The sequence below is a fragment of the Erinaceus europaeus genome, chromosome 1 (genome assembly GCF_950295315.1).
Source record: "Erinaceus europaeus chromosome 1, mEriEur2.1, whole genome shotgun sequence".
NCBI lineage: Eukaryota > Metazoa > Chordata > Mammalia > Eulipotyphla > Erinaceidae > Erinaceus > Erinaceus europaeus.
In genome coordinates, this window is record NC_080162.1 from 152,931,261 (window position 1) to 153,003,349 (window position 72,089).

Below are 72,089 nucleotides of genomic sequence, written 5' to 3' on the forward strand. Positions count from 1 at the left end.
TCCATGCCCCCACCTACCCCAGAGTCTTTTACTTGGGTGCAATACAACAACTCCAGCTATTTTTAACAACAACAAAAATCAAACAGAACTCACCTCTGTGTCACCTAAGCTATTCTCAAAATTATTCATCTTTTTCTTGGGGCAGGCACACTATTCAAACATTACATATATATATATATATATATGTATGTATGTATTTTTGTAGCTTATTAAACTAATTTTTGATCTCATTCAATAGAACTCTCCAGACACAGTCTAAAGCTTTTAGTTTTAATGGCACACGTTGTAATAGTGCTAGAAATTGGAGGATTTTTTTTTTCGTTCCAAGACAAAAGAATCAGTCAGAGATGGTGTTATTAGATGTCATGAGTTATTGTGGCTTCTCCACTCAAGGGATTTTGTTTCTGGATTTTGAGTGCTTGCAAAATAATTGTGAAATTTATTGCCAGGCAAGTAACATTTTGGAAAGTGCTGCTTCAAATGAAAGGCTTATTCAGAGTCTGAACTCTTTGAAGTCACGGAACCCTAAGTTTTATTAAGCTCAGTGAATTTACTGATCTTAGTAAATGTACACAGTGTTATATAGGAGACAAAAGAGTCCATCATTTTGCTTTCTCTAGATATATTATCCTGTGAATTTTATCATTTTGCTCATAATTTTGCTTATGAAGTATGTATAAAAATACAATAATATTCTATTAAAGCTGGTGAATATAATGCAACCTTGATTTACAGTCACTGCTGTCTTTAAGATATATACCAACATTATTCTCTCAGTATTTCTTCCAGTACCAGACCTATCCCTTCATTTTGGTGTCTTTACTGTGTAACACATATAAACATGTTTATACAATATGTTTAACTTACAAGTGATCATTATTCTTAATTCATCCAGTCAAAATACATTTTGTAGATGCAGATACTGCATTGGGGATGTGGATAGTTATGTCAGAATGCTTGCAAGATTTAAGTGAGTTTGATTTGGTAAGGTTGAGTTAGCTGAGTGAGTAGGAAGGAGGGAAGTTTCTGTCTGTAGTGCCCTGACTACATTTCATGGGTTCTGCATAGTATCTCCTGGGCCATTGAAGGGCCAGGCAGAAAGTAGCTTTACAGAGACTGAGGACTGTTCTTGGGAAAACAGTTATCATCTCATTAACATTTGGCTTTACTCAATTGGCAGTGCCTTTTTTTCTTTTTTTATTAGTGATTTAATAATAGTTGACAAGATTGTGTTATAAGAGGGATACAATTCCATACAATCTCTGGTGGTAACCAGAGAGAGTTTCATATCCCCTCTCCTCCACTGGAAGTTTCTCTATTCTTTATCCCTCTTGGAGTATGGTCCAAAAATCTTTATGGGGAGCAGAAGGTGGAAGGTCTGGATTGTGTAATAATTGCTTCTCTACTGGAGATAGGTGTTGAGAGGTTGATCAATACCCCCCAACCTGTTTCTATATTTCTCTAGTGGGACAAGGCTCTGGATAGGTGAGGTTGTTAAAGTCATCTGCTCATAGAAGTCAGCTTAGCATCATGTAACATCTGTAATTTGGTGGCTGAAAAAGCATTAAGATATAAAGCAGAACAAATTGTTTAATAATCAGGAATCTAAAGGTTTCAGTTGAGATTTGGGTTCTCCATTTTTGGAAAAGGCTAGTAGGTCTAAGTTAGCTATATTCTAAAGGGTCCATGATTTTACTAATTTTTGTCTTAACCCAACATGCAGGTGGACTAGGAGTATTGTCTGTGAAAATGGTGTCAAAGTTGAGAATAGGACTAGAAATCTGGATCAGGGCAGAGAGAAGCTCCCAAATATGGGAAAAGTTTATAAATACCATTAGCTGTAAACCCTACCAATCTGAGGTACGGTCCATGTCTATTCAAAGTTAGCACAGGAGCCTGTGTAACCTGAGCATCCCCGTTAGTCTGAGTTCACATTCCATGGTCATAGCTAGGAACATTCTAAGTTGCACTCATTTCAGGACCAGTCTTCCTCGAGTGGCAGAGTATGTTGTCCCGGCCTCCCTCCAGAGAGGGGGACAGTTTCTACCATTGTTATTCTACAATGAGGGCAATGTCCTGTTGAGGCCTACAGGAGGGTTTATGATATTAGTTCTGATGGAGATGACCAGGGATGGTGGAGAGAGGGATCTGTTACAGGTCTAGGTCCATCATAACTATATGGGAATCCAAGGATTCCCTGACTAGATAGGCAGTGCCTTTATAAACCTATCCTCAATACCTTTGCTTGCTAAGCTGTTCGTCAGTGGTTATGGTTATTCCTACAGATTAAAAACCCATGATCTTCTTACTTTCTCTTTAAATTCATGTTTTTATACATAAACTGAAGTCATAAAGCAATTACACAAACTGTGAACGATTCTTAAACAATATACTTATGCTTTTAAATTGGTTTTTCTGATTCAGTTCTCAAAAATTGAACATCTAAACTGTTTTAAGCTACATTCTGAAGTAGTGTTCCTAAGTAAAGTGAGGGCAGTAAAAATGGAAGTGGAGAAGCCTGTCCCTCACTCTAGTCTCATTTTAAGTGGGTAACATCAAAGATGGAGGAGTAAGCTCAGGGAATGTCTAGGAAAAAAAAGTCCCAGGAATGGGATAAATCTGTTTATTTTTTTTCTTTGAAGTTAAATAAGAAGTATGTGAATGTGGGGTAAAAAGGCATAATTCCCAGAGTAGTATACTTGCTAACAATTAATGTAAGATATTTATTGGGACTCTGTTAAGAACAGGTATTGCTGACAATTAGGGAAAGGCATTGATTGGGACTTTGTTAAGAAGGGGTAATCCTATTGGTGTGACAGGAAACAAAAACAACACAAAGGGAAAGTGGGAAAGTGGAATAAACCTCCAGAAATCTACTATGTTTCAGTAAAAGATATTGATGGAATGAGGAACCACATGGAAATCTTTGACTTTCTACAAACGTGACACTGAGTCTAATCAGCAGTTCAATCTACAGTCTGATAGGATTGAGCAGGTGAGCAGGTCATCTCCCCTCACAATAGTCATTGAGGATAACTTTTAATATTACTCAGTCTAGTCATGATCTACAGGGTACTGAGGATGCTATATCTTAACCACAACAGACACATATAAAGGGTTGATACTTCAAAAGGAACCTGGGCTTCATTTTAATGATGCTGTTTAATGGTATTATGAAATGTACCCTTCCAAGACAACTCTAAAAAAGCTCTTCCCTAGGAAATCAAGGCTTGATAAGACATTATCCTTCCAAGTTCAATTCAGGTGTTCAAGAAACCACATGTTCAAATACTAGAGCATAGTCTTTCAAAATGAGCTTAAAGTGTGGTCAAAGAAATAGCTCAGCTTGTAAAGCACAGGGCTTAGATAAAGTGATGCTCCAGGTTCTATCCACAAATGTGCATATTACAGAGTGGTGCTCAGTCTCTTTCTCTACTTTTCCCTCTCTTATATGATTTAAATGAACCTTTACTATTTATTTATTCATTTATTTATTATTGGTTCATTTATTGCCACCAGAGTTATTCTGATGCTCAGCTCTGACACTATGAATCTACTGCTCCTGGCAGCCACTTTTTTCTGTCTATTTTTAAGTTGATAGGACAGAGAGAGACTGAGAAGTGAGGGGGAGGTATAGATGGAGAGAGAAAGAGGGACCTGCAGACCTGCTTTGCCACTCCTGAAGCTTCCTTCCTGCTGGTGGGGAATAGGGGTCCCTGCACATGATGATGTGTGTGCTCAACCAGGTACACCACTTTCAAGACCTTGACAAATCTCTGAAATAGAACATCTTGAAAAACAAATTTAAAGAAATTCACAACAAACTTCCTTTTTCATGAATGTGGGTTAGGTATGCACAGGCAATATATGAGTTCAACTGTCTAATTCCCTCCTTACCATGTTCAATGAACAAAGACCCTTCTTGAATCAGGAGGAATTTAGTAGATATATTTAGTAGAATTTATAAGATGTGAGAGGGGCTGAAGGAAGCCAGAAATGAGAAAGAGTATCCCAGCAAGAGAAGCTGGAGAAAAAAAAATTCACCTGTTGGCCAGAAGAGAAAAAGGAATCTTTATAGGTCTGAGAGGGAAGCTATATGACTTGACTCTAGGCAAGAGCTTTACTCTTTAGTAGGAGGTGCAGGATGACCACAGAGACCTGACAGATGCAAACAAAACAAACACACAAACAAACAACCCTCCACCAAAAAAAAAACCAGTATTTCACTCACTACCTGACACAACTAAAACATCTGGTCAGAGCAAGGTGGAGAGTGAATGAGAAAGGCAAAGAGAAGATCCACACAATTCATGGGTGACAGGGAAGCCAGTGTCCTAGGGTAACAGGGCTAAGTCAGTGATTTTAGAGGTCACATAAACTGAAAGCTTGAGGCATTGTCTAATATGGAGAGGGCATCTCCATTACTAGAGTTCACAGATCCCACAGGCACAGATGGACCAGATGTTGGACATGATGTTGGACCAGAGAGAAGAAATACAGGTGTCTTTCACAGTAGCTATTGGACATCATCCTCTCTCCCCGATTAAGCTCCTTTAAAAGAGAACTTAATGAAGCTGGGTGTTGGGAATTGTGTGGAGTTGTACCCCTCCTACCTTATGCTTTTGTTCACTAATCCTTTCTTAAATAAAAAATTAAAAAAAAAAAGAGAACTTAAATCAGAAGTGGATCTTCAAACTTATTTTTGTTCATTTCTGTCCTCATGTTCAAATATAAACCATGTAATTTTAGTTAATGCTGGGGGTTCAGGTATTTTTTCCCTTTGTTTCTTTTTCCACTGTGTATCACCTCTCTTTCCTGAAAATCTCTTTTCTATTCACCCTCATCTTGGCATCTGATCTTTTCCATGGATGGCACTGACTAGCATTTATCTCTGCAACACTGGGTCCCCCCAAAACTAGGTGGCCTGAAATCACATGTTTACAGTGGTACCTCAAACACAGTATTGCAAAGCTTGAGCTCATTATGTTCTCCCTTGAGCTTGCTGTGATTTCTCTTATCTTTCCTATTTCAGTTTATGGCACTGTCGTTCTTTCACTTGGTCACCCAAGCATATGCACAAAGTAATTCTAGACTCATTTTCCTTTTTAAACTGCATAATCATCCAAACCACGTCTTGCCAATTTAATTTCCTAAATGGTTCTCATAAGCTATCGTCTCCTTTCTAGATTCTCAGCAATTGCCTTGCTTTAGGGTTGTGCTATTCCTAATAGCTTTACCACTGTTCTCTCCAAACACATTCTCTCCAAACCCACCATCCACCACCTTTACACCCCTGTTGTTCTTCTGATCCTCCACTTCTGTCAGCCTCCATCTACTATTCAGCTCTCACCCTATCACCATTAATGCCCACTGCAAGCACACCACTAAGGGTTAGATTATTATAGCCTTGCTCCTGTGTTTCTGGTCTTTTTAGTCCTGTTAAATACTTTTTTTTTCTTCTTGCAGAACTGCTGTATTGTAAAAATGAAGTTCACAGTTCTCAGGACAGCTTTTTCAGAGAGAACGAGGATAGAGACAGAGAGAGACAAAGAGACACCACAGTACTGGAGCTCCCCCTGGTGCTATGGCTGTCCCTTGTGGTATTCAGTTTCAAACCTGGGCCACACACACTGTAAGGGACATACGCTTCCCAGTTAACTATCTTTCCAGTACTTCTGTTAAATTCTTGCTCAGCTTTCAAAACTTGCCTTGCCTCACCTTTACTGCCATAAATATTACTTACCATATGTCTTTTTTTAAAAAAAATTATCTTTATTTATTGCATAGAGACAGCCAGAAATCAAGAGGGAAGATGGTGATAGAGGGGAAGAGAGACAGAGAGATATCTGCAGCCCTGCTTCACCACTTGCAAAGCTTTCCCCCTTGCAGGTGGGGAACAGGGGATCAAACCAGGTCCCTGTGCATTGTAACATGTGTGTTCAATCAGCTGTAACACTAGCCAGCTCCCTGACCATGTAAGTAAGTCTTTTATGTCATCTACTGTTTGTGTTACCATACTTTCACTCCAGCCTGGTGCCCATTACAACAGCAGAACTAATTTTTTAAGTCTGTGGATTCAAGGCTCACAGCAGCTTCAATGTGAGACATTGTAGGTTTAAGCCTCAACACGGAATGGAACGTGGAATTGTCCCCATTTTCCCATCATTTAAATATGACTCAAAGATGTAACCCACTGAGTTGCCTTTTAGTGATAAACACAATGCTCAGTCAATATAACTTCCTCAGGGCTGCTCTTGCTCCAACAGATTCTACAAACTAAAAGATAAATGAAGTTTGAAAGATCCAAAATCTGAGCATGCCATTCTCCCAGCCTGATACACTTAAGCAGTTTTCTATGTCTCTTATGCTGAAATCTCCTAGGGTCTAATATAAGTTTTTGATTACCATTTTCTCTCATGCAACACTTCCCTTGGCCACCAGGTTAAGGTATCTTGACATTTCCCCGCATTCTTCATGTGCCTCTTTTTTACCTGTTTATATCCTCTATACACACCGCTTGCTTCCTCCTCTCCCTGGTACTTCCCTCCCGCTATACCTAGGGAACTACCTTGAAAACTTGAAACATAATCCCGAAGTCACTTCATCAGGAGGAATGTCAGTGAAGGCTTCCCATTGAGGAGGGTTCCTTGACTCCTGGTTCCACCAACCAGGGTCACTGAAAATGTGTGTAGGTTTTAAATCTTTAGTAGCACACAGGGTGCTTTCAAGCCCAATAATAATAATAATAATAATAACAACAACAATAATAATAGTGTGAAGGGAGGAGACCACAATTCTTCATGATGACAATATATCCTCTGCCACTTGGGGGACATTCAGCAGTAGCTGAAGAATAGGCTGATCTGAAGCTAGATGCAGTCTCACTCTAAAGAGGCTTTGAAAGCTGTTCCTGGGTCTCCAGTAAGCATAAGCAGTCTCTTTTGCTGTGAACTCAGTTTTGGTTCGGGTCTGTTTTTAGAGGCTCACAAAAGTGAATTGATCACAGTTTGCCAGTGGGGTACCAGGTGACAACAAATCCAAAGCCCCCAGAAACCGAGGTGCTTTGCAACAATACCCAACGATAAGCCCTTAAACAGATGTTCGGCTTTCAAGTACATTACAGCATTCACAGTTATAAGCAAGGTACTTGCATTAAACAGAATGGCTGGTATAGCTAAAGCATTAGCTAGGAGGTTTAAGGACATGTGCTTTGTATCAGAGTATCATAAGGGACTGTATTGTAGTAATTCTATTTTCTTTTTATTCTATATGCTTTCCTCCAATATGATGATAAAATTGTCTACTTTTTATAACCTGGCTCCACATAAGTAGCTTTACTCTGTGTTCATAGATAACAGACCTGGTTCCCTTAGCAACCAGAGTTCCCTGAAGGTTTCTTAGTGCTCTGCCCATTTCAATGCACTTTTATTTTTGACCCATAATTTGGTTAAAAAAATAGGATCATTCATATGAAAAAAACCTACTTTTATTATCATCAGTGATTACTTTGCCTTCAAAGGACTGTGTCGTCCCATACAGGTGTCTTATCAATTAGTATAATTAGATCATCTTATATTCCAAAAGTTCCAAGTTGAGTTCTGATTGTGCTTTTATTATAGAAATATATTATAGAAAGATTCTTCATTCAAAACCCCTTCACACACATACTGTAGATAGGGGTAGAAGGTAGATCAAGACTTTGGGTTACTGGAATTGAACCAATAAGGGAACATGTTTAAAGTACTCTCTCTCTCTCTCTCTCTCTCCTTTCCTCCCTCCCTCCCTCTCCCTCTCCTTCTCCCTCTTCCTCTCCTTCTTGCTCTCCCTCTCCCTCTCTCTTTTTCTGTCTTTCCTCACCACCACAAACACACCTGTTTTGTTTTTTTTGGGAAAGAATGATTCTCCATTTGTCCTCTTATATGAAATAGAAATAGCTGTGTTCTGTCAGACTAAGGCACAAGACAGAAACATGTCAATTTGAACTGAGCTCTAATGTCACCAATAATGTTAGTTATCTGTGTGCTAGATTAAAAAAACAAAACAGTGCTTTAAATATATGTGAAAGGAAATGTATACTGTAAACACACTTTAAAATGTGTTGCAAGACAGTGTGTGAAGTCATAGATAAATGTGATAAATTAGCAGAGTTATAAACATAGATGAATAATCTTGCTTCTCCAGCTATTTTCATGTTGCACAGTATTGTCACTTTCTGACGTGTGTACAGTTTAATTTTTGTGAACTTCAAACAAAACATCCTGCTGAGCTGTTGTGGTGGTTAGCATGGGATTCTACTGGCTGGAAGTGAGCCCCAGACATCTGGAGAAAATAATCTGCCATTTTACTGTAAAGGGACCCAAATGGAACACTTAGTGTTCTGTATTTTGTGACAACAGACGTCACCTTCTAAGGAAAATTTGCAATCAGATTCAAAATATAGGATTTGACAATTATCATTTTTTAAGTTCTTAAGGTGCTCAGGGTTTAAAGGATATCATTGTTCAAAGAAGAACTTACTCTGTTCTTCCTATCAGCCTGCTTCAAAAAGCTGGGCATTTTAAGTTGACAGTGGGATTCTGATGGTTAAATCCTTATGTCACCAAATTATAGGACTCTGGGAGGAGGGGCTTTCAGGTCCTGGTGAATGATGGTGAGCCTTGGCTGGGGGTGAGAGTGTTTTGCAGAAAACTGGGAAATTTTACATATATACCGTAACTGAATTTACTATAAACTAGTTAACAAAATCCTTAGTTTGGTTCAAAGTATCTTGAAAGAGGCAGGTCTCCTTTTTTACCTTCAACCACTGGTTGTGGTGATTGTATTTGTTATGGTGAAGGCCTCCTACAGGTATGGAAGCAGTGTGGAACTTGGAATTATCTCAAGAAGTCACTCAGTGTTAAGCTAAGAATTCATGGGGAGACTTGAATATTCTGGCACCCTGCCATCAATACACAAGGGGAAAAGGGAATTTTCTAGCTGGGCCTCATTATCTTCTTAGTGGTTCATCCTTGACTCCTCTCCCCAACCTTTCATTACTTTCCTACCTTTAAGCCATTGCCACTTTGACCCAGGGCTTCCAACCCAGCAGAATCTGACAAGAAGCCTTGGCTGATCAAAAACAGATTTGCTCATCGGGGTTCAGATTCTCAAATCTGTCACAGATGTGAAGACAATGTTGAGAATAATGCAAGAGCAAAAGAGACACCATCCCCTACCTGGACTAATTTGGCTGCTGGAAGTCTTTTGCCCTACCACAAGTAAAACCATGCCATATGTGTAATACCCATGATGCACAGTCTGCCTGCTTTCCCAGTTAGATGAAAGAGTTGGAAAGGATCATGCTGCGTCGAGCTATTTATGCCGGGCTGAGCTTCACGAGCGGGAGACAGACGACCAGAGACTCATGGCTGAGCTGTACACAGTATCTCTTTATTCATGCAGAAAGCAGCACAATCTAAGCCATCTAAACTAAACTAAACTAAACTCTAATCACAATCCTGTCCTTATATATATATACTTGCCAAGTAGGGTGTAAACAGATGTGACGTAGAGAGGGTGGAGCGAAAAGTGACTGGTGCAAATCAGGGTGTACTATGAGAGGGGTGGAGCAAAAAGACATCATGAACCAGTGGGGATTAAACCAATGCCCTGCAGGCAGGGCAGTGCTTTGTTAACAGTGGTTATGTAAATAGAATACAGTGTTAAGCAGGGGGGATTAAACCAATGAAACAGAAGGGGTTTTTAGAAGCAGAATTAGAAGAATACCAACAATTTCTAAATTCTTTTTTAAATGATATTTAATATTTTAATAATAATATTTAATAATTTAATAATAATCAACAAAATTATAGTATAAGAGGGGTACAAATTCATACAATTCCCACCACCAAAGTTCCATGTTCCATCCCCTCCAATAGAAGATTCCCTATTCTTTATCCCTCTGGGAATATGAACCAAAGGGCTTTATGAGGAGCAGAAGATGTGAGTCTGGCTTCTGTAATTGCTTCTCTGCTAGACATGGGTGTTGACAGGTTGATCAATACCCCCAGTCTGTTTCTATTTTTCCCTAGTGGAGTAGGGCTCTGGAGATGAGAGGTTCCTCACATTGATAAGGTCATCTGCCTGGGTAAGTCAGGTTGGCGTCATGACAGCATCTGTAACTTGGTAGCTAAGCATTAAGGCACAAAACACCCTGCCTCACTACAGAAAGACAAAAACAGGCTCGGAGTATGGACTGTACTGCTAATGCCTGTGTCCAGTGGAGAAGCAATTACCAAAACTAGACCTTCCATCTTCTGCACCCCATAACGATCATAGATTCATACTCCCAGAGGGAAAAAAGAATAGGAAATCAGATGCCAGGCTCAGGCAAAAACTAATAAAGTCATGAGCCCTCAGGAATATACCTGAAATAGACCTCCTAGCTATTTCCCAAACAGAGACCCCAAATCTTTATATTCCAGCCTTTAGGTTCATGATTAATCAACAATTTGTATGGCTTTATATGTTAACTCTTTTTCAGCCACCAGGTTCTAGATGCTACCATGATGCCAACTGGACTTCCCTCGAAAGATGACCCCACCAATGTTTCCTGAAGCTCCACTTCCTCAGAGCCCTGTCTCACTAGGGAAAGAGAGAAACAGGCTGGGAGTATGGATCAACCTATCAATGTCCAAGTTCAGCAAGGAAGCAATTATAGAAACCAGACCTTCCACCTTCTGCACCACATAACGACCCTGGGTCCATACTCCCATGAGGCTAAAGAATAGGAAAGCTATCAGGGTAGGGGATGGGATACGGAGCTCTGGTGGTGGGAACTGTACTCCTCTTATCCTATGGTCTTGTCAATGTTTCCATTTTATAAATAAACAAATAAATAAATAAGGAATCTTCCAGTGGTGGGGATAGGATGCAGAAATCTAGTGGTGAGAATTGTACCCCTCTTAGCCAATGGACTTGATACTAATTAAATCAGTAAATTTTTTAAAAAAATATAAGCAGAAAAATTGTTTAACAATCAGGAATCAAAAGGTAAGAATATAGCAGGTGAGATTTGAGGTCTTCATGTTGGAAAAAGCTGGGAAGTCTATTTTAGATATATTTCAAGGGGTCCTTAATTTTATTAATTTTTTTCCTGAGTCCTACAGCCAACATCCGGTGGGATAAGAGTATTGTCTGGTAAGATGATGTCAGAGTTGGGAATAGGACAAGAAACCTGGATCAGGCCAGAGAGCTCCCAAATATGAGAAAAGTGTATAAATACTGTTAAATGTAAACCCCATTGATCTGACTTAGGGCTCATATCTATTCATATTTAGCACTGAATCCTATATAGTCTCTGGATCCCTGTAAGTCTGAACTTGAATTCCATGATCATAGATAGGAACATTTAGGCTGCTCTCATTTCAGGACCACTTTTCCTCGAGTGGCAGAGTATGTTGATCCAGCCTCTGGAGAGTGGGGCAGTTTCTCCCATTGTTGTTCTGCATTGAGGGCAAAGTCATGTAGAGGGCCACAAGAAAATTTATGATGTTGTTCCTGAGGGAGATGACCAGGGATGATGGAGAGAGGGATCTGTTACAGGTCTAGGCCCATCACATATCTGTGTGGGAATCCCAGGATTCCCTGAATAGGGCCCCAGATAATGGTGTGGCCTGGTGGTGATCAATGGAGCCATCCTTAGAGTGTGCTGGTCTCTTGCCTTATCCAGCTTTTGTAGTCCTTACTTTATCTGACAAGGTTAGCCTTAGAGTGATTGAGGGAAATGAAATAGGAAGTAGGTGAGGTGAGTATCTAGGTATAAGTAGAAAATATTTGATTAAGTACTTTATGGTGTCTTTTTTTTTTTTAAGGTCTTTCTACTCGCTTTCTCAGTCACTGCTAATTATTGTGCTCTTTTACTTTAATGAATATATATTTTCCCTAACTTATGAATACATGTGCACATGTGCTCTATCTCATGTGCCCTGGTCTATATCTAGGTTCTGTAACTTTATTAGGAGATGTGTTACTGAAATGGAACTAAGAAGCCCTGTGAGCTAGGAAATTTCTCACTGGAGTATTGGAGCTGAAGGATTATCATCAGGCTAACTGGACACAGTCCAAAGTGAAACATGTAGAGGTGGCAATGGCTGCACTGATTTGGTTTGGAACAGCAGATACAGTTTCAAATGATATGGATCGAGAGAAGCTGGAAGGGAAAAAAAAAAAAAAAAGCAAAGCCCCAGAACTTCTAGGACTGGGAGAAATACCGCACTGAGTTATTCTATTTCTAGACATTCAGTCACGAATATTTTATGACCTGGTCATATTCAGACTGTCTCATTTTGCCACTTTGTTTGCGTTCGGCCATTTAATTAAGCAAAATCACTATGTTCCCTGAAAAGAGACATGTCCTGACTACTCGCCTGAAAGTTCTAGACATTTTATGAATAATTCAGATGCACACTCCCACCCTAAAGGCACACGCGTTAGTTCTTAATCCTGTATTTCAACGGGCACATCTGGGAAAACAGCAGAACCATCCTAGAGAGGTTGTGCAAGGCTCTGAGAACTTCAAGTGCATGGGGTTTGAGTCAGACATCAAGGGGGCGCCAGGTAGTGCCTCCCCCAGCCCAGCCCTACAATGTCTGGGTGGGCGGGCCGGGGCGGGGATCAGGAGGGAGGGCGGGCTGAGTTCTCCCCGCCCTCAGGTCCCCAGCACCGGCAACGTCCTTGCCCGCCACATCCCGCCAGTCTGAGCTGCCGCCAGCGGTAGGAGCAGCTTGCTGGGAGCCGCGCTGAGCTGAAGAGCGCAGCCCGGGTCTGAGAGCCAGAGGCTGGGGCTGCCCCCTCACCCGCCCCCTGAGGGCTCAACTGGCCCCCTGACCGCATCTGTCCAAAGGCCCCTTATTAAGACCTGTCAGCTGGAGTCCAGGAGCCAGAGGTGAGCTTTGGGCTTTGCAGACTTGGTGACCTGGAGAGAGGATATTGTGCTGCTAGGGGGTCGTTTGTCCCTGGGGACTCGCGGGCGCAGCCTGGGGACTCGCGGGCGCAGCCTGAGGACAGTTCTACCTGGGGAGCTTGCTAGGAGAAGGAGGGAGGTTCTGGGGAATCTGAGGAAAAGAGCTGCCCCCATCTGGCACTGGGCGGCACGCTTGCCCACCTAAATGGCCAGGAGAGATGTCTTCCAGGGTCTCCAGACTTGGAAAACCACGTCCAGACGGGCACCAGCCAGGATCCCCGCAGTAGCACTGATCCAAGCAAAGTTTGCCTCGGCTGGTCCAGCCCTAGTTTTCTCGCTCCCGCAGCCCCGCAGGTGCCGCCTGGTTAGCCCTCCAGCTGCAGCCTGCGCACCATGGGGTCTCCGGTCCAGATCTTCCGCGGGGAGCCTGCCCCCACCTGCGCCCCAAACACTTGCCGGCTCCCTAACGACAGCGACTGGTACCCGGTCTGGGCAGAATCAGACTACAACACAAGTACCGGCTCCAAAGACACAACGCTGGAGACAGCACACATCTCCCCAGCCATCCCGGTCATCATCACGGCCGTCTACTCAGTGGTGTTCGTCGTGGGCTTGGTGGGCAACTCCCTGGTCATGTTCGTGATCATTCGGTGAGCTTGGGGGTTCGGTCACTCAGCGACGGGATGGGGAGGGAGGCTCCCCAGCGCCTTCAGGCCCAGCTGAAGTCTCCAAGCCTAAAGCATGGAGGATCTTAAGATCCCAGGGCCTTCTGGAAAAAGTGAAGAATTTCTTGGGAGAATTTTGGTGTCAGTAATGGTGGGAGAAGGAAGCTACAGGGTTCTTACTGAATTCCAAAGGCCAGGGGAGGCGCTTACAAGATTTAGAGTACCTTTCTCACACCATTCCCCCATAGATACTAGAGGTCAGGAAAATACTGGCAGGGGAGCCAGGTCATTCTCTACCCTGGTAAGAAAGCTCATCCCTTGGTCTGATATTTTGCCTCTTTGTCTGAGGCATTTTTGGAGGCCTTTATATTGCCCTTTATATATGTTATGTTTAAAAATAAAATTCTGGCCTATCTGGATACACTGAAGGTAACTCAGAATTTCCTGTGACTCATCCGACTGGTGTGAAGGTTTATGAAGCAAAAGCCACTGTTGAGGGTTATCAGTTTCTTTTCAGTTACTGAGATGCCATGGAATATCAGTGACTTGTAAATAAGTCCTTTAGTATTTTATCTACTAACATGTGCTCTGTGAAGGTTTTTGAAACTTGTTTTGTCTTTCGATTTTCCTCCATGAGAGACTGAAGAAATTATTTAATTTTCTTCCTGTGGAATTATGTTGACAGCACTTCTAATAATGAATAGTCAATGTCCTCATATATGATAATCTTAATACACATGATAAGTGTAGTGATTCTAACTTTGATCTTGTTTACTGAAGAAAAAACTAATCCCTCACTCATTATTAAATCAATAAAAAAGAAAAAACTAATCCCAACGTTGGTTTTGGATGCTCTTAGAAACATGATTTTCTGGGAGACTAGGTGCTTTGGAAATGCACCTTGGAAGGCAAATAAGAAGCTTACATTCCTCTGAGAAGTTCATGTGAATTAATGAAGTCACTCTAGAGACACTAGAAGGATAATAACAATATCCTTTTCTAAAATCCTAAATTTATTTTGGAAACAGGTTTATTATAAACTTTAGGGACGATAGATACATACAGTAGCATAAATCTTTCTCTTGAGAAAATCATCATAATAAAAATGCCCACTTAAGGATTAGGAAGACAGCATAGTGGCTATGCAAAAAGATTTTCATGCCTGAGGGGCTCCAAGTGAGAGGTTCAAGTCCCAGTACCACCATAAATCAGAGCTGAGCAATGCTATTAAAGAATGAATGAATGTCACTCATCCTTTTTTCCCCTTGGAAGTGGCAAGTCCCCATCAATACTCCAGAACTGAAGCCATCATTTACACTTACAAATGCACATTATAAAGCCCATTTCACCTATAATTAGTGTTTGTGACTTGGTACCCTTGGTTTCTATAATTGTTTATTATATTTTACAGGAATTTTATTGATGATGAGTAAAACCTACCAACGATGAGGGGGAATATTTTAAAAGCCAATTATTTTCTGAACTCACTAGTAATTTGAGGACTATTCCCTATTCTAAAGGAGATTACAATGACTAAAAGAAAATAAGACAACTGTACTCTATAAGTAAGATATTTACATCTTTGTTATAAAGACTTTTTTTTGCTGAAAACACATTTTACACAAGAGCATATATTAATAAAAACATCTCTGTTACTATTCATATATCTGAGTGCTTAGGTGAAACAAAAATGTCTTCTAGTTATTTGAATGAACACCTTAAGTTTTGAGTTTTTGAAGAGTTTCTTTATTGTTCTTCACCTCTTCATATAAAATTCTATAGACTGAGATAAAGAAGAATGAAGAATCCTAAAATATGTACAAAGACAACTTGTATACTATTTGTCTTTGCAAAAAAGTAATTATTGTATATGAACTTGGACCTTGTGGTAAATAGAAACTAAATGTAAAATATCATTTCATATATAGGATGTAATTAGTTAGATTGTGATAATTTCAATTAAACATATAAAAACATTAGATAATTCACATAAACAAAATCACTCATTCTCTTACCCCATTCTCATTCACTAAAAGGTAAAATATGATCATTACTGAAAAAAGAAATTACACTAGTATCTTGGTATGCTATCTTACTATAAAAATATTTTTCAAATCCACTGTGGATAAAGGAATATTTAGGATTTATTTGGACTGATAATTATAGAATTGAAACCTAAAACTTTAAAAGAAAATTTTTTTATATAAAAAGAATTATATTTCACTCAAGAGAAGGAAAGGGCTGAAGATTGGAGAGAGAATTGAAGGAGGTGCATTGGAGTTTAGATTATAACAAGAGTGGATGAATTTACACTCTCATATAATTGATTTGAGGCTTGAGAAACATTGCTGCAATAAATACTGTGATGTCCCTCTTCAGGCTTACGAACTGGACCTGGCCAGACAGTCCTGTTTTTTGACATTTGAAACATTCACTCTCCTACTCTAACTATAACTTCCCACATATTTGGTTACATCCTCCCTCAGAAAGAATAATTAAAATTTAATAAACGGTACATTCTTGGTGATGCTACCTAATAGTTTTAAAATGGTGAGCTCTTTTACTTAACTTTTACAATCACAGGATTTCCATGGTTCCCATATCCATCGAACAAATGATAAAGGTAAGGAAGAGAAATAGAAGATATAAACTAAGGTTATACTTCGCTTACTTATGGATAAAAAAGATGACAACATAATGACCTCAGATCCTGTACTTGGGTTCACTTTGTTAGTCATTGTCCACTATACTACTTCTGAAAACACTGAGTACTCTTTTACCTAGAAAGGAGATTACAACAATAATAATAAAACAAAATAAGACAACTATACTCTATAATTGAGATATTTACATCTTTGTTATAAAGACTTTTTTGCTGAAAACACATTTTATACACACATTTTATACATATTTTACATACATTTTATACTACTAATAACGTATCTGTTACTACTCATATATCTGAGTGCTTAGGTGAAACAAAAGTGTCTTCTAGGCTTTGAATAAACACCTAGTATCCTTTTATTTTCTCCCAAGCTATCTCTTCATTTTGTACTTTACCTAGACTTCATGAATCCTCTCATTAGCCACTCTTGACAATGCTACCTCATTTCCTCATCTTTTTGCAACTGTCTTTCACTAAATCAAGTCAGTCAGCTATCTTTCTATCTTGTAGCCACTAAGTGAAAACAACTGAATAAGGTGATGGGCGGAGTGGAGAGAGAAAGAGAGAGAGAGAGAGAGAGAGAGAGAGAGAGGAAGGTAGACACCTGAAGTCTTGCTTCATCACTCATGAAGTGTCTCCCCTGCAGATGGGGACCAGGGGCTTTAATCCCAGTCCTCACACTTGGTAAAGTGTGTGCTCAACTAGGTACACCACCACCCAGCTCCCCCTTATTTTATCTCTCATTAATGATTTAATAGTGGTTTACAAGATTATATCATTATAGAGTACAGTTCCACACCACACCCACCATCAAAGTTCGATGCCTTCACCCTCCGTGTGATAACCATCATGGCTATCATGGTCTTAGAGACTACATCTTTTGTTTTCTCCCAAGTTTGTGTGTTTCAGCTCTTTAAACCCCACATATAAATAAAACCATTAGATAGTTGTATTTCACCTCTTTAATTACCTCACTATAAATAAGCACCTCTGGTTCCATCCATCTTCTCCCAGAGAACATATCATCTTGTAGAATTATCATTTCATGGAGCACATATATTATAATTTCCTTTTTCCCCACACATTGTTTAAAAACTTGTGATTAATAGTGACTTATAAGATTATAATATTATAGGCTATAGTTTCACACTACACCTACCATCAAAGTTTTGTAGCCCCACACTCTCAATGATAACCACTGAAGTACTCAGAAAATAGCAGTCTTTTTTTTTTTCAAGTTCATGTGCTTCTTTTCTCTAGATTCCACATTTAAATCAAAAGAGTTTCTTTCTAAGTGAGGTAAATCCCTGCTTCTATACTTTGAATCTTATCACCTCCTGCTTAGTGTCTTTATTCTGTCAGTTCTCATTTCTCCTTATCAGAAACATTCTCCCTTTCTACTCATCGTCTTTTAAGCAGCTGGGCATGGACTTATTCAAGTACTTGTCATCTTACAAAAAACTTATAACCACAAACTTTTCATTTTTCTGAGTTCCTTTAGCTAATAATGTCCTTTCAGTAGGTTAGCTTTTTGGATGAATTGTCTCTTTTGTTTCCATGCCTTTTTTTTTTTTTTTTTTTAATAAAAAAGGGAGCATTGACTAAACCATAGGATAAGAGGGGTACAACTCCACACAATTCCCACCACCAGAACTCTGTATCCATCCCCTCCCCTGATAGCTTTCCTATTCTTTATCCCTCTGGGAGTATGGACCCCAAGGTCATTGTGTGATGCAGAAGGTGGGAGGTCTGGCTTCTGTAATCACTTCCCCACTGAACATGGACATTGATAGGTTGATCCATACTCCCAGCCTGCCTCTCTCTTTCCCTAGTAGGGTAGGGCTCTGGGGAAGTGGAGCTCCAGGACACATCGGTGATGTTGTCTGTCTGGACAACCAAGTCTGGTCAGCATCCCATGCCTTCTACCTGCTCCTCAGACAGCTGCTCATTGATTTACTCCATGGCACTTCTTTGTCAAACCCACAGCACTTGTGTCTCTGATATTCATTTCAGGATATCACTTAACTGGATGGATAGTTGGAACACAACCAACCTTAATACCCCTCTCTTTCTCAGATAGTACCCATTCCTTTGACTGCTGCCCATGTCCTCATGTCTTTTCCAGTCTTCATCTGGGATTCTTCTTCTTACACCTCTTAAATGGTCGTATTTTCTAGAATCTTCTCAGCTGACTTGGGTTCTCAGTCTGTAGATGCTCCATATTTGACAAGACTCAACTCAGGACCTAAGACTGCTAAAGCATGAAATCTTTTTCTTAGAAAAGTACTTGTGATTTGTTTATTCATAGATGAGAAGAACGTTCTTCTTCCAGCTGTGGACACACATTCCCTGCTCCACTCTGCTGAGATTTTCTTAGAGTATATAGCATATACTGGGACTGTATGGTTGAATTTGTGCCATTTCCAACAAAAATGTGTAGCTGCCACCAAACTTGAGGAAGTATGGGAAGGAATGAAGTGCCCTGACTAGATTGTCTTCTAGTCTCTGCCTCTTTTCCCACCTAGTGTCTTATCTCTCCTCCTCAAGGTATTCAGTATCAGAATTTCAGTCTCATCTTAGACTGTGAATTAAAAAAAAGTTTCAATTTATTCTGAATCCTCTTTTGAAATAAACATTAATCTTTTTTTTTTTCTAAAACAAGCATAGCAAAAATAACTTAAGAAGTTATTTCCAAGACCTTCCTGGCATTTCTCAAAGTATTTTTACTGTTTGACAAGCTCTCTAAAGAGAGAATTGGTTTCATTGAAACTGTTTATATGGCTCAGTTAGAATCATTTTCTTCTCTGTGGGATGTATGATTTCAGATGAAGTCCAACTCTTCATGGAAATGAGGCATAGAGATAAGAAACCAAACAGATACACCCCTCCAAAGAGAGATGGGGGGACATAACTGATTTGGTGATAAAGTTGTGAACTCCTATATTTTAATAAACTCCAGACAAAACCATAGTCTTTGAATGAAGTAATTTTGTAAATGTATTAACTTTTCAAGTTTTCCTGATGACTGACATAGAGGTGGCATCAGATGCATCTGAAGAGAATGCTCATTTATGTCATAGACAAGGAAGACATGTAAAAATGATAGATTTGAGAAAGGAGACAATGTTGTCAAAGGGTGTGTGTGTGTGTGTGTGTGTGTGTGTGTAATACCTTTAACCATTGACCAAGCAAGTTTGAACTTAAATGAAACACAGAAAAAACATAAAACATGGTGATTTGAGAAATTCTAAAAGAATTGGGTACATAAGAGTTGTTATAGGACTAAATGGGATAAACCATGTGGAATGAGTAGAAGAATGTATGGCTCAGGGAATACTGAAATACATGGTTATTGCAGGCATTGCCATTATGAACCACCTCAAAAACAGAGTTGGGATGCTGTATTGGAGAATGGGCCCACTGTCCCGGAAAGTCCAGGCCATTTTTTCCCATGAGGTCTGGGCAGATTGACCCCCAACTCACCCTTCAGGTGGAGACAAGGGCAGAGTTCCTCTGGTCTCTGGAATTTATGATGGCTGGACCCCCGGACATGGGCGCATTTCTACACACACCACCTCCTGCCCCCTTCTTTAATTAAAAGCCATGGATTACTGTGTGAGGTTAACCTTAAAACCACCAACAAACATCCTGATTGCTCAGCTGCCTTCACCCTTCCCCATGCCCTAAAGTACCTGCAGTTTACCTCTGGAAAAATGTATACTGTAAAACTTGTGATCAAATAGTTTGCTGGTCAAAATGTGACTAGGCATTGCATTGCTCTGTGTTTGGGTTAATGGTTACCTCAACCATCCCCTTGAGTTAGGGGTATATCTGCCTGCCTTTCTTTTCAATAAATGAGTTGCCCACCTTTCTGAGCCCCCCCACCCCCCTCCCCGGAGTTGAATGAGTCTGAGATTATCTCCATACACAGAGTTACCCTGGGACTCCCTGGAGAGCCGCACTGACCCTCCTCCCTTGTGGCCAGGGGCGCAGGGAACCCAGAGTGGACTGCAGTGCTGCTGTGACAATGCAGTGCTGGCAGATCCTGGGCCTCCATATCAGCAGAGTACAGGCACCTCTCCAGGTACCTGGTGGACAGGGAAGCCTTCATATTAAAAATAACATGAGTTGTTTATTTTTATTATTATATATTAGTGATTTACAAGATTATAAGATAATAAGGTGTATAATTCCACACTACTCTCACCAACAAAGTTTTGTGCCCCCAGGTTCTTCCAGTGGTAACCACCACAGTTTTCTGAAGATCATAGGTATGAGCTGACTGTATATATATATTTTTTTCTTATTTCAAGTTCATGTGTTTCAGTTCTCTGCATTTCATATACAAATGAAATCATTCTGTAATTGCCCTTCATTTCCTTACTTGCTTCACTAAACATATTCACTGCCAGTTACATCCATATCCTGAGGACATAATATAGTCTTTTTAAACTGCAGGACTAACTTGAGTTATTTTTTTCTTCGAGTTATTTAATTAAGGATCTAACAGAATAATTTTCCAAGCTCCAATTGGGTAAAAGCTCATTTAACCTCACAAGGACTCTTACTAGGTTGCCTCGATTCCTGTAAAGAAGTTGCTTCCTTCTCATGGAAGACAGAAGAGGAGGGTAGTCAGGGCACTCCTGTGATTTGACCTCCACTAACTTAGTTTCCTCTATAAAAATAGAAGATAATTCAAAATCTGTGTGCTTCTAAGTGTCCAGATAGTTGTACACTAGGACAAGACAGACCAGTGGGTGATATTTGCATTTTATTACTTGGTAAAGTTGGGCCTAATAAACTCTCAGCTTGTGCACTAGGATGTTTATTTAGAGAATTTGGGGCTTGACTACAGAGAAGATGTGAAGTTCCCTAGGGTGATAGTTACTGCAGTGGAATCATTAGTCAGCCTTTTTCCTCTCTTTTTTTTCTCAAAGGACAGCCTGCTGGGGGTGTGTATGTTGCCTAATTGACTGCACTCCCAGTGTTAACTATAGTGGAGACACACAACTCATGTAAGTGCTCTGCTCCATCTTTTTTTTCTCCCTTTACCTTTCCCCTCTTCCCTTCCTCTCTTCATTAATACAGAGTTTATACATATAAACTTCCAAATCATTCCATTGGATGAGAGATTAGTGGTTAAGGAACTTTTCATATTTATAAACAATGAAATATTACTTAGCTATAAGAAATGACAATGCCACCTCCTTTGCCACATATTGGATGGAACTAGGAGGAATCATTTCAAGTGAAATAAACCAGAGAAGAAGAATATCTTTATTTTCTTTATAGTGTTTGGTTTATTCATGGGAGAATAAATCTGGGGAACTAAAGGATCCGACATCTATGTGAATATGAGTCTTTCAGAAAACTATAGATCAAGTTAGTTTGAAAGCCAGAATGCCAGAAATCCAATGGCTGATTTTACCTTTCTTAAAAAAGAAAAAAATATTAGCAAGTCACTGCCATTAAATAAATAGGTATTTTTAAAAATTTCTTTATTGGGGGATTAATGGTTTGCAGTCAACAGTAAAATACAATAGTTTGTACATGTATTACATTTTCACATAACAATCCGACCCCCTCTAGATCCTCCTCTGCCATCGTGTTCCAGAACCAGAACCCTCCCTCTCACCCCAGAGTCCTTTACCTTGGTGCAATACACCAACTCCAGTCCGTGTTCTGCTTAGTGTTTTCCCTTCTGATCTTGTTTTTCAACTTCTGTCTATGAGTGAGATCATCCCATATTCATAGTTTTGTTTCTGATTTATCTCACTTAACATGATATAAGAAGTATATTTTTCGTAAATAACCTAAAAGGACATATATAAAATTAATTTCATTGTGATACACTGAAGATGTATGAGGCATTTAATCAGTCAAACTCATGTTTTCAAATGAGTCTTTTGAGCCGTGTCATATTCGTGGAGATCACTATATTTGTTTGCTTTGAATTTAAAATATAGAATGCTACCTATCTGGAAAACATACCCAGGAAAAATGAATGGATCGTGCTTGCTGGCAATTCAGAGGTCCAACCCTGTCCCTCATAAGCCTTGTTTACTTTGTTTAAAGAAGTTGGGAAGTATTTCCTTTACCCCAGGTGTGGAAGAATTCTCCTCTGATAGGGCTTGATGTGGGGGCCATTAGTGCAGCTCTAATTTTGTAAAATGAAGTTCAATATCCTGTGGGTCAAGGATCTTCTGGGAATCACAATCTTTTTTTTTTTTTTAACCAGACCTAACAGTGTGAATAAGACTTTGTCCACTAGGAGGCAGGAGGTAGCTCATACTTTACCATGTATGAGAATTGAGGTTCCAGGCCCCAGTCACTACAAGAGAACACCCCCATGTAAATGGGAAGCTTTATGAGCAGTAAGGCATTGCTGTGGTGTCTGTCCTCTCTTTATCTCTCATTTTCTCTGTCTCTGATGCTCACCTAGAAAAAATAAGGACAATATAATTCATAGGGAATAAGAAAATTATGTAGATGTGAAGCCCAGAGAAGTCCTGATGGGGGAGAAAAAGACATCAGACATGTTGTCTATCCAGATATTTCTCAAAGCTTAAGGGTCTCAAGTCTTAAATGTATAGCCTGATTTCTTCACATGCACTGATAGGTCTTTTCAAAGAAAAGCTATATTAGTGATTTAATAATGGTTTACAAGATCATATGATTACAGGGGTATAGTCCCACGCTGCAGTCACCACCAAAGTTCTGCGACACTCCTCATATACACACAATTACCACCATAGTTTTCACAAAGGCTTCAAAACAGCCCCTTATTTTTTTTTGCAAGTTCATATGTTTCAATTCTCTATATTCCACATATGAGTGAAATAATCCATTAGTTGGCTTTTACTCAGTATAATTACCCCTAGTTCCATCCATTTTTTCCCTGATGACATTAATATCTTTTTAAACTGCGGAGTAGTACTCCACTGAATATACATCCCATAGTGTCTTCATTCCCTTATCTGTCAGTGGGCATTTAGGTTGCCTCTACTTCTTGGTAATTATGAATAAAGCAACTATGAGCAAAGGGGTACATCTGTCTCTTCAGATTAGTTTTCATGTCCTTTGGATAGATGCTGAGGCCATGAACAGGTCTCTATTTCTCCAGTTTACTATAATTTGGGCTCAATCAGTTTAAAAGATCCTAGGAGTAGAGTGTGTATAATGAATTTATTTTTCAGTTCTCCTCAGTGTTCAGTATACTCCTGTATGTGGTGTGGGCATTCAAAAATGTGTTGAAATCCTGAAGGCATAGAGAGAAAGAGGATGGACAGTGACACTAGCTGGAGAGAGCAGAGAGGATATGTCTGTCAACACAAGGTTCAGTTGTAGGTTAAGTGCTTACCTGAACCCAGTAAAGACAAAGAGCAGTGCAAGAAAAATATGTGAAAAACCAACTGAAAGCAGTGAAAACTAAAATGTATTTGTATTTGAAGTTATAAGGGACTTGAGGACTGGGGAATAATTTTTCTATCATATAGCTAAAAAGGTAGGCATAGAATATAGCATAATTATGCAAAAGACTTTTATACCTGAGGCTCTCAAAGTCCCAGGTTTAATCCCCAGTACCACCATAAACCAGAACTGAGGAGTGCTTTGTTTTGTTTTTTTTAATTGCCACCAGATCTGTTGCTGAGGTTCAGTATCTCAGTGACAACCCACAGCTCCTAACAACCATTTTTTTTCTTTCTTCTTCTTCTTTCTTTTGTTTCATAGGACAATGAGAAATTGAGAGGGGAGAGAGGTATAGAGAGGGAGAAAGAAAAAGATAACTGTAGCACTGCTTCACCATTTGTGAAGCTTTCCCTTGCAGATGGTCACCAGGAGCTTGAACTCAGATCCTTGAACATAGTAATAATGTGATTACTTAACCAGATGCACTACCACCTGGCCCAAGCATTATTTTGTTAAGTAATAATAATAACAATCAACTTATTATTAAATAAATAGTTTTAGTCAGACCATCCTGAAGTAACTTAATGCCCTCTAATTTGAGAATCATCATTTAAATAAAAGCAAACAAAACCCCATACACTGGAGTAGTGTATGTCAGTGGCAAAGGCTACTGATCATCTAAGTATGACTTCTCTTATTTGTGTATTATCTGAGCATAGCAGACACATGGAAAGCCCTGAGACCATCATGCCTAGTGGGTAAATTGTCTCTTACTCAGAAGCCATGCCTATAGCCCAGTAGATAATTGTCCTTTTTGCCATTACACAGGTGTGTATAGATGCCATAGGAGAAACTATACTCCAGTACTCTGTGATAATTATGTGAACTAGGTTTTGAGTTGAGATGTGGTGGGGAACATTTTTAAAGTGTTTATTCATTAACAAGATAGAGATAGAGGAGAGATAACAAGAGCGTAACTCTGGCACGTACGATGACAAGGATCAAAAGGTTGAACTCATGCTTGAGAGTCCAATACCTTATCCCCCTGAACCTCAGGGAGAATTTTTAATTCCTGGAGACATTGCTTCATATTCAACTGGAGCCAGACACCTGAGTTCTCCAGTTGACTCCTCTTTTTGGCCTCCTGTGTCCTGCCAAGGTACTGTGCCACTGTTTCTAGGTTAATGTTGTAAAGTTTAGGGAGGATGGCCCACAGACTTTGCTCTTTTAGTGCCATATGTTCCTGTGGTGCAGACACTAAAAAGTGCAGCCCCATGCTGCTAGCCCACCTCCAGCTTCTCCACACAAGCCAAAACACCCAGTCCAGATGGTGCCTTTTCATTTGAAATATGTGCAAATTTTTGTGTGTGGCTAGGATGGAAAACAATATTCTTATCCTTTCATAGTAAGAAACTCACTTGCTTTTGACACCAGTAGGAAGTACTGTGATTGAAGGAACTCAATGTATTTCATTTATGGTTAAGTAGAAACAATACCTGAGCATTCATTCAGATAGTTTTTGAGGGTGATGATCTTAGAATCATGTGTTCAGAGCATCTAGAAAAGTCCAGTACAGAAAGGACTATCAATAAACATTTGTTAAATCCATAGTGCATTTATTCCTCCCCCTTTAAAATCATATCAAAATAGAGTGGGGATGATGTCATAGATTTATGATATTGGCTGGTCCAGGGCCTTACAGAAGAGTACAGGCACTTCTGGGGGAGTGTCCCTGCTTCTTGGGTATGGACACAAAGCAGCTTTTACAGGAACAATCTGGGAAAAGCTAGTTTCTCTAGGAGCAATGACATTTGACATAGTGCACATTTTGGAGCTCATTTCTCTTTTGATAACACTTCAGTTCTTTGCATCTTTATGCAAAGTTCATATAAGTTTATGTAAGTTCAAGGCATGAGAAATTTTATCTTTTTATTTGTCATAAATATTTTTGAAAAACTGAGAGAACATTGTCAGTCAGCATTTTATGATAACATAGGGGTGCATGTCACACTGTACTCTTGTATCTTGTACCATGTTATTCTAGGCTTTAATTTTACACTTACCTTTTATAATAAGGCTGAACTGTATAAGTATAACCATGAAGTTATCTCCACTGTGTTTAGATATGTTTCTTGTGCTAAATGGAAGCTTGTAGTTAAAAGGGTGTAAGAGAGTTGAGGAAAATGAACTAAAGTAGATCTATTTTCTAGGCCAGGTATATTCCAGGGACTTTCTGAGATAAAGATTACAAACTTCACATTACATTTAGGGAGCTTCTGCTCAGAACTTTTTGTGACCTATCCAAATTCTCAGTTGGAGGGAATATGAAGACTAGTACTTTTTAAAAATTGTCTTGATTTGTTAACTGGATAAAGACAGCAAGAAATTGAGAGGGGAAGGAGGTGATAGGGAGAGAGACAGAGAGACAATTGCAACACTGTTTTACCACTAGCAGAGCTTTCCCTCCTGCAGGTTGGGACTGGGGTCTACAAAACATGTCCTTGCACACTGTAACATGTGCACTCAGCCAGTTGCACCACCACCCACCCCCAAAACTAGTATTCAGATCCACCTAACTGTATATGGCAGAGAATAACTGACTAAATTCCTATATATGATACTATAATTCCTATATATGATACTATAAGGTCATAAACTGTGGCAGTAGATGTCAAAGTTTGTTGGAGATACCCTGACTTCTTGACTCCTGTTGACTTGATGTTGGCTATCCCTGATTTCACATTGCCTATTACTTGTTGACTATGTTTGCTTTTTTTTTTTTTTCTGCTGTACTATTTCCACAATAACTCAAAGCCATATATAGAATAAAAGGAATGCTTGCGTACCTGTAGTTCCCCTCTGGCTACATTTCCAGTTCTCTGATGGGCATCTAGTGGATGACACAAGCTTATGAGCAGTTGGGTCAACAGTCCCCCACCCCAAGGCCAAAAGCCCTAAAGCTGTGTACTATGACAACATTGCTGCCCCTCACAGACTATGGAATGCATGATAAAGACAAAATGTATACTTATTACATAAACAGTAGTAGGATTGTAAAATGCACTTATTAAACATAAGCTTTGCTTCTTCTTTAAATATTTCTTTATTTTAGATAGAGACAGAGAGAAATTGAGAGGAAAAAGAAGATAGAGATGGAGAGAGTCACCTGCTGCACTATCTCACTGCTCACAAAGCTCCCTGACTCCCCACAGGTGGGGAGTCGGAGCCTGAACCCAAATCATTATTCATTATAAAGTGTGTGCTTTACCAGATGCAGCACTGCCCAATTCCTCATAAACATTATTTCTAGGAAGACAATATCTGAGTAGATAATCGATAGAAACATTAGTTCTGGTTTGGCCAGTGTGTGTGGTTAGCTATCAGTGTCATTTTAGAGCCCCAGTACCAGTAAGAGAGTTCACTAGAAAGGCATCTGTCTTGCCATATGTGTCATATGCACTGCCTGTGTTCAAGCCCTTGGCACACTGCTTGGAACAACTCTGGGAGGGGGATCTTCTGTGGTGACTCTCCCTCTTTCTGTATCTCTCTTTGTCTGTTGGTATCTCTCTGAAAAAGTAGTCCCAGCATAGTAGCCCCAGAGATGCTAAGTAAATGACGAAAGCTTATGCTCTGATCTTGGGTCATACATACTAAATCATTCTCTAGACCTTTTGGGTGGTTTAATAATATTTGCATGAAAACTATAAATGAAAAATATGTTTTAAATAAACTGGTTACTTTCCTGATTGAAGCACTATTTAGTTAATAGAGCATCAAAATAGAAAGCAGCAGTTCTTGACTGTGATACCAGTCATTACAATGATGTCATCTAACCCCCCCAATAAAATACATTTCCTAATAAGAAAGAAATTTATTTTTATGGGGAGTACAGAGGAGAGTAGGACACTGAATATGTGATCCTGTGTGTCAGATCTTTTTGATCAGGTCACCATTACCTTTATTGGATGCATCACTAGTCTTGTTTTATCATCCTAATTTAACAAGAACTGAACATTGAAATAGTCCTTAAGACTCAGGATTATCTTGACTTCACATAAACTAACCACACTGCCTTTGAGCAGAGCCAAGATTATTCTGTAATCACATATTACAAGAAGTTTCTCACAAGAATTGATGAATTTGAGGACATAGACACAGGGGTCAATAAAAACCATAGATACTAATCTTATAGGCAGAGCATAAATAGCCTTAAATTAGATAGTCTCTCACAAATGACCTCATTAAGTAAAGTCAAGGTCATGATGTTGAAGAAGCCTGGTGCCTTGAAGGCCCATGAGACATGACTTAATTAGATGTGATAAGGGATATAAATCTGAGGTATATGGAGAATTAACATGTGGATTTTCAACGCTTTTAAACATATGGCCTCTGAAAATCTGCTGGTATAATTTGGAATGTATGTCCTGTGTTCCTAAGAAGAAGTACTAAGTAAAACAACCCTCTTAATTTAATTTGATTTGAAAACTTCATGCCGTAATGGAAAGAGTAATCTTGTCTCAAAGGCAGTCTTTCTGACCTGCTTTGAAAATTTCTGTCCCCTTAGTTGGAAGGTGAAATATTACATGATTTCATAATCTCTTGAAATAAGAGTAGAGAATATAAAATTATTTCTCAACTACTGTATCAGATTACATTTGGTACTCTGCCATTTGTAAACGAAAAACTCATCCTAATTTATCTCATAGTTCATTGGAAGTGAAAAACAAGTGGCATACTACCAAATAGAAATTGACACGCTAAACTGTAATTTTTCAAGACGTTATAAGTATTGATTTTTCCAAGTAACCCTAAGAAGATGTTGAATTTTTATTTTTGACAGAGATACAGAAAAAAATTAATTTAAAAAAATACATAAGACCAAACAACTCTGGGAATGATAAAAATGAATTGTCACTAATAACATGAATATCTATATTATATGCAAATTTGTTGAAAAGATCCTATATATAATCTCCAGTTTATGAGACATTTACCTATCTATGCTATTTTAAAAACTTTTGTACTTTCTGAAAATAAATTTTTCTGGGGCTGTCAGGTGGCACACCTGGTTGAGAATACCTATTACAGTGCGCAAGGACCAGGGTTCAATTCCCCAGTCTCAACCTGTATAGAGTAAAGCTTCACAAGTGTTGAAACTGCTGTGTAGGTATCTCTCAAAAGAGAGAAACTCAAAGAGAGAGAGAGAGAAACTCTTCCTTGCTTGCTCTCCCTTCTCAATTTTTCTGCCCTATTAATAAAATAAAATAAAGACATATTATAGCAAATAAGTAGAATAAAATCTAAAGTAAGAGAAATTTTTTTCATTTTACACTAATTCTAATAATTAGAACTTCCCTTAAACATATTAGGCACTCAATAAATATATAAAGAACAAGTAACTAAAAAGTAAACTTGAGCGATTGAGTAGTGGTGCATTTGGTTGAACACACATATTACCATACACATACTGGATTCAAGCCCTTGTCCTATCCTACAGGTGTCTATCTTTATTTCACCTTACCTGCCTCTCCTCCAGTTTCTCTCTGTGTTATCAAATAAGTAAAATAAAATAACAAATTAAAACGTTTATGTTTTAAAAAGTAAATTCGATAATCCAGAGGCTGTCACAAATATGTCTACCTCATATATTTGACAGGAAGATCAAGAGAAATTATTTTTTTCCTTGTCTTTTAGATACACAAAGATGAAGACAGCAACCAACATTTACATATTTAACCTGGCTTTGGCAGATGCTTTAGTGACCACCACAATGCCCTTCCAGAGCACAGTCTATCTGATGAATTCTTGGCCATTTGGAGATGTGTTGTGCAAGATCGTCATTTCCATTGACTACTACAACATGTTTACCAGCATATTCACCTTGACTATGATGAGTGTAGATCGGTACATTGCTGTCTGCCACCCAGTAAAGGCTTTGGATTTCCGTACACCACTGAAGGCAAAGATCATCAACATCTGTATCTGGCTCCTATCTTCATCTGTTGGCATATCTGCAATAGTCCTTGGAGGAACCAAAGTCAGGGAAGGTAAATGTAGTCATTACCATTCTGTTTTTCAAAAAAAAATACAATCTCTGTGTACAAAGACTCAGGCTCATAGCCTTGGTCCTTACCTATAGAGAGGAAGCTTGAAGAGTGGCAGAACAATGCGTCAGGTGTCTCTCTTTCTCTCCCTCCCTTTTCCTCTCTCTATTTCTATCTCTACTAAAAAGGAAAAGTGGCTGCCAACAGCAGTGGAGTCACCATGCAAACACCAGCACCAACAATGTCTTGTGGCAATAAATAAAAAAATCAAATATTTTGATTATAAAAACGCTTCATTTGAGAGTGAGCTGGACACAAATGCACAGAAAAAACAAAAGACAAAAATCAACAGAAAATATAATACCTAAATACTACCTGGAAGATGTGAAAATAACAAATTTGTGAACCTTTCCACATCTAGTCACAGAATGGAATAATGAAATGACCTAAGTATAAGAACCATGAGCCTATATCCTATTCCATGAATGCTTGCCAGAATCTGGAGGGCAGGGGATCAAATAAGGAATCAAAGGTACATGAATTGTAAGGTTTAATTCCATTGTATCCTTGAAGTTCCAAGATAGACATCCTTCTCTTCCTTCTCCCTAAAAGATCATTAGAGACATGTTCTTTACTTTTTTTTTTCATTTAGGGATTTTCTCTACATAGCTATCATACCAGCATTGTTTGATTATAGGCTATTCAATGTTAGGATCACAGATAGTTGGCAATACAGTTGAGAAAATTATTAGATTTGGATATTAGCTCTCACTCCATGCAAACCGTACATTATTCCCCACCTATAACCCATATTTCTTCTTCTTCTTCTACCTTCTCCTCTTCCGCCTCCTTCTTTTGTATTAAGATTTTTTTATCTTTATTTATTTATTGGCTAGAAGACAGCCAGAAATTGAGAGGTAAAAGGGTGATAGGGAGAAAGACAGAGAGACACCAACATCCCTGCTTCACCACTTGCAAAGCTTTCCCCCTGCCAGTCGGGACCAGGGGCTCAAACCCAGGTCCTTGTGCATTGTGACTTGAGCGTTTAACCAGGATCATCACCACTTGGCCTCTACCTATATTTCTAGGATAGTGTTCTCATTCTAGGATGTGCTTTGGAATAACCTAAGTACTTAGAAAACACTTCTGCCTAAGTGTTGATGAACTAGCTCACTTGGGTAGTGTGCTGCATTGCCATGTGCATAACCAAGTTTGAGCTCAGCCCCCACTGCATTGGAAGAAGCTCTGGTGTTGTGATCTCTTTCACAATATCTATGTCTCTTTGAAAGTGGAATGGGGGGGGGGATACTGCTTGGTCCCACCTCTGATTTACTTGATCCAAAAGCAGTCTGGTTTCAGATATTTAAAAAAAATTTCTTTAGGTAACTCTGACCTGTAGCTAGAGTGAGAACTCCTTTCTGGGGGTTTTGCTCTGCTAGTAAAATGTAAAATTTTAAGAATATCTTTGGGCATAGTATAAATTCATTGTGAGGAGAGAAAACAGAATGAGCACTTTGGACTTGATAGTCCTACTATATTATAAGTGTTATTTATTGCTTTAGCAGTTGTCTCAGTGTTCCAGTTTCTTAGGGAGTTTTGATACCTGTTAGTAGGATAATTGAATATGTGAACTGTGGATTTTCCAGGTCATGGTGAATGGGTTATTGTCAAAAGTATAGCTTATTTTGTATGGTGAACTTTTGAAATTGAGGCATACTTTTTTTTCCTCTGAAGCTATAAAATTATTTTACAGAATTATCCTTACAGGTGTTAAGCAATGGTACTTGGAAAATTTTAAGAAATGCCCATGCTTAACAGAGAAGAATTTTTAAACATTACTAACACACACACACACACACACACACACACACACACACACACACACACACACACACACACACACATACACACACACACACACACACACACACATACACACACACACACACACACAGGATTTTGTTGCTGCATGCATGCAATTAGGAATAAAAATTCAATAAATTGTTCTGTGCTTTTGGTGTCAATAAATAATAACCATTTCTTTAAAGGGGAGCTGTTATTTATCCTAAGAGTTAAAGAGGAGAGTTAAATGACACAAGGAATGAGTGGCTTTCTTCCCAAGTCAAAATAAGAACTAATTTTTATATTTCACCCTATGCTTTTAGACTTAACTACTGCAGTCCTCTAATCATTGTCAGAAAAAAATGGCATCCTAGAAGCAATGGATTTCAATTAGCCCCTTGAAAGAGGAAATGAAGATAAATGTGATTTCCCCAGGAAGGAGTTGCTGTAGATGATTGTGTGCAGATGCACTGGAAGAAAGGATCCACCAGTGTGGGCAGAATAATTTGCATGGCAAACAGAGGCGGGGAAGGGAGAAAATTAAAGTGGCCTTGTAGGAGGGCACCCTTCTTTCTTTCTATGTTTTGTTTTCTAAAACAGATTTTGTTGATGTAACGAAAAATTGTCTCCGGGCTCTTTAGTTTACACTTTATGGACTGTTGCATCACATTATATGCCAAGATACCAGGATGACCAAAAGAAATAAATTTTTAAATTACCACCAGGAATAACATTGGGGCTGTGTGCCTGCATGATGAGTCCACCAATCTTGACTGCAATCCCCCTTTATTTTATTTTATTTTATTTTATTTTATTTTATTTTATTTTATTTTATTTTATTTTATTTTATTTTTTGAAGAGACAGAGAGGAACTGAGAGGTATGAAGGGGAAAAGAGGGAGAGAGAGAGAGACCTGCAGCACTGTTTCACCTCTTGTGAAGTTTCCTCCCTGCAGGTGGGGACTGGGGGCTTGAACATGGGTTATTACGCATGGTATATGTGCGTTCTGCTGGGCCCAAGAGGACTATTTTGTCTGGGCCCAAGAGGACTATTTTGTATCATCAGTCAGATCTGAGTAACATTGGTCATTCACATTCTCATGCTTTTGAGAAGGTCCTCTGGAAGAGATCAGATGCCAAATACATTCACCTGGACGAGGCATTTTGGCTAATACTTTTGAGTTTATTGTACTTCATTTTAGTTAAGAGCATGTCACATGGTACTTCAACTTTTATTTTTTAAAGAAAATTCCAACTCTTTCCCCTAATTGCTATATTAATTTATGCTCTCACCAACAGTGTCCCAGATCTTGTTTATCTGCACATATTTTTCAGCATTTCTCTTTTGTTTCTTTGATAATAACCACTATAAAAGATGTATTTCTCTAAGATATTCATCTTTATTAATTGACCAAAATGGTAAACTGCTTTGTGTTTTAGGTTATGCCTAATTGAACTTCTAAGAAAACATATTATTTTGCTAAAGAATATTTGATTAAAATTTCTTTGAACTGTTTTATAAAACATCAACAGAGCTGCTTCACTATTTAAAAATATTCTCATATTAATTTTGAAGCATATTTTACCAGTGTCAGAAAAAAAATTTATTATAAAAATGTCATTCCTATATTGCTCATGATTACTTATCTCTAATGATGGATCAAGACAAAGTTTTACCTTCTCTGCTAAATGGCTGAAGCATGAGAAAAAGTATAGCTTGAGATACAAGGGAAGGGGTTATTATGCTGAGTGCTCAGGATGAGTTTCTCCTATTTATAGTCTCTGCTCTTCCTAAGACTAATGTCACTCCAAAATCCCTGGTTTTTTAAAAGTAATCATCTAAACATTTGTTTTTACCTTACTTCCCTAGACAATATCTGTTAAAAATGATAAATTTGTCTGTCCTGTGTATTTTCTAATAATAATGTTTATGCTCTCCCACCTTCTCCTCCAATTTATTTTCTTCTCTTCCTCCTTCCTCTTAAAATTCCCATTAATGTTTCAGCAATGCTCTTGATCACAACAATCTCATTTGGTACCAAATACATCAAAATATCTGGTTCCTACCTAGATAATGTTTAAATTTTTGTTGGCCCCCATCATGAATTCTTATAAAGATGTCTGTTTTTTTAAGTCAAATCAGGTGTGTGTGTGTGTGTGTGTGTGTGTGTGTGTGTGTGTATGTTTTGTTAAACTGAATGACTGTGTTGGAAATATTCAGTCATTAATCACAAATGGATATGAACTATACTAACTTTTATTGCCAAAGCTTCAGGTGTAGAATAATTATCAACTATAGAAATGCAAAAAAGCCTTTATATAAGAAATTAACAATTTTGGTTTTCTAAAAACCATCAATGTCTAATCAGTTTCTAAAACTAAATAATTCTTATTCCTACCTATCTTATTCCTACTCTATATTATTGTGTATTTTACCAGTACTCGCTTCATTTTTTTCTATGCACAAAGGAAGGATTATTAACACCAGAGGCATTTTTTTTAGTATTTATTATTGAATAGAGACAGAAATTTCTTTTTCTTTTTTTTAATTTTTGTCACCAGTGTTATCATTGAAACAAGGTGAATCCACCTGATGAATCCACCTCTTTCAGGGTTCTACCCTTCCCCTTTATTTGATATGACAGAGAGAAATTGAGAGAGGAGGGGAAGATAGAAAGGTAGAGAATGAGACACATGTGCAGCACTAATTCACCATGAGCTTCCTCCCTGCAGGTGGGGTAAGGGGCTTGAACCTAGGTCCTTGTACATGGTAATGTGTGTACTCTACTGGGTCTGTCACCAAGCCAGCCAACTCGGTTATATGCTCTAGGTACTTCCCCACTTATTATAATTTGACCATAGGGATTAAAATTCATGTCTAAAGCACCAGTAACCATGGCAGTACCAATAAAGTTTTTTTTTTTTGTGGTTTTATTGTGCTCACCTTCCCAGACATGGATGTTATCGAGTGTTCTCTGCAGTTCCCGGATGATGACTACTCCTGGTGGGACCTTTTCATGAAGATCTGTGTCTTTGTCTTTGCTTTCGTGATACCAGTCCTCATCATCATTGTCTGCTACACTTTGATGATCCTGCGCTTAAAAAGCGTCCGGCTTCTCTCCGGCTCCCGAGAGAAAGATCGCAACCTCCGTAGGATCACCAGGCTGGTCCTGGTGGTGGTGGCCGTCTTTATCATCTGTTGGACTCCCATTCACATTTTCATCCTTGTGGAAGCTCTGGGGAGCACCTCCCACAGCACAGCTGCCCTCTCTAGCTATTACTTCTGTATTGCTTTGGGTTACACCAACAGCAGCCTGAACCCCATTCTCTATGCTTTTCTGGATGAAAACTTCAAGCGGTGTTTCAGGGACTTCTGTTTTCCCGTTAAGATGAGGATGGAGCGACAGAGCACCAGCAGAGTCAGAAACACGGTCCAGGATCCCACTTATTTAAGGGATGTTGATGGGATTAACAAGCCAGTATGACTAGTCGTGGAGATGTCTTCTTATAGTTCTCTAGGGAGAGAAGAATACAATGACCTAGGTCTAACTCAGATTACTACTGCAGTCTGAGATGAAAAGAGCATTTTCATCAAACTTTTTAAAATCTCCAGGTCTGAAAGTCAGAAATGCAAACTGCATTAGGGACCTAGATAGTGGAAGCAGAGACTGAAGGGATGAAACATAAAAGACAACAGCAAAAAAATGCAATCTAGTTCTAGGGCAGGGATGCAAGGCTGATTCTCTGTTCTTGTACTGAACAAAGAAGCAAGCTGCTTTCTTTTGATCACTCTAATTAAGCTCAAGACTCAACATCGCCTATGGTCTTCTGCAATGCAACTTCAGAAGCTCTGATTAGGAAAGAGGAAAAAAAAGCACATTGGTTTCAGAGTTTAGCGGCATCCAATCCAGATGCCTCACCCTCACAGCAACAACTTTAGTGAGAACAAGGATCATTTCCAGGACCTGTGCCCTGAGCACTTTATGAGGACATGCATTTCATGCATTTTTGTATGCTGAAGATTCTACCTTCAGTATGACTTGGACCCATACGTGCAGTATCTAATGTCCATGCATAATAGAAAATTATCTTGACACTCATGAGGCTATTTAAACAAAGAAAGTTATTTTAAACATAGTTTACTTTCTTGAAAAATGTAGTGTGTTCTTTAGCATGCTATTCAAATTATGTTATATTTATTCCTGAAAACAGGAAACAGAGTGCTTTAGATACCACCAAAAGTATTTCTTTTTTAAAAAAAAATATTTATAAAAAGGAAACATTGACTAAACCATAGGATAAGAGGGGTACAACTGCACATAATTCCCACCAACAAAACTCTGTATCCCATCCTCTCCCCTGATAGCTTTCCTATTCTTTTACCCTCTGGGAGCATGAATCCAAGACCACCAAAAGCATTTCTAATTTCATCTGTAAATAATGAGACATGTTCTAGGTCTGGAGAAGTAGTATAATTGTTATGCAAAAAGCTTTCGTGCCTGAGTCTACGAGGTCCTAGGTTCAATCCCCAGAATCATGATAAGCCAGAGCTGAAAAGTGCTCTTGTAAAAAGAATGAATGAATGAATGAATGAATGTATACATAATAGTATATGTGCAAATAAAGAATGGGTTTGTCTTCCAGTCAGGCAGTGTGGGGAGGGCATACCAATGATATCCCCAAGTTTTTTTCAGAGTTGCTCTGAGACATTCTTGATGCAATTTTTTTCAGATTCCCTGATCACTTACTTGTTTACCAGTGGTCAGAAATCATGTGTTAATGAAATACAAAATGTTTCACTGGTTCCGGGTTATAACCTTGGCACAATTTAGTTTATATGCAACATCTCCTTAGGAATATATAACTGTTACCAGATTCTCTCTGTTTTTCATTTGTTCTGTTTTGCTTTTCAGAGAAGGAAGAGAGGGGACCAGGCAGTGGCACACTCGGTTAAGTGCACACATCACAGTGCACAAGGGAGCAGTTTCAAGCCCCTGGTCCCCACCTATAGAGGGAAACTTCCAAAAGTGGTGAAGCAGGTGTTTCTGTATCTTCTGTATCCTTTTCTATCCTCCTCTCAATTTCTCTGTCTCTATCCAATAATAAATACATTTTCAAAAAGAGAGAGAAGGAAGAAAGAAAGAAAGAAAGAAAGAAAGAAAGAAAGAGAAAGACAGAAAGAGAGCTGAAAAGAGAAAGAGAGAGAGTATTTGAGAGAAGAGACCACAGCACCAAAGCTTCCATCAATTCAGTGGGGGTCAGGCTTGAATAGGAAAACAGCACACTGTCCAAGTTCAACTATTTGATGGCCCTAGAGTTTCTCTGTGTTTAGAGGGAAGACATTTTGCCCATGTCAATCTCAAGATAGGATTTTGTGACTTTCAGCAGGAAATAATATTATTCCTAATCATAGACTATGTGAAGACATTATGTCACTCATAAAGTGGGCATACCTACCTACCCTGTGTTCCGTAAAGAGCATGCCTGCTTAGAATAATGCCACAAGAGCACATCTGAAGTTATTTTGCTAATACTTCCATATGACATCTAAATTCTTCCTCTTCTCTTTTGAAATTTGTGGTTTCAGAGGTAGTGGCTTTTTTTTTTTTTTTTTTTTTTTTTGCTAATTTGGGCAGAAGAAAGGGATAATTTAGAAATAATGCCTCTTCAACTCTATTTTTAGGGCAACATTCTCTGGAATAGAAGAGTGAAATGCATAGACCTATATCACTGCACCTATAAATTGTGTCCACTATGCATAATTACTAATGTAATTACTCTTTTTAATGTTACTTATTTAATTATCATTGGATAGAGAGGGAAGGGGAAGATGAAGAGTGAGAGACAGAGACAACTGCAGCTCTGCTCCACCACTCATGAAGCTTTTACCCTACAGGTAGGACCAGGGGCTTGAACCTGGGTCCTAGTTAACTGTAAAGTGTGCACTTAACCAGGTGCACCAATGCCTGGATTCCGGTAATTACTCTTTTTGGAAACAAACCTCACATAGAAGTTTTCATGTGTGACTTTTTTTCCCCCTATTTTCATATCAGTAGATACTAATGATATAAGGTAGTATGGTGAGATTTTTTTTCTTCTCTTGAAAATGAAATATTCTTTTGATCATTTTTTTTCTTGACCATTTTATTTGGGAGCTGGGGGTTTACAGTACAGTTGTTGACACATGGGAACAATTTATCTTCTCTATGTGATAGGTGTCTTTAAATCCTACCACCCTCAACTTAAGTCATTTCTACTATCATACACCAAGACCACAAAGCCTTCCTTCCTCCTGCCCCTAGTCCTTGAGTCCTTTGCTTTGGTGCAACACACCACCCAAATCTAGTCCAAGTTTTACTTTGTGTTTTCCTTTTTTCTGTCCTTGCTAATTTCTGCCTATGAATTAGATAGTCTTCTTTTGTTAATTTCCCTAGGTGTACTTGCAGTCTTACAGCTATTGACAAGAATGCTTTAAATATTTGCTGATGGTTGCTCAATAGTTGAAAAAATATTGACACAGGAGGGACATCTCTGTAGAGAGTAGTTTCAAGTTCAAACTCTGCTGGTGGACCTCTATATGTAATAGTAAAAATCCATGAGATTTTCATGGAAAAGTTTTATATAGTACAAAAAAAGCAGAAACATAATGATGCAATGAAATCATAATAATGTGTGTTCTTTCTATCCTCGTAGCTTCCATTGTCATTATTAGAGTCTGAACACTAGGCTGGCTGTCCGCATGTCCTCATAACTAAGTTTGCAGTCCAAGAAGAGAGAAAATAGCTCTAAGTACCATGAAAAGTGTTCCAAACCTTCCCACTATTGCTAACATTGATTTCCCTAAAATGAGAAAGGACAAAGGACTGTCATTTTAGGGCACTACTTTAAAGAATGATAAGGTGCATCGTGAATGTTAAGAAAAGTGCCAGGAGCAGTGGCACATCTGATTGAGCACACATGTTAAAATACGCAAGGACTTGGGTTCAAGCCCCTGGCACCCACCTGCAGATGGAAAGCTTTATGAGTGGGGAAGCAGTGCTGAATGGATCTCTCTCCCCCCTTCTCTCTCTCTCTCCTATCCCTCTCAACTTCTCTCCTTCCGTATCCAAATAAATAAATAAAATATTTACAAAAACCAAAAGTAAAAATACCACTTACACAGAAGTGCTTCTTTGTCATGTGTAAATGCATGTGTAAAAATATGTGTGTGTGTGTATGTCCACGTGTGTTCTTGTTCTCCCATCACAGAAAAGAGGGCACTGTTCATTCTGTCCTTTTGAACCCAAAACTGCATACATCCAACCTCATCAGCAGTTCTCTCTTTAAAAAAATATATTTTTAAAAACCTATTATTGGGGGAGTCGGGCTGTAGCGCAGCGGGTTAAGCGCAGGTGGCGCAAAGCACAAGGACCGGCGTAAGGATCCCGGTTCGAACCCCGGCTCCCCACCTGCAGGGGAGTCGCTTCACAGGCGGTGAAGCAGGTCTGCAGGTGTCTGTCTTTCTCTCCCCCTCTCTGTCTTCCCCTCCTCTCTCCATTTCTCTCTGTCCTATCCAACAACGACAACAACAATAACTACAACAGTAAAACAACAAGGGCAACAAAAGGGAATAAATAAATAAAATAAATATTTTTTAAAAATCTATTATTGGATACAGACAGAGAGAAATTGAGGGGAGACAGAGAAGGAAAGAGACAGAGAGACACCTGCAGCCCTACTTCACCACTTGTAAAGCTTTCCCCTTGCAAGTGGGGACCAGGCGTTTGAACCAGGTCCTTGCACATTGTAATGTGTACGCTTAGGCAGGTGCATCACCACCTGGCTCCAACATCAGTTTACTATATGAACTCTATCCTCTCAACCTGGTAACAGCTTTTGGAATATGAGATCTAGAGAGAGGTCAGGAATAAAGAAACAAAACAGGGATGGGTATGTGTATGGTGGGGGGGAGGGCTTACAACACCAATGATGGTGAAAAATCATAATTATAACTAGGAGAGGAGTCAAATATTAGTGTCTAAAGTTAATCCTAGGATTCCAGATGCATCTCTTAGGCAAATATTTTGGCAAAATTTCTGGATTAATACTAAAAACAGAAGTATGGTTTGGAAGCAGGTTTGGAAACCTCAAGGAAACTTGAGGAATTTGAATAAAATGGTTGTACTTTATTATTTATTAATGAGAAAGGAAAGCTCTTGACTTTGTATTTCCTGTAAGTAACATGGATGTTTTATTAAGTATTGAGACGTAATAGGAACAATAATTGCAATCAAAGGAGTCCATTATTATTTTTTAAGATTTTTTTTCATGAGTACCTGTGCACTACCATTGAGCTATCTCACCATCCCAGTCTGGTTTTAAATGAGAATTTTTGAAGAGAAAAAAAGTGGAAATTCTTTATGTCAATTCAATGAAATTGATTTTCTAAGCATGGGTTGTTTGGAAATTCAGCATACATAGGAAAACCCCATACCATACGGTCATAAAATTTCATACCCTGACACAGTTTTCTTCTCTGGAACAAGTATATGTGAGTACATTCCTTACTATAATGTCACTTGTATCTTGTGCTTGTGAGGGTGATGATTATGCACTGTATATGTGATTATAAGTCTTATAACAAAATAAATATTGTGCCTGCTAAAAATCACAGTGGTCATTTACTATGATAAATCATTTATTTTCTGTGGCTTCAATGATACTATTTCTCTTCATTATAAATAAAATCATAAATAAGTGCTTTAACTTTTCAGCCACAACATTTTTGTATAATATTAGTGAAAATGATGCAAACATGCAGGAATATGAACTATAATTTTCAAGTCTCAAAGCTATTGGTTGCTTAGGAAAGTTCACCTGTTCTTACAGTAATGCTACCAAAATCCAAGAACCAATGTTAAGTACTTATCTCCTTATCAAAACAACTTTTTAAATATAAAAATATGCAGAACTCAAAGCAAATAAATCTTTCAAAAAGAAAAAACATAAAGAAATTATTGTTAACTTAAAGATACAAGAATCCCTGATCCCAATACATTTTAGCCACATCACTGGTATAAATTGCCTGTTTTTATGTATTTTAATGTTTTTATCACGAGGGCTATCACTGGGGCTCAGAGCCTATATGACTCCACTACTCCTAATGGCCATTTTTAAATTATCTTTTTATTAAGCCTCATGATACTGTACACACAATCAAAGAGCAATTTGAAGAATGCAAGAGTTTGTTTTAGTAAGTAATAACAAGACAGGCTAGGGAAATAAGAAGAAAATTCATTTTGCTTGTTGGGGAAAATACAACAGCAATTCCTTCAAAATAGTAAATGTTGGTGGCAAGAACAGTGTTAATATATACTCTTCTTATAGTCTTATAAATCACTATTTAACTAATATGAGAGGGGAAAAGTAGATTGAATATCTCATGCTTTTTAATGAAAACTTCAGTTCTGAGTATATATCCCTTCAATCTAAGCACTTAAGGTTTCAAATTAGTAAGCTGATTGAATTTTAACACTGGGCTTAATTTAATGCATTTCTAATAAAAATTTTTTGAACTATTAAGTCACATATAACTTTAGACCAGGGAGACCAAAGGGAACTGGTCTTGTCAGTATATAAGATACAGTTATTTGCAAATAACATCAAATGACATAAATCCTGGTGAGGTCTTGTATGGTACAGCAAATCCTAGCCATGTTATTTTCATGGTTAACCAAATCCCCAAATAACTTGGTTACAATAATAACTACCTATTGCCTTCTTAAACTCTAAGATAGCAAGGAATTTTTCTCATTCTCTATAAAATCCATTTTTCTCCAAGTTCTGGAACCTCTGGGGCTTTGCTCATTTTCCTTCATGCTTCTCTTAATTTACACCATTTAATACTGCATTTGCTGATCTCAACCAAACCTGTGCAACCAGTGCAACCATGTCATGTTTCACCTTGGACTGTGTCCAGAGATGCTAGGCATGGCATGCTAACCCTTCAGCTCCAATACTCTGGTGAGAAATTTCCTAGCTCATAGGGCTCCTTAGTTCCATTTTGGATGGCACACCTCCTAACAGAATTAAAGAAGCTAGATAAAGATCAGAGCCCATGAGATAGAGTACATATGGATATATATACATAAGTTAGAGAAAATAAACAATTTTAAAGTAAAAGTGACTTCAGTGACTCAATAAATCCAACAAGCAAGTAGAAAGACCTAAAAAAGACACCATAAAGTACATAATCAAATAGTTTCTATTTACACCTAGATACCCTCCTCACCTACTTCCTACTTCACTTCCCTCAACTATTCTGTCTAACCTTGTCAGAACTACAAAAGCTGGATAAGGGCAAGAGACAAGCATATTTTAATGATGGCCCTTTTTGTCACTACCAGGCCCCCCCATCATTTGGGGCCCTAGTCAGGGAATCCTGGGATTCTCATCAGATATGATAGGCCTAGACCTTTAACAGCTCCCTCTCTCCATCATTACTGGTCATCTCCATCAGGAACATCATCATAAAATCTCTTGTGGGCCTCTCCAGGACCTTGCCCTCACAACAATATTAGAACAACAATATTAGGGACTGCCCCATTCTCTGAAGGGAGGCTGGGCAACACACTCTGCCACTCGAGGAAGACGGGTCCTGAAATGAGTACAGCCTAGAATGTTCCTACCTGTGATGATAGGGTTTACAATTAACAGTATTTATATATCTTACCCATATTTGGGAACTACCTTTTGCCCTGACCCAGCTTTCTAGTCCTATTCTGAGCTCTTACACCATCTTGCCAGACAATACTTTCAGCCCACCTGCATGCTAGCTGTCGGGCTCAGGCAAAAATTAGTAAAGTGATGGGCCTCTTGGAATATACCTAAAATAGACTTCCTAGCTTCTTCCAACATGAAGACCCCAAATCTCATCTGCTCTATTCTTACCTTTATGTTCCTGATTATTAAACAGATTGTTTTGCTTTGTATTTTGATGCTTGTCAGTCACCAAATTGCAGATGCTACCATGATGCCAACTTGACTTATCTGGGCAGATGACATCACCATTGAGTCCTGGAACCCCACCTCTTCAGAGCCCTGCCCCACTAGGGAAAGATAAAAGCAGGCTGGTGATCTGGATCAACCTGCCCATACCCAGGTCCAGTGGAGTATCAATAATAGAAGCCAGACCTCCTATCTTCTGCTCCCATAGAGATCTTTGGTCTATACTCCTAAAGGGGTAAATAATAGGGAACCTTCCAATGGAGGGGATGGGATACGGAATTCTGGTGGTGGGAATTGTGTGGAATTGTACCTTTCTTATCCCACAATCTGTGGATTATTATTAAATAGCTAATAAATTTTTTAAAAGAAAAGTATTAAACTTTGTTTTACTCTTCATATTTGATGTATAACTCATAGAAAGTTGAGGATTAAAAGTGTTGTAAATTTTGTTGGGTTATTTGCTTTAAAAACATCATAGTTTGACATGTAAGTATACATAAGAAAATTACATTAATATAAGTGAAAGGCTACAAAAAAATCATTAGCATAGTAATTTCACTTACCTAAGAGCTGAATTATGCCAGTAAAGATTCAGGTATTTTCTTGGCATGGAAAAGAGATTGTGGTATCAACATAGCAGTGAGGAAATATATAAATTAATGAGTTTTAATTCTGTATAAAGAAATATTCTGCCATTCTTCTTGTAGTCTCACACAAATCTGTGACATATTCTAGTTAGAGCATACTTCCTTTTGAATGAAAATTAAGAATATTTATAGTCTGAGATAATTTATAAAATATTGCAAAAAAAGTTTTAATAAGAAGTTTAAGGTTTTTTTTTTGTAAATTAGGGAATATTTTTCCATAGCCTCTTCTCATTTTGAAGTTCTGCTTAGATGAATACACTGACAAGATGATCCTCTCAAGGTCCTGTGTGAGTTATGTTTTCCTTACCCTAAGAGTTTTTCAAAAATATTTTCAGATTAAAAAAATAGATTTTAGTGTTCCTTTTGGTCATATTGTAAAATTATTCCTCTGTCCACAAACATGTATTTCTAAGAGCCAGGTTTTGGGGAACAGGAGGCATTTTCACTAGATCAATAGTCAGCATTTATTTGGTTTATTAAAATTTTTGTTATTTTGTCAGATGGGTATTACTTTAGACATAATTATGAACCTAGCTAGAAACATTGCTTGGGCCAGCAAAAGAGATCACTCAGATAGTGTTCAGGACCCAGATATCTTTTTATTGAGGAGGGGAGAATCAATCATTCATAGTACAGTTGTTGGCATGTAGATAACAACCTCTCATCTCGCCATAACAGGGTGTCTACAAGATAATCTCTCCTCTAATTTAGGTCCTTTTTCACCATCATACACCAGGGTCCCAGAGCTTCTCTATCCCTTCCCCTTCCACTTTTCCCTAATCTTTTGCTTTGGTGAAATACCCCAAACCCATTTCACATATCACTTTCTGTTTTCTCTTACTGCCCTTGCTTGTTAGGCTCCACCTATGGGTGAGATCATCTGGTATTTGTCCTTTTCTTTTTGATTTATCTCACTCAACATGATGCCTTCAAGTTCTGTCCAAGATATGACAAAGGAGATGTCTTCGTGAGATTTCGGTTTTATTATTGAAATGTTCAGACCAATATATTTAGGTGTTATTAGATTTTTCATGTTTTGTGATTTAGGTTTCCTGGACAACTATACTTCACCAGGCTTTATTAGTGTTTATGTTACCATAATCATGTGAAAGATTTCAACATAGGTAATTGGGGGCCAGGCAGTGGCACTACATGTTTAGTCTATATATCACTATGTGCAAGAACCTGGGTTTAAGCCCCCACTACTATTACGCAGAAGGGAAACTTCATAAGTGATGAAGCAGGTATGTAGGTGTTTCTCTTTCTGTCTTTTTCTTTATTTCTTTATTATTTAATTTCTTTATTTGGGAATTAATGCTTTACATTCAACAGTAAATATAACAGTTTTTACACACATTAACATTTCCCAGTTTTCCATAGAACAATACAACCCCCACTAGGTGCTCTGTCATCCTTTTTGGATCTGTATTCTCCCCACCCACCCACCCACCCCAAACTTTTACTTTGGTGCAATACACCAATTTCAGTTCAGGTTCTACTTATGTTTTCTCTTCTGATCTTGTTTTTCAACTTCTGCCTGAGAGTGAGATCCTCCCATAATCATCTTTCTGTTTCTGACTTATTTCAACTAACATGAATATTTCAAGGTCCATCCTAGATTGGCTGAACATAGTGAAGTCACCATTTTTTACAGCTGAGTAGTATTCCATTGTATATATATAGCACAACTTGCTCAGCCACTCATCTGTTGTTGGACACCTGGGTTGCTTCCAGGTTTTGGCTATTACAAATTGTGCTGCTAAGGATATATGTGTACAGAGATGTTTTTGGATGGATGTGTTGCATTCCTTAGGTTGTATCCCCAGGAGAGGAATTGCAGGATCATAGGGTAGGTCCATTTCTAGCCTTTTGAGAGTTCTCCACAAAAGTTGGACCAATTAACATTCCCACCAGCAGTGCAGGAGGGTTCCTTTGAACCCACAAACTCTCCAGCATTTGTACCTTTTCTGATGTATGACATTCTCACAGGAGTGAAGTGGTATCACATTGTTATCTTTATTTGCATTTCTCTGACAATCAAAGACTTGGAGCATTTTTTCATGTGTTTCTCTGCCTTTTGGATCTTCTGTGGTTTCTGTGGTGAATATTCTGTCCATGTCCTCTCCCCATTTTTGGATAGAGTTATTTGTTTTCTTGTTGTTGAGTTTGGCAAGCTCTTTATTTATTTTGATTATTAGCCTCTTGTCTGATGCATGACATGTAAAGATCTTCTCCCATTCTGTGAGGGGTCTCTTGGTTTGGGTAGTGGTTTCTTTTGCTGTGCAGAAGCCTTTTAATTTGATGCAGTCTCATCGGTTTATACTTGCCTTAGTCTTCTTTGTTATTGGATTAATTTCATTCAAGATGTCTTTAAAATTTTTAGAACCCTACTATGACTAAAATTTTAAGTCCCCTACTATGACTGTGTTGCTGTTAATATATTTATGTAGCTCTTTCAGTAGATGTTTGATGTATTTAGATGGCTTCTCGTTGCATGCATAGATGTTAATAATTGTTTTCTTGATTGACTGATCCACTGAGCATTAAGTTGTGTCCATCCCTATCTTTTTAAATTTTATTTATTTTAAAGTATATCATGTCAGATAAGAGAATAGCTGTTCCTACCCTTTTTTGTGGGCCATTGGCTTGTATGATCATTTTCCATCCTTTCACTTTGAGTCTGTGTTTGTCTTGTTGAGTTAGGTGGGTTTCCTGTAGACAGCATATTGTTCGGTTTTGTTCTCTGATCCATCTTCCTACTCTGTGCCTTTTAATAGGTGAATTCAGGCCATTGAATTTATTGATATCAAAGACTGAAGATATTTTAAAGCCATTCTTGTAGATTTTTAGAGTGTTCTGCTATTTTTATAGTGGTCTGAGTGTTTATAGGAGATCTTTCAGAACTTCTTTCAGGGCAGGCTTGGTGATAGTTGATTCTTTCAACTGTGGCTTGTCTGAGAAGGTTTTTATGCCTCCATCTAGTCTGAATGACAGTCTAGCAAGATATAGTAGTCTTGGCTGAAGCCCTATCTCATTGAGCACTCGATAAATACCTTGCCATTCTCTTCTGGCCTCTAGTGTTTGTGTGGAGAACTCTGCTGCTAATCTTATGGGTTTTCCTTTGTAGGTGACTCTTTGTTTTTCTCTTGCAGCCTTCAGGGTCCTTTCTTTATCCTTATTCCTTTCATTCTACATATGATGTGTCTTGGTGTCTTTATGTCTGGGTTAATTTTGTTTGGGACCCTTTGGGCTTCTTGAACCTTTATGTCTTTTATGTTGTCTAGACTAGAGAAGTTCTCAGCTGTTATGTCCTGAAGCATGCTTTCTTTCCCTCCCTCTCTTTCTTCCTCTGGTAAGCCAATAAGGTGTATGTTATGTTCTTTGAAGTCATCCCATAGGTCTCTGTTGTTGTTTTCAGTATTTCTTAATCTCTTTTTTAGATCTGTTACTTCTTTTTTAGTTGTCTCTAATTCATGCTTGATCTTGCTAATTCTGTCTTCAGCCTCATTTATTCTATTCTCTCTCTCTTCTACTGTTTTTTGGAGTTTATCAATTTTGTTACCCTGTTCTGATACTGTTTTAGCTTGTTCAGCTAGTTGTGTTCTTAGCTTAGCTATTTCAGCTTTCAGGTCTCTAATAATCTTGAGATAATTGGTGTTTTCTTCCAGAGTCTCATTTGATGGTTCTGCACTTCTGATGACAATTCTTTCAAACTCTTTACTCACTCCTGTGGTTATTTCATTAACTAGTATTTGGATTTGACCTCATTATTTTGTGCTTCAACCTTGGGGGACTTTTAGCTAGACTCTTGTCCTGGTTCATTTCTCCAATATTTCTTCTTGTTGGTTTAACCATTTTATAAAGTATGTCATGATGTCCCTCTCTCAGTACTTTTCAAATTACTGATCACTCTTGCCTGGATTGATTTGTATCAAAGGAAGGTAATTAAAGGGTTCACAGTTGTGGAAATTGACACTTGTTTCAATAGTAGTTTAATCCCTGAGTTGGAGCTCAGTGGCTTAAACACCTCTTTTGTTCTTTTCCTTCCCTGTAGGCTATGGGAGCCTGAGGACTTTTAAACAATAAGTAGGCTTCCTCGCTTAATCACTGACTCCTGACCAAGAGACAAAGCAGGGTGGGGCAGAGATAATCCAGTGGTTATCCAAAAAGACTCTCACAGCCCCACTGGTAGGCCACCAAGGTACAGATCTTCTCCTAAGTTTCCTCATTAGTTCTCTGTCTCCTCGTGTTAGCACAGGGCCTCCCTGCTGCTGCTCCAGATTCTGAGGGAAGTAGCAATGGAGACTCACAGTTGCATTTGGTGAGTCTCAGGGGAGTCCTCTCCTCCCTTCAGAAATCCCCTATTGGTGAAACAGACTGGAGATTCTATCTCAACTGGTAGACTGCTGGACTGTTACCAGCTGCTCAGTCTCTTCTTATGCTCCTCTCTGTTCATGAGCCACATGTGTTTGCACTCTCGGGTGATTTGGTGGGTTCCTGAAATTGTTCTAGTCCTGTCTTGTTGTGGTCCCAGGCGGTCTCCTTTGGTATTCCTAGATGACCTGGGAGAGGAGAGGAGAGAAACACAGCTGCTGTTGCTCCATAGCCCCACCTCCTGAAGTCATCTTTTTCTTTATTTCCCCCTCCCCTATAAATTTCTTCCTGTCCTTTCAAATAAAATAGAGAGAAAAAAAATCATCACCTACTTGACAATATTTCCATTTTATAAATAAAATTTAAAAAATGATACTCCATGTCTTCAGAGACTAAATCATAAAGCACCATGTACTTCTTTTTCTCTTGAGATGAGTATGTGAGTGAGCAAGCATTAGAGGGTCCTTCTTGTTCTCCACATTTATAGTCCATACATTTCTCAATTCTTTTTGCCTTTTTCCTTGTCTCCTCACATTAAGGGATGTTGGAAAATTATGAGGAGCCTCACAAAGCACCCTGCATTTTCTGCCTCCAGCAGCCTGGCATTCCTTAAAACATTAAGCCAGCTCCCCCTGCTCCATCCTGCATTCCTGATACTATGACCTATCTACATAATCATTGTTTTGTCTCAAAGATCCCCACCCATTCTATTCCTTTGATCTATCTTATTTCTACTCTCAAGACCCTCCCTGGTGGCAGGGTGTTATTTATCCTACCAGTTAAAACCCTCGCAATAGTTGCTAAGGAAGTTCTTACCTTTCCAGCCCCTTTTGCCTTTATCCACCCCTTTCCTAGCCATTTCCATTTCCAACTTGCCACTTCTGGGTCTGTCCTCTAAAATCCTTGGCTCTCTGATCAATAAAGAATTGCATTGCCTCGCCACCATGAGCTTGGTTCCTGGGTTATCCTCCTACGTCGCTAAGTGAGTAGCAACCCAGGCTGGCTCGGGTCGGGTTCTCTCCACCCCAGAAAGTACATCCCCAGGAAGAGGCACCCCCATGCTAGCCCGGCAAAGGGATGCTAAATGAGGAGTCTGTCACACAGACCTCCAATGAAAGGTCAACTAGGATTATGTTATACAGGCCTCCAGGAAAAACTACTACTTAATGACATTACTTCAATTTTTTTACAAGAGACAGACCATCAGATCCCAGTGATTGACACCAGCTGGCTGGGTGGTGGAGTGATAGGACTTTGCTCCCTTCCTGACTCACTACCTTTTGTAAAACCAAAACCCAAACATGAGAGAAATCATGCTTCTTTGAGACATGAATCTACCAATTTATCAGGTTGCCAGTATCTGAATAAATTGGCTTTTCTTGTAACAATCATTGTTTCTCAATTAATTGGCTCTTAGGAGGAAGCAGAAATATTAACAAAACCTGTGATCTGGTCGTTCCAATGGGATATTTTGTGTAATTAGCATATGGGTGATGAATGTAATTAGCATTGTTGGATCATGTATGCTGATCATTATTAAATCAATAAAAAAAAAATCAGTGGATTTTTCTTCTCTTCCCCCTCCTCCTTTTTCTCTCTCTTCTTCCTCCTCCTCATCTTTCTTCTCCTCTTTCCTCTTCTTTCTCCTCTTCCTCCTTTCTTTTCCTCCTCCCCTTTCTTCCTCTTCCTCCTCCTCTTCTTATTTCAAATTATTTTATCATGGGAGGGGGTTAATCATTTACAGTGCAGTTATTAGAACATGGGTACAAATTCTTTTTTTTTTTTAATTTTTTATTTAAGAAAGGATTAGTGAACAAAAGCATAAGGTAGGAGGGGTACAACTCCACACAATTCCCAACACCCAATCCCCATAACCCACCCCCTCCCATGGTAGCTTTCCCATTCTCTATCCCTCTGGGAGCATGGACCCAAGGTCGTTGAGGGTTGCAGAAGGTAGAAGGTCTGGCTTCTGTAATTGCTTCCCCGCTGAACATGGGCGTTGACTGGTCGGTCCATACCCCCAGTCTGCCTCTCTCTTTCCCTAGTAGGGTGTGACTCTGGGGAAGCTGAGCTCCAGGACACATTGGTGGGGTCTTCAATCCAGGGAAGCCTAGCCAGCATCCTGGTGGCATCTGGAACCTGGTGATTGAAAAGAGAGTTAACATATGAAGCCAAACAATTTGTTGAGCAATCATGGATCCCAAACTTGGAATAGTGGAGAGGAAGTGTTAGGGAGGTACTCACTGCAAACTCTAGTGTAGTCCTGCTTTCAGGTATATATTTTGCAGTAGTTTATGGATACGTGTGCACATAAGCTCTCTCTCACAGAAACTGGTGTATATCTAGGTTATGGGACTTTGTTGGAAAGTGAACTACCTGAGATGAAATTAGAGTGTACTATTAAAGGAAAGGTCTCACCCGAGTAATGAAGCTGAAGGGTTGTCATTCCACACGTGAAGTCTCTGGATACATTCTGAGGTGAAGCATGTTGAGGTAGCAATCGTTGCTTTGGTTAGGTTGTGATCGGCAGATGCAATGTTATTTGGTTTGGATTGGGAGATGCATACGGGAAAGTGGGCCCTATCCAAGGGTTCCAGGACTGGGGGAAGTAGGGGTTCTATAGTGAAGATGTGAGGTTCCTGCTGTCTTAGGGTTCAAAAAGACAATCAATAGTTAATATTATCATCACATTATTTGTTAATTGGGTTAACTTTGAAAAGTCCCTTTGTTACGGTTTGCTGGACAGTACCCAGTATCTTGTATATAGCTGTACTATTGGAAGCTTCTAATCTACTTGGTCTAGGCTTTTGAGAGAGTCCACATATCAAATACATAGCCTATATATTAAAAAGATTCAGTTTGTCTTTTGAGAAACTTTGAGACATACAATTGATTTCCCCCTCTCATATTAATTAGCTCCTGATTTATATGTCTACATTTTGCTAGGAGTGTACATAAACACCATTCCCACCACCAAAGGACTGTGACCCATCCCTCCCGCCCACTCCCACCCCCCACTGGCCCAGGAAGCTACATGCCTACCCCTCACCACTGGGTTTTTACTTTGGTGCCCTACTTACAGTTTGATCACGTCCTGCTTTTAGTTTCCCTTTCAGATCTTCTTAGTCAGCTTCTGTTGATGAGTGGGATCATCCCATACTCATCTTTATCTTTCTGACTTAGTTCGCTTAACATAATTCCTTCTAGCTCTGTCCAAGATGGGTCAAAGAAGGTGGGTTCATTGTTCTTGATAGCTGCATAGTATTCCATTGTGTATATATACCACAGCTTTCTCAGCCACTCATCTGGTGTTGGGCACCTGGGTTGTTTCCAGGTTTTAGCTATTATGAATTGTGCTGCTATGAACATAGGAGTACACACCTCTTTTTGGTTGGGTGTTATGGAGTCCTTGGGGTATAACCCCAGGAGAGGAATTACTGGGTCATATGGAAGGTCCATGTCTAGCCTTCTGAGAGTTTTCCAGACTGCTCTCCACAGAGGTTGTACCAATTTACATTCCCACCAGCAATGTAAAAGGGTTCCTCTGTCCCCACATCCTCTCCAGCATTTGTTGCTGCTGTCCTATTTGATGTATGCCATTCTTACAGGAGTGAGGTGGTATCTTAGTGTTGTCTTGATTTGCATTTCTCTGATAATCAGTGACCTAGAGCAGTTTTTCATATGTTTGTTAGCCTTTTGGATCTCCTCTGTGGTGAATGTTTTGTTCCTTTCCTCTGCCCATTTTTGGATGGGGTCATTTGCTTTTTTGGTGCTAAGTTTGCTGAGCTCTTTATATATTTTGGTGATTAGTTTCTTGTCTGATGTCTGGCATGTGAAGATCTTCTCCCATTCTGTGAGGGGTCTCTCTGTTTGTTTAATAGTTTCTTTGGATGTGCAGAAGCTTTTCAATTTGATGTAGTCCCATTGGTTTGTTTCTGCTTTGGTCTTCCTTGCAATTGGGTTTGATTCATCAAAGATGTCCTTGAGGTGTATGTGGGAAAGTGTTTTACCAATGTTTTCCTCTAAGTATTTGATTGTTTCTGGTCTGACATCTAGGTCTTTGATCCATTTGGAGTTGATTTTTGTTTCTGGTGAGATAAAGTGGTTCAATTTCATTCTTCTGCATGTTTCAACCCAGTTTTCCCAGCACCATTTATTAAAGAGAGCTTCCTTTTTCTATTTAATCCTTTGGGCCCCCTTATCAAAGATTAGATGCCCATCGGTGTTGGGATTTACTTCTGGGCTTTCAATTCTGTTCCACTGGTCTGTATGCCTATTTTTGTTCCAGTACCATGCTGTTTTGATGATGATGGCTTTATAATATAGTTTAAGGTCTGGGAGTGTGATGCCTCCATTTCTGTTTCTTTAGCTTAAGATGGTTTTGGCAATTCTAGGTGTTTTCAGGTTCCAGATAAATGATTGTAGTGTTTGTTCTATTCTCTTAAAGAAGCCTGGTGGAACTTTGATGGGTATTGCATTAAATTTGTATATGGCTCTGGGGAGAATATTCATTTTGATGATATTTATTCTTCCAATCCATGAGCATGGGATATCTTTCCATTTCTTGGTATCAGTTTCTATCTCCTTGAGTAGCGACTCATAGTTTTCAGTATACAAGTCTTTCACTTCTTTGGTCAGCTTTATTCCTAGGTATTTGATTGATTTTGCTGAAACAGTAAATGGGAGTGATTTCTGGATGTCTTCTTCTTCAGATTTAGTGTTTGCATAAAGAAATGCCACTGATTTTTGTACATTGATTTTGTAGCCTGATACCTTGCTATATTGCCTAACAACTTCCAGTAATTTTCTACTGGATTCTTTAGGTCTTTCTATGTATACTATCATATCATCTGCAAATAGTGAGAGCTTGACTTCTTCCCTTCCAATCTGTATCCCTTTGATTTCTTTCTCTTGCCTGATTGCTATGGCAAGAACTTCCAATACTATGTTGAAGAGTAACGGTGACAGTGGACAGCCCTGTCTAGTCCCCGATCTGAGGGGGAATGCTTTCAGCTTCTCTCCATTGAGTATTATGTTGGCTGTAGGTTTGCTATATATAGACTCCACTATCTTGAGGAATTTCCCATCTATTCCCATTTTCTGTAGAGTTTTGAGCATGAATGGGTGTTGGATTTTGTCAAAGGCTTTCTCTGCATCTATTGAGATAATCATGTGGTTTTTGGCTTTGCTTTTATTGATGTGATGAATGACATTGATTGATTTACGGATGTTGAACCAGCCTTGCATTCCTGGGATGAATCCCACTTGGTCATGATGAACAATCTTTTTGATGTGTTGCTGTATCCGGTTGGCCAAGATCTTGTTTAATATTTTGGCATCTATGTTCATCAGAGATATTGGTCTGTAGTTTTCCTTTTTTGTTCTGTCCCTATCAGCTTTTGGTATCAGGGTGATGTTGGCTTCATAAAAGGTGGAAGGGAGTATTCCTGTTTCTTCAATCTTATGGAATAGCTTAAGAAGTATGGGTATTAACTGTTTCCTGAAAGTTTTGTAGAATTCATTTGTGTAGCCATCTGGTCCAGGGCTTTTGTTGTTGGGGAGATTCTTAATATCGGTTTCAATTTCTTTGTCTGTGATTGGTGCATTTAGATTTTGTAGTTCTTCTTGGTTCAGTTTTGGAAGTGCATAGGTTTCTAGGAATTGTTCCATTTCTTCCAGATTCTCTAGCTTGGTGGAGTATAGTTCTTTATAGAAGTTTCGCAGAATTCTCTGGATTTCTGTGGTGTCAGTTGTGATATCTCCTGCATCGTTTACAATTCTATTAATTTGAGTCTTCTCTCTTTTTTGTTTGGTGAGTCTGGCTAGGGGTTTGTCAATTTTGTTTAATCTTTCAAAGAACCAACATTTGGCTTCATTGATCTTTTGTATGGCTCTTTTATTTTCAATGTTGTTTATTTCTGCTCTAACTTTAGTGATTTCTGTCCTTCTGGTTGCTTTAGGGTTCCTTTGTTCCTCTTCCTCTAAGTCCTTGAGGTGTGTACTAATGTCGTTCATTTGGGCTTCTTCTTGGTGTTTAATTTTTATTATTATTATTTTTTTATCTTGTCATACACTTCTTTCTTCTTTGCCTTTCTGAATTTGTGAATTACTTTGGGGAAGAAATCTGACCCAGAGTGGACTCTCCATGTGTGTATATCTGCTCTAGTTCCCTTTACACTCTTGTTACCCCTAGAATATACACTGGATAGTAGATTTGCATAACTGTCTATTCTTGCTATCCTCTCTTTCTTTTCTCTTTCTTCACTGGGATTTGGTTACTATTTTTTCACGGACTGGAGAATTTTTTTGGCTAACTGGTAACGATTAAACTCCTTCAATACTTACTTCAGTTGCTACTGTAATTCCGGAGGTTGGTGAGTGCAATTGTCATAAAGGTATTTAGTACAGTGTTACTTGTGCTCAAATCACAACAACTGAGGAACAACAGAGCATTAAAAAAAAAAGAAAGAAACACATAAATAAAAAAAATGGGTAGATTAAAAACAAATAAAACTGCTACCCCAATGAATGAAGACAAGAGCCCAGAAGAAACCACAAATCAGTCAGAAGTAACCATAGATAAGAAAAGTATGCAAGCAATAATAAACTTATTAATCACAGAAATGAAAACAACATTGGAGGAAAGGAATGGCAGTATTAGGGAAACAACAGTTGAGACAGAATTAGTCAGACAGAGGATGAGTTAGAGAAAACGAAGAAACAGGTGAAAGAGCTTAAAAAGAGATTGAGAGACACTGAAAACAACAACAGAGACATATGGGATGATCTCAAAAGAAGTAACATTCGTATAATTGGCCTGCCAGAGGAAGAAAGAGAGGAAGGGGAAGCAAACATTCTAGAGGAAATTATAGAAGAAAACTTCCCAGACCTGAATAACAGAAAGGACATCAAGATTCAAGAGGCCCAGAGAGTACAAAACAGAATCAACCCAGACATGAAGACACCAAGACACATCACAGTCACAATGAGAAGAAGTAAGAATAAAGAAAGGATCCTAAAGGCTTCAAGAGAGAAACAAAAAGTCACATACAAGGGAAAACCCATAAGATTATCTGCAGACTTCTCCACTCAAACTCTAAAAGCTAGAAGAGAATGGCAAGATATCTATCGAGCCTTGAATGAAAAAGGGTTTCAACCAAGGATAATATATCCTGCTAGACTTTCATTCAAACTAGATGGAGGGATCAAAACCTTCTTAGACAAAAAACAGTTAAAGGAGGCAACCATCACCAAAACAGCCCTGAAAGAGGTTCTAAAAGACCTCTTATAAACAAGAACATCACTATAATACTGGCAATATATCAGAGCAAACAAAAAAAAATTATTTTTTTTGAACAATGGCACTACAATACATTAAATCCATAATATCAATAAATGTCAGTGGCTTAAACTCACTCATCAAAAGGCCCAGAGTGGGCGGATGGATCATAAAACATAACCCAACCATATGCTGCTTGCAAGAATCCCATCTGTCACAACAAGATAAACACAGACTTAAAGTGAAAGGATGGAAAACTATCATACAGGCTAACAGACGACAAAAAAGGGCAGGAATATCCATTCTCATCTCAGACAGGATAAATTTTAAATTAAATAAAGTAATAAAAGATAGGCAAGGACACTACATAATTATTAGAGGATCAATCAGCCAAGAAGACTTAACAATCATTAACATCTATGCACCCAATGAGGGACCATCTAAATACGTCAAGCATTTACTGAAAGAATTTCAAAAATACATCAATAGCAATACAATAATAGTGGGAGACTTCAATACCCCACTCTCACACTTAGACAGATCAACAAAGCAGAGAACCAACAAAGATACAAGAGAATTGAATGAAGAGAATGACAGACTAGACGTCTTGAACATTTTCAGAGTCCTTCACCCAAAAAACTGGAATACACCTTCTTTTCAAATCCACATAAAACATACTCAAGATAGACCACATGTTAGGCCATAAAGACAGCATCAATAAATTCATGAACATTGAAATCATCCCAAGTATCTTGTCACACCACAGTGGAGTAAAACTAACATTTAACAACAAACAGACAATTATTAAAAGTCACAGAATTTGGAAACTAAACAAAATACTCCTTAAGAACCACTGGGTCAGAGATTCACTCAAGCAGGAAATTCAAATGTTCCTGGAAACAAATGAAAATGAAGACACAACCTATCAAAATATTTGGGACACAGCTAAAGCAGTACTGAGAGGGAAACTTCTTCTTCTTCTAGCGTTTGCCAGAGGGAAACTTATAGCCATACAATCACATATTAAACTCCAAGAAGAAGCTCAAATGAACGACCTTACTACACACCTCAAGGACTTAGAGGAAGAGGAACAAAGGAACCCTAAAGCATCCAGAAGGACAGAAATCACTAAAGTTAGAGCAGAAATAAACAACATTGAAAATAAAAGAACCATACAAAAGATCAATGAAGCCAAATGTTGGTTCTTTGAAAGATTAAACAAAATTGACAATCCCCTAGCCAGATTCACAAAACAAAGTAGAGAGAAGACGCAAATAAATAGAATTGTAAACGATGGAGGAGATATCACAACTGACACCACAGAAATCCAGAGAATAATGTGAAACTTCTATGAAGAACTATACTCCACCAAGCTAGAGAATCTGGAAGAAATGGAACAATTCCTAGAAGCATATGCACTTCCAAAACTGAACCAAGAAGAACTACAAAATCTAAATGCACCAATCACAGACAAAGAAATTGAAACCGTTATTAAAAACCTCCCCAACAACAAAAGTCCTGGACCAGATGGCTTCACAAATGAATTCTACAAAACTTTCAGGAAACAGTTAGTACCCATACTTCTTAAGCTTTTCCATAAGATTGAAGAAACAAGAATACTCCCTTCCACCTTCTATGAAGCCAACATCACCCTGATACCAAAAGCTGATAGGGACAGAACAAAAAAGGAAAACTACAGACCAATATCTCTGATGAACATAGATGCCAAAATATTAAACAAGATCTTGGCCAACCGGATACAGCAACATATCAAAAAGATTGTTCATCACGACCAAGTGGGATTCATCCCAGGAATGCAAGGTTGGTTCAACATCTGTAAATCAATCAATTTCATTCACCACATCAATAAAAGCCAAACCAAAAACCACATGATTATCTCAATAGATGCAGAGAAAGCCTTTGACAAAATCCAACACCCATTCATGCTCAAAACTCTACAAAAAATGGGAATAGATGAGAAATTCTTCAAGATAGTGGAGTCTATATATAGCAAACCTACAGCCAACATCATACTCAATGGACAGAAGCTGAAAGCATTCCCCCTCAGATCGGGGACTAGACAGGGCTGTCCACTATCACCACTACTCTTCAACATAGTATTGGAAGTTCTTGCCATAGCAATCAGGCAAGAGAAAGAAATCAAAGGAATACAGATTGGAAGGGAAGAAGTCATGCTCTCACTATTTGCAGATGATATGATAGTATACATAGAAAAACCTAAATAATCCAGCATAAAACTACTGGAAGTTATTAGGCAATATAGCAAGGTATCAGGGTACAAAATCAATGTACAAAAATCAGTGGCATTTCTTTATGCAAACACTAAATCTGAAGAAGAAGACATCCAGAAATCACTCCCATTTACTGTTTCAGCAAAATCAATCAAATACCTAGGAATAAAGTTGACCAAAGAAGTGAAAGACTATTATGCTGAAAACTATGAGTCACTACTCAAGGAAATAGAAACTGATACCAAGAAATAGAAAGATATCCCATGCTCATGGACTGGAAGAATAAATATCATCAAAATGAATATTCTCCCCAGAGCCATATACAAATTTAATGCAATACCCATCAAAGTTCCACCAGGCTTATTTAAGAGAATAGAACAAACACTACAATCATTTATCTGGAACCTGAAAACACCTAGAATTGCCAAGACCATCTTAAGGAAAAGAAACAGAAATGGAGGCATCACACTCCCAGATCTCAAACTATATTATAAAGCCATCATCATCAAAACAGCATGGTACTGGAACAAAAATAGGCACACAAACCTGTGGAACAGAATGGAAAGCCCAGAAATAAATAACCTATGGACATCTAATCTTTGATAAGGGGGCCCAAAGGATTAAATAGAAAAAGGAGGCTCTCTTTAATAAATGGTGCTGGGAAAACTGGGTTGAAACATGCAGAAGAATGAAATTGAACCACTTTATCTCACCAGAAACAAAAATCAACTCCAAATGGATCAAAGACCTAGATGTCAGACAAGAAACAATCAAATACTTAGAGGAAAACATTAGTAAAACACTTTCCCACCTACACCTGAAGGACATCTTTGATTAATCAAACCCAATTGCAAGGAAGACTAAAGCAGAAAGAAGCCAATGGGACTACATCAAATTGAAAAGCTTCTGCACATCCAAAGAAACTATTAAACAAAGAAAGAGACCCCTCACAGAATGGGAGAAGATCGTCAAATGCCATACATCAGACAAGAAGCTAATAACCAAAATATACAAAGAGCTCAGCAAACTTAGCACCAAAAAAGCAAATGGCCCCATCCAAAAATGGGCAGAGGATGTGAACAAAACTTTCACTACAGAGGAGATCCAAAAGGCTAACAAACATATGAAAAACTGCTCTAGGTCACTGATTGTCAGAGAAATGCAAATTAAGACAACACTAAGATACCACCTCACTCCTGTAAGAATGGCATACATCAAAAAGGACAGCAGCAACAAATGCTGGAGAGGTTGTGGGGACAGAGGAACCCTTTTACATTGCTGGTGGGAATGTAAATTGGTACAGCTTCTGTGGAAGCAGTCTGGAAAACTCTCAGAAGGCTAGACATGGACCTTCCATATGACCCAGTAATTCCTCTCCTGGACTCCATAACACCCAACCAAAAAGATGTGTGTACTCCTATGTTCATAGCAGCACAATTCATAATAGCTAAAACCTGGAAGCAACCCAGGTGCCCAACACCAGATGAGTGGCTGAGAAAGCTGTGGTATATATACACAATGGAATACTATGCAGCTATCAAGAATAATGAACCCACCTTCTCTGACCCATCTTGGACAGAGCTAGAAGGTATTATGTTAAGTGAACTAAGTCAGAAAGATAAAGATGAGTATGGGATGATCCCACTCATCAACAGAAGTTGACTAAGAAGATCTGAAAGGGAAACTAAAAGCAGGACCTGACCAAATTGGAAGTAGGGCACCAAAGTAAAAACCCTGTGGTGAGGAATAGACATGCAGCCTCTGGGACAGTGGCGGGTGGGAGTGGGTGGGAGGGATGGGTCACAGTCTTTCGGTGGTGGGAATGGTGTTTATGTACACTCCTAGTAAAATGTAGTCATATAAATCACTAGTTAATTAATACGAGAGGGGGAAAATTAATTGTATGTCTCAAAGTTTTTCAAAACACAAACTGAATCTTTTCAATATATAGGCTGTGTTATTGATATGCAGACTCTCTCAAAATCCTAGACCAAGTAGATCAGAAACAACCAATAGCACAGCTTTATACAAGATACTGGGTACTGTATAGCAAACCCTAACAATAGGACTTTTCAAAGTTAACCCAATTACCAAATAATGTGATGAAAACATTAACTATCTATTATCTTTTTGAACCCTAGGATAGCAGGAACCTCACATCTCCACTACAGAGCCTCAGTCCTGGAACCCTTGGATAGGGCCCACTTTCTCGTATGCCTCTCCAATCCATATCAAATAATATTGCATCAGCTGATCAACAACCTAACCAACACAATGATTGCCACCTCAACATGCTTCACTTCAGACTGTGTCCAGAGACTTCACATGTGGAATGACAACCTTTCAGCTTCATTACTCGGGTGAGACCTTTCCTTTCATAGTATACTCTAATTTCATCTCAGGTGGTTCACTTTCTAACAAAGTCCCAAAACCTAGATATATACCAGTTTCTGTGAGAGAGAGCATATGTTCACACGTATCTATATATTACTGCAAAATATATGCCTGAAAGCAGAAGTGCACTAGAGTTTGCAGTGAGTACCCCCCTAACATTTCCTCTCCACTATTCCAAACTTTGGGTCCATGATTGCTTAACAATTTGTTTGGCTTTGTATGTTAACTCTCTTTTCAATCACCAGGTTCCAGATGTCATCAGGATGCCGGCCAGGCTTCCCTAGACTGAAGACCCCACCAATGTGTCCTGGAGCTTCGCTTCCTCAGAGACCCACCCTACTAGGGAAAGAGAGAGGCAGACTGGGAGTATGGACCGACCAGTCAACGCCCATGTTCAGCGGGGAAACAATTACAGAAGCCAGACCTTCTACCTTCTGCAACCCTCAATGACCCTGGGTCCATGCTCCCAGAGGGATAGAGAATGGGAAAGCTATCAGGGGAGGGCATGGGCAATGGAGATTGGGTGGTGGGAATTGTGTGGAATTGCATCCCTCCTACCCTATGGTTTTGTTAATTAATCCTTTCGTAAACAAAAAATAAGAAAAAGAAAGATAAAAAAAAATAAGGGCTTTCATATCGCACCAAAGTAAAAGACTCTGGGGTGAGTGGGTGGAGAGAATACAGGTCCAAGAAGGATGACAGAGAACCTGGTGGGGGTTGCATTGTTATATGGGAAACTGGGGAATGTTATGCATGTACCAACCACTGTATTTACTGTTGAATGTAAAACATTAATTCCCCAACAAAGAAATAAATAAAAGGGCTTTCATTAAAAAAAAAAAAGAAATTAGGGGTCATCTTGTGGGAAGAAACTAGGAAGTCTGTTGTAGGTAAGATTCTAGAATCCCATGACTTGATTTTTTACTGTAATTTTGCCTGAACTTGATAGCTAACATGTAGGTGAACTAAAACTGTCATTGGTATCAGAGTTGAAAATATGCTTAGAAAAATGGATCAGAGCAGAGAGTAGTCCCCAAACATGGGGAAAGTATATAAATACCAGTAATTGTTTATCCCATCGATCTGACTTAAGCCCATTTATATTCATGTTTAGCACAGAGGCCTGTATAACCTCTGAGTTTCCATAAGTCCAAGCTTGCAATCCATGATTTTTCTCTCATAAAATAGAGGAAATATGCCGATCCCAACCTATTCAATGAACTACTACCACCTCAGCATGCTTCACTTCAGACTGTGTCCAGAGTCTTCAGGTGTGGAATGACAGCCCTTCAGCTTCATTACTCTGGTGAGACCTTTCCTTTCATAGTATTCTCTAAATTCGATTCCAGGCGGTTCACTTCCTAACAAAGTCCCAAAGCCTAGATATAGACTGGTCCAGTGAGATAAAGCATATATTCACATGTACCCATAAACTAGGGCAAAATATATACATGAAAGCAAAAGTATACAATAGTCTGCAGTGAGTACCCCCAACACTTCATCTGCACTATTCTAGCCTTAAGGTCCATGATTAGCCAACAGTTTGTTTGGCTTTGTATGTTAACTCTCTTTTCAGCCACCTGGTCCAGATGCTAGCATGATGACGACCAGACTTCCCTGGACAGATGACATCACCAATGTGTCCTGGAGCTCTGCTTCCCTAGATCCCCACCCTACTAGGGAAATAGAGAGGCAGATTGGGAGTATGGATCAACCAGTGAATGTCCATGTTTAGCAGGGAAGCAATTACAGAAGCCAGACCTTCCACCTTCTGCATCTTACAATGACCTTGGGTCCATACTCCCAGAGGGATAAGGAATAGGAAGGCTATCAGGGGAGGGGGATGGGATGCAAAGACCTGGTAGTGGGAATTGTGTGGAGTTGTACCCCTCTTGTCCTATGGTTTTGTTAATGTCTTCTTTTTTAGATAAATAAATAAATAATAGAGAAAATTATTTCTTTGGTAACAGAATCAGCTTCTTGTGAGGCAGACAGTATACCATTGCTTAGAAAATACTGAGAATTAGATCTTTTGTGACTATACTAAATTTTACAGTCGCTTGCTTCTCAAATTGTTTATTTTCATGAAAGAATATTTTAATCATTTTTATTAGGAAGTATAATGGTTTACAGTGCAATCATTGACACATGGGTATGCTTTCTCATCTCCCTGTGAAAGTTGTCTGCAGAATATTATTTCCTACAACCTAGGTTCCTTTACATCATGACACGCCAGGACCTCAAGGTTCTCTTCAGTTCCTCCCTACCCCTCCTTCCCCAGAGTCCTTTTCTTTGATGTACTACATCATGCCCAGTCCAAGGTTTAAGTTGTGTTCTCCTTCCCTGTTTCTATTTATCAAATCTTGTCTGTAAATGAGATCATTCAGTATTTTTACTTCTCTTGGCTTATCTCACTTAACATGATGCCTTCACATTCCATCCAGGATGACACAAAGGGGATAACTTCATCATTTTAAATAGAATATATATATGATTATATATATATTACATTTTTTATCATTCATCTGTTGTTGGACCTCTGGTTTGTTTCCATGTTTGGAATATTACAAATAGTGCTGCTATGAACATAGGTGAACATAGATCTCTTCTGACAGATGTTTTTGTTTCCACTGGGTACATCTCCAAAAGATAACTTGCTGGATCATAAGGTAGGTCAATTTCTGGTATTCTGAGAAATCTCCAGACTGTTTTCCACTCCCACCAACAACACAAGACTGTCCACTTTTTCCCACATTCTCCCCAATACTCATTGTTACTGCCCTTTCTAGTGTATGGCGTTCTCAGGGGTAAAAAGTGGTACCTCATTGTTGTCTATACTTGCATTTCTCTGATAATCAGTGACTTAGAGAACTCTCCAGAGAGAAAATTTAATTAAAATATGAGAAAGCATGAAATTTGCTTAAGTGTTTCTATATGAAATTAGCTATTTAGATTGCCTGGTTTCTTTACTTCTGTGCCGAGTCATTTGCTCAAAATATAGAATAATAGAGTAAAATATAAAAAGATGTATGAGGGTTATACAACTGCACTGAACTTAATCAAAATTTCATGTAGTCTATGGCCATACTTTAAGAAATCAAGGAGAAATTGCTTGTTTCCAAACAATTTCATAGTCTTGCATTCATTGTACCAAATGAGTGAGAGACACAGCATGATTTCATTGTATTTCAGGAAACTTCCTATTTCTCATCTCATGTAAAGAGTTTGGTAGTAAGCATTCCCATTCCCAGAACATGAAAAAGAAAAACTGAAAGTGAATCACTCTTTTTAGGTTTATCAGAGAACTCAGGTCACAAAGCAAACTGCTAGTCAGGAAGCTGGAAGAAGAGAGGCAAATAGAGAACCAGGACTGGAATCAGAAGCTGCAGCTGGTAGGAATAATTATAAAGTAATTGACTAATTCTTGCATACTGGGTATGGGCTGACTCAAGGGAAAATAAAAACTCCTGCAGGCCCAATCTTAGGAGTGCTTTCATAATTTTATGAATTTTATCACCAGGAACACCTTTGCCTCCCAAGTTATCAAGATGAAAATCAGAGAATAAAATGCATGCTTCAGCACTGTGTAATACACCTAAATTTTGTTTTCATTCAAAAGATCTAGTCTCAAAAGGAACTATTTAAGCAGTATCTAACCAAGCTGGCATTTACCAAGTTCTAACAAGCAAGAGGAAAAGAAACACCAAGTTACATTTCCTTTCTATTTCAGAAGATGGAAAAAAAAAAAAGTTGAAGTTGTTGTCTTGTCAAAGATAATGGGTAGTCCCCTCTGTTCTCTTTGTGTGTGTGTGTGTTCAAAATAAGCAAAGGTATATTCTGTAAGAATCACTTATTCCCAGGAGTGTTCACAAGATGAATCATATCAGCATCATTAATTCCCTGGAGTGTCCTTGGTGAATAATTAATGGGATTAAGCAAGAAAAATTTGTATAGTGAAATTGATGCTTATCTGTGTGATATACCATATGTAGTCCAAGCTTCACCTTATGTTTTCCATTATTATATCTGCTTCTTAATTTCCATTTATGAGTGAGACTAGTTGGTATTTGTCATTCTCTTTCTGTTTTATTTCCCCAAACATGATACTGTCACAGGATTGGTTTCTTTCTTTTTTAAAAAAAATTTATTTATAAAATAGAAACACCGACAAAGTCATAGGACATAAGAGGTACATTTTCACACAATGCCCACCATCAGAACTCCATACCCCACCCCCTCCGCCAGATAGCGTTCCTATTCTTTATCCCTCTGGGAGTATGGACCCAGGGTCATTATGGAAGGTCTGGCTTCTGTAATTGCTTCCCTACTGAACATGGGCATTGGCAGGTTGATCAATACTCCCAGCCTGTCTCTCTCTTTCCCTAGTGGGGCAGAGCTCTGGGAAAGCAAGGCTCCAGGGCACATTGGTGAGGTAATCTGCCCTGGGAAGTCCGGTTACCATGATGTTAGCATCTGGCACCTGGTGGCTGAAAAAGAGTTACGCTATAAGCAGAACAAATTGTTGACTAATCATGAACCTAAAGGCTGGAATATTGCAGATGATTTGGGGTCTCCATTTTGGAAAAAGCTAGTAGTCTCCCTAGTTTGTAGATGGTTATCCTTCCCTATGTTTTCATGTGACCATCTTATGTGTCTGTATGTTAATCTCCTCTACTTCTATGGAAACAGTCATTTTATATCGGGAAACACTATGTAGATCTCATTTTAGCTTACTTCTTTAAATGTTGCTTCTCTAAATACAGTCACATTCTGAGGTATAGGACGTTAAGACTTCAACAGAACTTTTGAGGTATATATTTCAACTCATAGCACATACTTTAATTTCTTTTCACTCACAATTTGCAAATTAAAATTTATCACACATTCAGTATAGGTAGGTTTAATAGGAATATAGTGGAAAAAGTACAAAAATAACTTTTAGAAACTCATATTTCTTAAGTCAGGACTCACAGGCACCCAATATGACAACTGACAATTTTTTAGTCAGAGCTATAACACCATTTACTCCAAAACCATCTTCTCTGGAGTAACTGAAACACCCTTTCTTTCAGAGTGACAAAATTTCTGTTATCACAAGAACCAATGCATCCAGAAAAATACGCCTGGGCCCTTCTAACTGCCACCCCTCCCCATCAATTACACCACAGAAAATCTGAAAAATAAAAGGGAGAAATAAAAAATAATCAGACTTCTTCACAGAATAAAATATTGGTGATTATTGTTTACACTTAATTTTATTGTGAAAATCAAGATCAAGATATGCTACTATTTAATATCACTGCTTAAGCTCTTGTTCCCAATTTAAAATTACTTTATATTATTGTTAAGGAGTTTTTAACATATGTATAGAAACTACAGAGTTTTATACCTCTGTCAAAGATACTCAACTGATTTCAAAGAGTACATGTTAAACTCTGAGAAAATTTAAATTTTACATAAGACTGTAGCTGGTCTCAAAGAAGCTGGAATTGGGGTTTGGAAGTTGGAAGGGGTTTAAATAGAGGGAGTCGAACATACTCCCAAATGTTTTCAAGAAATGAAAGTTTATTAAGTATCAGAGGGATAAATTAAAAAAGTACCACAGGTAAAATAAAGTACTTCCTATCAGAGCAGTAAATAAAGTCAAGATAGCCACAACTATTTTTCTTTTCTTTTTTAAAAAAAAATATATTTTTTTATTATTTTTTATTTAAGAAAGGATAAATTAACAAAACCATAGGGTAGGAGGGGTACAATTCTACACAATTCCCACCACCCAATCTCCATTTCCCACCCCCTCCCCTGATAGCTTTCCCATTCTCTATCCCTCTGGGAGCATGGACCCAGGGTCATTGTGGGTTGCAGAAGGCAGAAGGTCTGGCTTCTGTAATTGCTTCCCCACTGAACATGGGCGTTGACTGGTCGGTCCATACTCCCAGTCTGCCTCTCTCTTTCTCTAGTAGGGTGGGTCTCTGGGGAAGCGGAGTTCCAGGACACATTGGTGGGGTCTTCAGTCTAGGGAAACCTGGCCGGCATCCTGATGACATCTGGAACCTGGTGACTGAATAGAGAGTTAACATACGAAGCCAAACAAATTGTTGAGCAATCATGGACCCAAAGCTTGGAATAGTGGAAAGGAAGTGCTAGGGGGGTACTCACTGCAAACTCTAGTGCACTTCTGCTTTCAGGCATATATTTTGCAGTAGTTTATGGATACATGTGAACATATGTTCTTTCTCACAGAAACTGGTGTATATCTAGGTTTTGGGACTTTGTTAGAAAGTGAACCACCTGAGATGAAATTAGAGTATACTATGAAAGGAAAGGGATGACCCCTAATTTCATTTGCTCTATTCCTACCTTTCAGATCCTGTTTATTAAACATTTTGTTATGCTTTATATCTTACCACCTTTCAGCCACCAGGTTGCAGAAACTACCGTAACAGTATCCTGACTTCCCTGGGAAGACAACCTCACCATGTGTCCTGAAGTCTTACCTCTCCAAAGCCTTAACCCACTAGGGAAAGATAGAAACAGGCTGGCAGTATGGATCAACCTGCCAACATCCATGTCCAGTGCAGAAGCAATTACAGAAATTAGAACTCCCATCTTCTATACCTCAAAAAGAATTTTGATCCCAGAAAGATAAAGACTTGGGAAGTTTCCAGTGGAGGGAATGGGGACACAGAACTCTGTTGATGGGAACTATATGACATTATACTCCTGTTATCTTACAATCTTGTCAGTAATTATTAAAGCACTAATAATTTTTCATTAAAAAAGACAAACTTAGTTTCAGCTCTACTAAATGGGTCATATTTAAAATAACTCAAGGTAGTTTGGTCATCTATATTGAGCAAGAAGATGAAATAAATATTTTCCATATAACATTTGACATTTTCATCATTGTTACCAAAAAGCTATCAAGTTGTTTGTACAAAAAGATAAATATTATTTACTACATAACTAACTACCTTACACTGTGGTTATATACTGGCAGGTAATATATGTGGGCATGTGTTAATACTTGTCTAGGGTTAAAATACAACAGTTACTTTACTTCATTTTCAATATTATAGACATTTAGTTTATGTAATAACATGCTAAAAACCTTCAGTGTTTGTGGATTAAATCTAAATACCGAAACTATAATTATAATCACTATTGAGAACTACTTTTCAGGATTAAGCTCTCCTTCTAGGATATTTGGAGCTGTCATAGACAATATCAGCAGCCACCATTTATTAGACATTTCTTTTTTATTTTTTTAAGACTTTATTTATTTATGAGAAAGATAGGAGAAGAGAGAAAGAACCAGACATCACTCTGGCACATGTGCTACAGGGGATAGAACTCGGGACCTCATGCTTGAGAGTCCAAAGTTTTACCAATGCACCACCTCCCAGACCACCATTTATTAGACATTTCTATATGCCAGCTATGTCTATGAACTTGTTGTGTTATCAACTATGTGACTGTCTAAGTAACCCAACTGTGTAGGCAATATTACTATTATCATTTTGTATGTCATCCATATGTTCTGCATTTTTCCTTGATGGTCTTCATTTGAATTTTTTATTTGTCAATTTATTAGAGACAGAGAGAGAGGGGAGGGAAAAGAGAGGGAGAGGGATAGAGACTTACAGCACTGTAGCTTCTCCCCTGCAGGTTAGGAGTGCGAGCTTGAACCTGTGTCCTTGCACATTGTAACATACACCACCACCCAGCCCTACATATGAAATTTTAGATTAGTGTGTCTTGGGAAGTGGAAAAGTGGATAAAGTGTGGGAATCTTAAGCATGGGATTCTGATTTCAATCTCTGGCATTGCATCTCTCTCTCTCTCTCTCTCTCCTCCCCTTTAGCTTCTCTTCTCTACCATTAGTAAATATTTTTAAATTTCATGCCAATAGGTTCAGATAAGATGATCACATTTTTGTGACTACACTTGAACCAAAAGAGAAAAAAAAAAAGTGCAATCAAAACCACTCAAGCTGAGTAAATTGTGGTATATATACAATGGACTACTACTCAGCTATTAAAATTAGAGAATTTACCTTATTCACCTCATCTTGGATGTAGTTTGAAGGAATCGTTTAAAGTGAGATAATACAGAAAAACAAGGATGAATATAGGATGACCCCACCCATAGATAGAAGTTGAAAAATCAGAATAGAAGAAAAAACACAAAGCAAAATTTGGATGGGAGTTGGTGCATTGCACCAAAATAAAGGACTCTGGGGCAGGGAGGAGGTGTATTCAGGTCCTGCAACATGATGGCAAAGAAGGACCCAGATGGGAGGGTTAAAGTGTTATGTGGGAAACTCAGAAATACTATACATATACCAACTACTATATTTTACAGTCAACTGTAACCATTAATCCAACCAATAAAGTAAAAACAAAACAAAAGAAAAGAAAAACACCACTCATACTCTCTACTTGGCTGTCTGCTGTTCTCCCTTTATGCTGTTATTTCTCTAAATTTCTCACTCCCTAGGATTCGACTCTATCTCTTAAGGATCCAGAATTAGTACCTACTGTTAAGTTAAATTAATTCCCATTTTACTGCTCAGTAAAGTCTTCCCAAAAGCATATTATAGGTTAGAGGTTAAAAGTTAGAGGTATTAGAGGTCATTTTTGAAGGGTTACAACTAAAACAATTAAAACTGTGTAGCAGAGAACTAAAATAATTGTGACCAAGATATGACTCTTAATTTTTCCTTTTTTGCTTTTTTTGCATCAACAAGTATTGGTTGTATAAATGGATGCATATGTAAACTAGAAAACGCATAACACTGTGTCAGCAAAAGATCTGAACCATGTATAAATTGTACATTGTTAGGTAAGTCATGTTTTTCTCACCTACAAATGGAAATAATAAGTACCTCTCAAGATGACTATAAAGATATGATGAGATGATTCATATTGAAATGATATGTAAATAACCAAATTTTATGCAAAGATTAGTTGTTATCAACCTGTTAAATAATCAGCAGGGTTGGGTTTATAATCAAGATACCTTCCTGAATGCCAAAATAAAGACTATACTCTGCTGGGAAATTGTGCAGATGTAGTCACATCTGCCATGTTGTCCTCTCAGGCTATTGTTAGTTCCTGTGAGAGTTGGTACATTCTCGGAGCACCTGTTTCACCATGTTGTGCCCTCAGGGCATTGTCTATTCCCTGCAATAGTTGCAGTGCTCTGGTTATTCCTCCCCCTTCCCATTCTCACAAGTGTTATTATCCTACCCTGGAGTGCTATGGTTACTCCTCCCCCTTCCCATTCTCGTGAGAGCTACTCCCATAAAAGCCCTTCTTCTTCCGCACCTCGCTCTCTTGCCAGCTCTTCACTTCGGTGTTTAGACGCAGGGAAGGTTACTGCATGAGGCAGCCATTTTTGCTACCTCCACGTGGCCCAACCTGCTTCTCTCTCACCCAACTCTAAGGTGCCAGCACAAATAAAGATTTGTGTTTCCTCTTCGCTCCGGATCTACTCTCTGTCTTCTCCGCGGCACAGCACGACAATACTCTCTTTGTTTTACAGCAAATCAGAGGGTCTGTCTAGGACCAATTGTTACCTTTTTGGAAGGAAATTATACTTAAACTAAAGTCTGTGTGACCTAAGTGAAGAAGTTCAAAACTTATAACCTCACAATATTGAGTCTTGCTTAGTTAGATCTGTATATCAGATACACTTGACAAATGTGAAGTCAAAATCCAGGCAGATTTCCTGGGCTTGAATTCAAAGGATTTTTGATAAGTCCAAGGTTCTCATTCTTGAACACAAATCATTTTCTTAATAACATCATCTGTGAAAGAGCAATCTTCTATTTCTGAGTAAATCTTTCTTTGGAGAAACCTTCTATTCATTGCTCAAGGCCCAAGTTCACTAAATGATTTGAAGGATTATCTGCTGAGTGATTTTCTAAGCTATTTCCTTTAAAATGTGCATTCATGTATTGGAGAGCCCTTCATCTAAGGTTATTTTACCCCAGAACCATTTTATCAGGGGGTAAATCACTATATTAAAAAAATGGTTGGTTTAGTCATTGCCAACACATCATGACAGTTTTAGGCTTCTGCTACTCAATTAAACTTCATTCTCATTTAAGCTCCACAAACATGAAGTCTTAAGCATAGTACATACAGAAGCTGTTGCATACTGAAATCCTTGGTGGTAACTATAACGCTTTATAATGTACATGGTTAGAATAGCATGTGAACATGAGATCAAGATTATTATTGGACTTCTAGAAAATCAAGAACAGGAAACCCAAACCCAAAGGCATTCAAATTTATATCTATACCCTGTTATAAGGTACTGGTTTTGTTGTTCTTGTTTTTCTTTTCATGGATTTCCATGACCCTGACTTTCCCACCTTCACAGACTGATAAATTCACCTGAATTTGTAAGACGCAGACTGTTTTGCAGAGACTCTGAGAGAAAGAACATCCTTCATAGAATTCTTTGTTATTTTATTCTACAGTACTCATTATGTTTGCCAACTCTATTTTCTCACAGGAGCACAGTGCAGTGTTTTGCACCTATGGTGACAAATTTGCCTTGCTTTGACCTTGTTTGTCCTCGAAGCCTTTATGCACTTCCTTTCACCTTAAACATTCTGGAAAATACAGTGTTCAGTCACTACCTCCTTTTTTTTTTTTTAAGTATTCAGTTTCTAATTCCACACAACCCATTTTCTGCACTGGAGCTCTGATTTTGTTAAGAATTTTACAGGAGGAAGGGACTGAAGAGCTGCTCTTTAAATCCTTTTATCTCCAAAGAGGAAAGTAAAAGCCTGAGTGATAGGGCTATCTTCCATCATGGTCAGTGGGCATATGTAACTATTACCTGGGCATGCTCAGTGGGGGCTTCTTCTGCATTCTGGATGGTCTATCTACTGTGTGGCTGCTCTATTAATCCCTTCATTTTTTCTTTAATTTTATTTCTTTTTTATTTGCCAGGACAGAGAGAAATTGAGAGGGACAGGGGAGATGGAAAGTGACAGAGTGACACCTGCACCATGGCTTCACCATTCATAAATCTTCTTTCCTACAATGGGGACTTGGGGCTTGAACCATGTCCTTGCATATGGTAACACCTTTTTGATTTTTACTGCTCTTGAGCTGATGACACTTGAACTTCTCAAGTCCCTGATTTTGCTTTACTTTAATATTCATCTTGCCTCTGTACTATGTCTCTTCCTTTCAGGTATGCTACTCTGTCTCATCTCTTCCTCATTTTCCCTTTCTTCTCTTTCTCTCTCTCTCACTCTGTCTCTGTCTCTCTCTCCCTCTCTCTTTCTCCTTCTGCCTCCCCCTCCCCTCCCCCTCCCCCTCCTCCTCTCCCTCTCCCTTTCCCTTTCCCTCCCCCTCCCTCCCCCTCTCCCTCTCCCTCTTTCTCTCTTTCTCTCAATGTCCTCTCTTTAGATAAATCCCAAAACTTCACTGAGTGATTTGGTTTGATCTTTACTTTTCAGTTTCAAACCTTAATCTCTGACATAGTTTCTTCCTCTTTCCTCATCCTTTCTCTCTCATCCAGTTCCTATTTCTGTTGTAGTTACCATAATTATTCCACTGACTAAAGCTTCATCTCTTTGTGGCAGCTTTCACAGGGGCTGTTGCTTCTCTGTAGCTATATTAGCCTTTTCTTTATTATGTAGATTTTAAGTCCTCTCTAGTTTTCACCTCCTGGTTCAAGTTTTCATTTACTTCACACTTTAGATCTTTTCTATAATACAACCTCTGCCAATCAGCCCCCATGCCATTCATATACACTCCAAAATTTGTAGTCACTGTCAAACTAATCTCACCAGTTTATTTTATTAACGGATAACCCTTTAGGAGATTTCTAACCCTTCTGAGTGGTTATTTATTGTGAAGCATACATACACTAATCTGCACAAAAACTCTGTAATTAGTTCCTGTTATTTTTTTCTTTAATAGATAGATTAATGATTTACTGTCAATAGTAAAATACAGTAGTCAGTACATGTGTAACATTCCTCATCTTCCACATAACAATCAACCTTCCCTCCAAGACCTCCCTGTCATCATGTTCCAGGACCTGAGTACTCCTCCCTGCCCCAGGGTCATTTACTTTGGTGCAATACACCAAAACCCAGTCTAAGTTCTGCTTTGTGTTTTCCCTTCTGTTCTTATTCCTCAACTTCTGTCTATGAGTGGGATCGTATTGTATTTATCCTCCTCTTTCTGGCTGATCTCACTTAATATGATTCATTCAACTCTATCCAAGATGAGGTGAAGAAGATGAATTCACCATTTTTAATAGTTGAGTAGTATTCCATTGTTTATGTATACCATAACTTCTCAGCCACTCATCTGTCATTGAACACCTAAGTTGCTTCCAGGTTTTGGCTATTACAAATTCTGCTGCTATGAACATAGGTATACATCGATCATTTTGGATGTCTGTGTTTGTTTCCTTAGGATATATCCCCCGAAGATGAATTGCAGTGTCACAGGGTAGGTCCACTTCTAGCCTCCTGAGAGTTTTCCAGACTGCTTTCCACAGGATGGGGTCATTTGTGTTTTGGTTTGTTTGTTTTTGCTGAGTTTGGTGGGCT

At 38.6% G+C, this 72,089-nt stretch overlaps 1 protein-coding gene across 1 annotated transcript; it reads left to right on the plus strand.

Moving 5' to 3' along the window:
* Nucleotides 1-12,610: 12,610 nt before the first annotated feature.
* OPRK1 (opioid receptor kappa 1) lies at nt 12,611-38,892 on the plus strand. The gene is made up of 4 exons (XM_016185132.2): nt 12,611-12,925; nt 13,290-13,593; nt 29,378-29,730; nt 34,521-38,892. The coding sequence occupies exons 2-4, from the start codon at nt 13,337-13,339 to the stop codon at nt 35,051-35,053; spliced, it is 1,143 nt and encodes a 380-aa protein (XP_016040618.1). The 5' UTR covers nt 12,611-12,925; nt 13,290-13,336; the 3' UTR covers nt 35,054-38,892.
* Nucleotides 38,893-72,089: the final 33,197 nt, after the last annotated feature.

Excerpts from the sequence above, each read along its gene's own strand:
- OPRK1 (XM_016185132.2), top strand. The coding sequence starts at position 13,337 with ATGGGGTCTCCGGTCCAGATCTTCCGCGGGGAGCCTGCCCCCACCTGC. Across the intron at positions 13,594-29,377 it reads GTCATGTTCGTGATCATTCG|ATACACAAAGATGAAGACAG; the intron begins GTGAGCTTGGGG and ends CTTGTCTTTTAG. Across the intron at positions 29,731-34,520 it reads AGGAACCAAAGTCAGGGAAG|ACATGGATGTTATCGAGTGT; the intron begins GTAAATGTAGTC and ends TCACCTTCCCAG.